Raw genomic sequence first — 72089 nt, forward strand, 5'->3', positions numbered from 1 at the left:
AATATTGCTGCTTAGGTGCCAAGTTAAAGTTAGAGTGTGATGTTCCCTTAAGCTGAGGTAACTTCATGAAAAGTCTGAGTCCAGAGGATAAGATCATTTTTCCTAAAGTTATTCTCCCCTGAAGTTTTTGATGGTTCAGAAGAAATAGCTAAAATAGAACAGCAGACAAACTAGCAAGTGAATTTTGGCATTAAGTTACTCAGTATTAATGAGGGTTAGTTACAATATCTCCCACTTACTAACATCATTACTGTTTTATGTCCTTGTGTTAAATTAAAGCATTGTTGTATAGAATAGCATCACCTTGTCTTTTCCTAACAGGGCAGATCAGGGAGTCAAGTTGAGCCAATATTAAAACCAACATAATTCCTATCCTACCTAGTCTAACAAAGTGTGGGACCAGAAAGAACTTGCATTATGAGAATTTTCTTTCTCTGAGAAATATTTATGGGGGACTTTAGATGAACATTGCACCATAGAATCCTAGAATATCCCTAGCTGGAAGGGACCCATAAGGATCATCAAGTCCAACTCCTGGCACCACACAGGTCTACCCAAAATTTTAGACCATGTGAATAAGTGCACAGTCCAAATGCTTCTTAAATTCAGACAGGCTTGGTGCAGTGACTACTTCACTGGGGAGCCTGTTCCAGTGTGCGACCACCCTCTCAGTGAAGAACCTCTTCCTGATGTCAACCCTAAACCTCCCCTGCCTCAGCTTGACACCATGAACAGAATATTATGGGTCATGGCTCATGGGTCAGTGTGACGGCAATTTCAACAGTGAATGTGACATAAGAAAAAAGAAACCTGTTCATTGCAGTTACTGCCTTTCTGAAAAATACCCTTATAGTAGGATCTTGCTATGACAGTGCTGGTAATAAAACAATGGAGTGGAGATCAGTGGTTGACATTGAGATTACAACAACAACATTACTATTGCAGTTATGTGAGAGTTACAGAAGCCAAACCTTCTACTACAAGTCTGAAATCATATGAAGGTACAGATACACTGCAAGGGGCACACTTTGCCTATGGAAGCTACAGAGACAGTCTTCCAAGGGTAAGGTTTGCTGAGATTTCTGTGTGCAAATTACAGCATAGATGGAGAAGTTACACAAAGGAACCTGGAGACTCTAGAAATATGATCAGGAAAGAGTGAAGTGAGATTCATTCTGGAACAGTGGAAAAAAAAACATCATCTAATGCCTCAGAAGAGGTGCTCAAAGAGGTAGTCTGAAACAGACATTCAGTAAATGGAAGACGTGATATTTAGGTTGCAATAAGTGAAGTAAACCTGTGGAGTGACAATGAGCCATTTGTCTGGTATTAAAAGACAAGAAAAGGGAACAACAGAGAGTGTGAATGTGTTTTTTGGGGAGTTCTGCAAGGAAACGTCACATCATGGCTCAGGGAGGAAGCACAACCATAGTGTCACTCAGCCATGCTAGAATGATAATGACCTAAAGATGCTGTTGTAATGAAAAGTATGAAGATAAATGCTTGTTTTCATCCAAAAATGTTTGAAAAGCAGAAAGTGAGTGAGGGAGAAGTGTCTCATGGGACTATCAGGAAGCAAAAGGGGGAATAATAATCGCTTTCACAGAGTAGAAAACTACCAATACTACAAAGAAAGGAGAATTATTACAGATGGTCTATTGGGGCTAAGCAAAAAAAAAAAAAACAGAAGAAACTGAGCAGAGAAAAAAATTAGGCTGAATTAAGTAATTAACAGTTCTTAATAGAGAAGTCTATTAGACTAAGAAATGTTCTCCTAAGAGACATGGCTGTAAGCTCTTTAGTGCAGGCACCGTGACTGCTTATATGTTTGCATTGCACCTAGCACAGTGGGGATCCCGATCCTTATTTGATCCTGTGGGTTCTACTGCAATAGAAATAACAAACAGCAATAATTATGTACCATGGTAAGCCATAAGAGATACACACTGAGGCTGAATATTCTTCTCAGTTACACTCTGCTGAGGTCAATGAGATTATCAGGATACAGGCTGGTGGTGTTGACAACACAATTTGCCGTGGTTAATCTGTAAAAATAAAATATATGTGGTTTCAGCTCCCAAATTTACCTACTTATTTGCTGCAGAGCTATGCAGGCTAGACACTTTCCACCTGCACAAGACAGAATTTTTTGTTCTTGAAGAACTCATGTTGTAGGGCAGACTGGTAGATGCACAAAACCAGGGACTGGAATACCAGCAGCTGCTTCTTCATAGCAACAAAATTTGCTAGAAGCCATAAAGTAGAAAGCTATACCTTCAGGACTGGAGCTCAAGGAGTGCAGCCTTTTCTCCCCTATGACTTGCATTTCATGTAAGTTCCTTTCTAGTGTCTATTTCTTTCTCTAACAGACAGGAGTATATTTTGAAAGCAGATAAATCATGCCAATCCTGCAGACACAAGGACATTGAAGAACATGCACACAAGAGCTTGTGGCAGTACTGTAGCTTGGGAGCAGTGGGTTGGGGGTACTTCTGTAGGTTGCTTGCAGATGACAGATTTCACTGACAATAACATGGCACTTTTCTGTCCAAACAACTGGGAGGTTGTCTTGTTTTTCTCTGAGTGCTTACTGGACTGCATTATTATTATTATTATTATTATTATTATTATTATTATTATTATTATTATTATTATTATTATTAATTTTAATGGCTGAAAGCTAAGAAGAGCTGGGGCTTGTCAGAAAATTGAGCCATTGATGAGAAAGCAATTGATGACAGCAGTCCGATTCTAATAATTTCCTGTCTTGCTTTGCTGGTACTGGGGTGTACTTTAGCAAAATGACTGAAATAAGTGATGCATTTTCAGTCAGCTTTATCTGTGACTCTTGTGCATCTCGGAAAGACCCAGCAGTGGGTTTGGCAGATAAAGTGGAAAGCAAGACAGGAACTACCATTATGAAATGCAAAAAGTCAATTTGAATGTCAACAGCAAAGGCAGGGAATTCAAGCTTAAAAGAGCTCCTGTTTGAGAAAATGAGGGCATTGCGATGTGCATCTCTGACTAACTGCTCATGTTTCAAGCTTTAGAAGAATGTCACATTTAGATGCTTTTTCATTACACATTGATTTTCTTTATTTTAGACCACATGATCCCCCAAGCTTCTTGCAAACACTACAGAGGTCAGAAGCAAGTGCTGCCCGAAAACATGAAGTTCATAAACATCCACTTATAATTACATAAAAAGTTTTCTCATGGATGGGACAAAACTTCTCCTTTTCACTATCTGGGGAGAAGGACCAGCTGCAGTATAGTATTAGACAATAACCCTTCTAAAACATTTATTATCATATTGTTGTGCAAAAAGGAATATAAAATTGTTATCTCATTTTTTGAGATTATAAAATCAGTGCACAGAGAGATGAAATAACTTTCCTGGGTCAATGGAGCTATAGGACCCTGGTCACAGTAGACTTCATTGTTTTTGGTAAATCATGAAAAAAGAACAAGAAAAAGATAAAGAACAAGAAATAGACAAGAAAAAGAAAATTAAAAAGAAAAAGAAAAGGAAAAAGAAAAAGAAAAAGAAAAAGAAAAAGAAAAAGAAAAAGAAAAAGAAAAAGAAAAAGAAAAAGAAAAAGAAAAAGAAAAAGAAAAAGAAAAAGAAAAAGAAAAAGAAACATAAAATAAAACAAAATAAAATAAAATAAAATAAATAAAATAAAATAAAATAAAATAAATAAATAAAATAAAATAAAATAAAATAAAATAAAATAAAATAAAATAAAGGTGGGGCTAAGCTTGATGACTAAAGCCTATAAAGTCATTTTCATCTCATTTAGCTCAGTTAACGATGTGATATTTTAAACATGTAGCACACAGTGAACTGTCTTGGAGAGGAAGCAAATGCATACAATTCTTTGATTAAACACCCCGGTTTTACCAACAATGTTGAAACCAAGACCAAACTGTCTTTATTCCTGATTGAGAGGTAATGATCCTGGCTTTCTGAATCAGTTGGCACATGACGATAAATAAGTAGTTTACATGTTTTTTGTCTCTGTTTACCTGCATGTCTGACAGTGACCCCTCTCATGAGGTGCTGCCAATATGTAGCTTTCAAGTTCTAATCTGTTTCCTGACAGCAGCCCCGTGTTTCCATCATTTTCCCTCCCTGCCTGAGAAAAACTGACATTGTAGAGGTATGATTCATCCAAATTTGAAACGTCTGTTTTAGGATGAGGTGAATCATGCTTATGTCTTTCCATTTACTATAAAGGGAGACAAGGGTGACTAATTGAGACATAGATGTCTGTAGTGTAGACACCTAACATTAAGTGAGATGAATCCCACTTTCAGAGCCACCTCAAGTCTGACAGCCAGCTGGGTCCAGCAGGTTTCTGGCTGTATGGCACAACATGAAAGTATATCCAAGTCTGTTTCAAGACCAAATAATCACCTTCTCATGGTGCTCAGTGCCCAAGTTAAAATGGAGGACGCAAGCTGACCTCATGCAGAATAAGGGTATCTTTGCGTGATTCACTTTAAATAAGTGTTTCTAGGGAGTTTGGTGCAGACAAGACCACAGTGACTTTGTACATTAAACATGATTTATATGCTCAAGCATAGCATAGCATTGTCCTTTCTGTGTATGAGTTGGATCCATGCAGTACTTGTGATTTTTATTTCCATGTTTCTAAAGCAGCAGTGTTGCCCAATGCATTTCCAAAACAAAACATATGTGCTGGCCACACTTGCCTCTTGAATCTGTGGAGAGAAGCTGTACCTGTGTTTGTGGAAACCATCCTGGGTTTAGAGGTACTAATGTATATAATGCATATATATATATATAATTTATATTTTCTATATTATGTTAAACCCCACTACTTGGATAATGAAAACCTGTCTGAATAGGTTAGATGGTCCTTTTCCATGACCACCTACCTCACTGTGTTTGAAGTAAAGAAAAGCCCAAACCTGCAAAGCTTAATTAGATGTTTAGCCACTAAAGGCTTTTGGAGAGGTTTGGCCAATACATATCTTCTTCCCCAAACAGAGGCAAACAGAGGGCAAACAGTGATTTCAATAAAAATAACATTTAAATAAAATATTTTATTCCTGTAGAAAGTCTGCCTTGATAAAACAAACAAAGAAAGAAAAAAACAACATATTTTTAATTGAAAGCAACATTTCAAATGAAAATATACACAGAATAGATGTGTTGTTGTGCAGAGTTTAGTCTGAGCACACAGGAAGATAAATGATTGTTTTTCTAGAGTGAGGGAAAGAACTGAAAGACCAACAAGGGAGGCACAATAGTAATCAATAGAAGCGATGACTAAGCCAGTTTTATTTCTAGCAATAGAGGTAGAGAAGGAAAAAAGATGCATTTAGGAGATATTAAACAGGCAAAAGTGACAGGATTTAGAGTCTGAATATGGAGTTCTTCCTTAAGAACAAACAAGCTTTTGAATTAAACCATCCATCAGCATAGTGTCTTCAAAAGGAAATGAAGCAAAAGCTGCTTCATATGCATCTATGAAACCACTAACAAAATTATAGACCATTACAATCCAGGAAACAGATTGTTCGCTGACAGATCAGTTATGAGGAGAGTTTCCAATAGCACTGACTACGGTCAAAGAAAACATTTAAACATATGCTTAAGTTCACCCATCCATCACAGAAATAGAAGTAAATAACTCTCTGTGTGACAGTAACTTAGTAGCTCCAGAGTTTTAATATATTTATTCTTGCTATCATGAAGTTGAAAGTTCTATTTATTATCCCTGATTTACAGGAGGGAGCTTAAACACATTTAGAGCAAGTTTCTAATTCCTACTGGCTTCAGCTCTTTGGAGGATCTATGATCTGCATGGTGCAATGAAGCACAGTAGATCGGCATGGTGCAATGAAGCACAGTACAGAGAGACCTGAATCACTGCCAAGCCTGCTTGCAAGCTGAGCTTATTAGCGTGGGCACAGCACCATACTAATGCCGCAGTGTTGCTTCCAGCCCTGCAACAAAATTCCTTCATAGTGCGGCACTGTCTTTCCATGGGCACATCAGCTCAGAATAATGCTAGTTTGGAGAATGCTGTGCTCCGTTAAACAGTGTGGATTTAAATATCTTTGCATTGGTCAACCCTCAGTTCCCCAGCATATAACAGGTCTGAATTCAGCTTTATGACTCTGGCACTATTATTCCAATAGATTATTTTTCTCTAAGGAGCTGGATAGTTCCTTTAGCTTATTTGTATAAGCACTTTCTTAGGTGCTTCCCAGAACTGGGGCTGAAACATTACTACAGATTAGGATTCTTGGGAAACAGGAAAAAATACTTGCTGAATTTCTAGGGAAATTACATTCTCAATCACACACACACACACACACATTTTATCTTTCTCTCTATTTAAAACTTCTGAATAATTCTTTAGAGTTTCTAGAAACTTTTTATTTTTTATTTTTATTTTTATTTTTATTTATTTTTTTATTTTTATTTTTTTCTAAAGTCAAATTTTACATTGACACCCTCAGTATTCAACAACTGACTTAAGCATTAATGAACTAACTTTTTCATTAAGTAACAGCCAATAAATTGCTGCAGTCTTATATTGTCTCTGTTCTCCAGTGTCCTAGTTTTCTCCAACTGCTAATTTAAAATGCTTTTCACTGTTGCAAAGAGTGCAGTTAACTGCTAAAGACCAATTTTATTGCCCTAAAACAGTAATATATTTGCATTCATTACTATGAGTCTTAAAACCTATTACTGATATAAAAGAGAAGATAACAACATGAAGGGTTTGAAGGGCAGTAGATAATAGTCTGAAAAGGACTCTGAAATGCCTGAAGTATCAGACATAAAATAGGAATGATAAACAAGTTCATTATTTGTTAGTGATGGTTATGCTGCAGGGAATATTTTTTATATTATTTTTTCCTTTTTAAAGTTTTATGGAGAATATATTTCAGTCCTAAGCTGGGCATAAATTAAACATGTTTTACCCAGCTGTTCAGTTAAGAAATAGCAAGAACTAATGAGCTGTATAGTGATAAAGCTGTTAAGCTGATGTGAAAGGACTATATGGGGCAATCTATGACAAATAAATGAGAGAAAAGTCCCCCTTAAGTAGCCATTTGCTCCTGAACACATATTTGAGTTGAGCTTAGCTCTACACTACCTTGAGGTATATGTACAGACAATTCTGTCTTAACTGTTTAGTGACCATAACGGAAAAAATATAGCTATAATGTGAAGGGACCTTAAATAAAAATTTGACTTGCAAGTCCTTCATTCTGACAGGTTTTAAAGCAGTTTTTCAGTTCCTGATTTTTTAGATCCTACTTACTGCTTAAAGGTAGAGTTGCTCAACCTCTCCAGTAAAGGCATTTGGCTTGTGGAGAAGCTTGTCTTCAAACCTATTTCCTTTGGAGTACCCTGGCATATACTAATGGTTTTCAAAATGTGTGAAATTGGACAGACAAAGATTCTTCACCTTCACTTAGAAATTTTCTTCATCAAATATCAACTGATTCACTTGTTTTAAAATTCATGAAATTTAAAGCTTTCCACACAAATACCAGTCTTAGACATACATGTACTTGAAAACTCAAGTCATCATTGATTTCTTTACTACTTCCAGTGTGAGTGGTTGAATTCTGCTTATTTTACTCTCTGTAGCAGTTGAGATCAAGAAGGTATCTGAGCTATTTCCTTAAACTATTGCGCTACAATTTTTCTCAAATGGTTACAGCTCCAAAACCAATAGCTCATCAAATCCTTACATATTCTTAGGTTTTTGAAGCTGTAAGCACTCAATAAACCTTAACCTTCCAGATCCTCCTGGGAAAAAGTTGAAAAGACAAGTTTACTAGAGTGGCCCTTCTTGAAGGATGTTCAGTAGAGATGGGTAAAGGTCATTTGATTGACTCATCTTGAGATTAGAAACCAAGAGTTTCACCATTAGAAATCTAAATGGAATCAGATGTTTTAACAAGTGATTTCAAAGATGTACTTCCATTCACATCTCTGAATATGTAGAATAAATCCACATTTTAGGGTCTATTGTTGTTGTTGTTGTTCTTCTTCTTCTTCTTCTTCTTCTTTTGCATATATATATATATATATTATTTTTATTTTAGTTTTGCATCCAGCATGTTTAATTCCCAAAATTTCCATGACACTTAATATAATGGGATCCAGTCTGCTTATAATTTTCAGGTACCACTGCCTCTTTATCATCATCAGCTTTATCATCGTCATCATCATCATTAATATTATTATTATTATTATTGCAGTTGCCATTGTCATTAAAGCACCCTCATCTCTAAATAGAAGAGTTACCAGCATAAAAATCTAATTATGGAAAGAGTAAATAAGTGCATATTTGGTGCACTTTTTTAGAATCCCTCTAAAGTTGATGAAGGGAAATTCACCTGAAAAGAGAAAGAAAAAGGGGACAAAGAAGTAGTAGTAGTAGTAGTAGTAGTAGTAGTAGTAGTAGTAGTAGTGGTAGAAGAAGAAGAAGGAGAAGAAGAAAAAGAAGAAGAAGAAGAAGAAGAAGAAGAAGAAGAAGAAGAAGAAGAAGAAGAAGAAGAAGAAGAAGAAGAAGAAGAAGAAGAAGAAGAAATGATTGATAATGATAATGATAATGATAATGATAATGATAATGATAATGATAATGATAATAATAAAATGTTGAGATTCCCAAATACTTTTTATTATTTTTTTTTTCAGCTAGTCTAGAGACATTGTACTTACACATTTGCACAATAATTTGGAGGTCTGAGAGGGTGTTTCCATTAAATACAAGTGTCAAGACAGTTTCCAAAAAATACTGATAGGACAAAGGAAAGGTGATTAGATACAAAGAGAGTACAAAGAGACCAACAAAGTTTCCATAAATATTCTTAAAAGTCTGAAACAGTAAAAAATTATAGTCATTAGCAGATATTGTATTTTCTTCAGTTATAACATTTATATTTATATTTTTTTTATTTTCATTGAAAATATGTTTGTGATTACGTAAGGTGAAAAAAGGAGCAGCTGTAGATGACAAGAATGTAACACTAAAGTTTTCATGGTAGGAGTGGAGATGTTCTTCAGCTGAGCTCTTTATGAGAATCACTGTAATAATGGTCTCAATATAATAATGACCAGCATTATTATATATCTCATTTAAAATGACAAAATATAAGATTCAACTACCGTTAGGAAATCAGACAGTTTCTCAAGACAAGGTAACAGAGGCTAAAACATGTGGAACTTGGTCATGCTATACGGTTTGGTGGGACTGAGGTTAATGCAGTCATAGATGGATCACTCAGTCTGCAAACAGTGATTCCTCATAAATCATTATGAAAAATAGACTGACTGTATCAGTTCATAAATTCAAAGCAAGTGTCTATTTCCATAAGACCCAGGCAGACAGTGTTAGAGATGCAAACATGCCACCACCACATGCAGTAGTTAATGTGCTAGCATTTTAACAAATTAAGCCACTTCACTGGCCTATTTATCAGTTCAAGCTATTTAGAAATGTTGCTACCATATGTTGTCCATTGAAATGAATGCTAAACACTGCATTTATAAATGGTAATTTATGACTCATAAATGTCTCTGCTATTAGAGTCATTCTGCCACTGTGAATGGAATTGATAGCAGTTTCTGCACTTCATGTTTTTTTTTTTTTTTTTTTTTTTTTTTTTTTTTTTTTTCACTTCCCTCATTTCAAGGATATTGTTGATATTAAAGCTTTAGTGACTCATAGAGGATGTTATTTAAAAGGCTGCATGCATCAGAAAGAGGTTATTTTTGTGTGCTATCCACTCTGTAAATTGATTTCAGCTTCCAAGGTAACTTTTAGGACTAAATATTCAAAGAAGACCTTTGGAATATGCAAAATGATCAAATAGTTTTCAGTTATAATAGAACTGGCTTAAAAATGAATAAGCAAAAAATTAATATCCCTGTTTCCCTTCTCCCACTCCGTCCTCCCACCCCCACCCCTGCATTCCCCAAAGCAAAGGAATTTTTATCTCTGTATAGAGAAGGTGAGCTTGAAGGTACATCTTCTTAAACCCCTCTCATGCCAGAATGCAAGTGCTCAAGCAGATTTGCCTAAACAGTATTGCTTGCTTCTTACCTTTGGATTTAATTTTGGTCAAAATTATTGACATAATCTTTTAAATATACTTTAAGAAAATGTTACCTAGGAGCTTACCTGTGAATGCTACTCTCTAAGGATAAAGAGTTGCATAGTGCGTCTTGTTGAAAAGCCTGCATTTATCAGGAAGGATTACTTTCACTGTGTAGAATGATTGCAAGTTCCAAGGTGACTTTTAGGACTAAATTTCCAGAGAGTGCCTTTAGAGTGCCTCTTAAGATGGCAGTCATCCTCAAGTTTATACATCTAAAGTTACTTAGCAAATAGTTTCATTAATATAGTTTCCCACCATGCAAAAGACAGGTCACTTCATCCTGTCTATGAACATGACATGAATTGCTCTTAAGACAGCACTGAAGAAGGAGCTATATGATTTCATTTAAACCAGACACTTGATTTTTAAATAGCTCACATTAAGAAGGAGGGCTTTCAAACTGGGCAAAAAGACTTTCACGTGTTTAATGCATCTGTACAAACATCCAAAGACATCCAAGGATAGATTTATTTCCAGAAAAGATGGTCTCAAAATGTCTCAGCAGTTTTCAAATATAAGTCTATGTAAACACAGATGCACAGCTGACTCCTCATTTTGAAAATTTCTCCACAATATATGGATGATTTTTGTATGTGTTGCCTAATCTGAGGAAATACGTTTCATTGCAATGATGTCACTCATTAGTTTTGTAAGATCCTTGAAGTAGACACACCACATGGCACTGATGAAAACTGTTCTGTTTTAGTGCTGATAGATGGATTCTATCTATGTGCAGCCCCCATTCCCTATAGTATGTTGCCTTTGACTGAGCAATATGAGTGCAAAGAGTCCAATCAGAAGTGTTTTGTGTGGATTATTTATAAAACATTTCTAAAGAACTACCCATGTATATTCTCATTTCTTATTTAGCTGGCTACTGGCAGTGTGATCTACTATGGATAACAGTAGATTTGACCTTTTAGCTATTTTTTCGAATGTAACCTTTATGACTATAGGCAAGTCATTTGGTCCACTATATTTTATTCAGCTGTGACACATGGATAACAGTGTGTGCTTATCCCAGAGATGCTGTGTAAAAAATATCTGTTCCTGAGTGAGACATACTGAAATGCTATGACTGTGATGGTCAAGGAAAGAGATGGACAGAAAGTTGTTAATCATAAAATGATCAGAATTTTAGGTCAAATACTCCACAAGAACTTAGTTCTCAGTTTAGAATTTAGGTAACACCTAAAAATCAGCTAGCTTGGGATCCTGAAAGCTCTTACTATTTCTAAAATGATCCCTTCAAATAGTCTCTATTATGCAAAAAATAAATAAAATAAAATGCTGTCTATAAGTACCTTAAAGGAGGCTGTAGAGAGGTAGGGGTTGGTCTATTCTCCCACGTGCCTGGTGACAGGACGAGGGGGGATGGGTTAAAGTTGCACCAGGAGTGTTTTAAGTTGGATATTAGGAAGAACTTCTTTACCGAGAGGGTTGTGAGGTGTTGGAATGGGCTGCCCAGGGAAGTGGTTGAGCCGCCATCCCTGGAGGTCTTTAAAAGATGTTTAGATGTTGAACTTAGCGATATGGTTTAGTGGAGGACTTGTTAGTGTTAGGTGAGAGGTTGGACTCGACGATTTTGAGGTTCCTTTCAACCTAGACAATTCTGTGTGATTCTGTGTGAAAATAAAATGAAATAATTTAAATTTATGTATATATAATATATATATATATCATATAAAATAATTTTATGGGCTGATTTTATAGGCTGCAATTATACAGGATGTTGAAGATGTTGAAAAACAGTTTTCATTAAAAACAGGATATGTGGAAGAGGTAAGGCGAAAGGCAGGTATTAAGAGGATATATTATCAGTGGCAATAATTCTGAGTCATATAACAACATTTAAAAGGAAATGTCATAAAAGCATCTTCTACAAGCATTAACTAGACATAGAAATTAGACCTCCTCTGCAAAGTACAAAACATTTTATCAGTGGAACACCAAGAATTTAAGTGACTTGCTCAATATGCTGACTTTGGTATGGCAAAATCCAGAGCAGGAGGCAAAGCAGGAGCTCCTTGTCATCCATTTTTAACAAGAGTTTTGGGACATTGTATGCTGTGCTTCTGGCTTGTACTGTGAGCATTATGGCTTTCACAGCTGACGTGGAGTCCTGTGTGGTCAGCAGATGAACAAGAGTGTTGAAGGAAATAGAATTGGCATCATGCAGTTTTATTTCCTCTTTCTAAATGTTGTTAATTGTCCAGTGGAAATGGCAGTTTGGGATTGGTTGTTCTTTTATTTTTATTTATTTTTATTTTTATTTTTTTCCAGGAAACATTTGCCTTCTCACCTCATATTGGAAGTCAATGGCTTCTCAGAATTCTTGAACTGAATAAATAAATAAATAAATAGATAAAAGTTGTGATTCCCACAGAAATGTTTCCTTTAGAATCTATGTTTTATTTATTTTTTATTCAAAACAACATCTGTTTTTTTTTTTTTTTTTTTTTTTTTTTTTTTTTTTAATTCTTATGAAATGCCAAAACAATTCATCTATTTATTTCATAAAGGCTAAATTAAATCTAGGCTTGAATGCTTGACTTTCAGAAGTGCAGGTCATTTACTGCTCTAGCTAAAGTAAAAACCACGTTCATGAACTCAACACCTTTGACTCATGAAACTGTTACTTTTTGCCTTTGTTTTAATAAATCCATTACAATATTTGCATCCACTGACTAAGAATAAAAAAAAAAGTGCCTTTTAAAGAAGAAATTAGAAGTTTGTTCTCTTATGTACTGCTAAACTCAAACATCAACCCTTTAGAGGCAGTACGATTTTCATTCAAAATCAATAAAAATTAAAATAAACAGATGGCAAGTGTTAAAGAATATTTTCTGGCAAAAGAATTGCTTTTCAGCTGAACAGAAAAATTGGAGACCTTATTTATAATACTTCTAACTTGGATCTGGTCTTAGAGACCTTCTGTGCTGCAAGTGCCTTCTTCTGAGGTCCTTTCCAATTCTGAACTACTCATGTGTAAGGAGAAAAGGATATTATTTTACTACTGAAATAGGGTAAAATGCTGAAGGATAATAATTGTAATTGCAATGTGTTTTTTTTTTTTAATGCTGAATGTTTTATGTTCATTCTTCCAGTGACAATGACATATATATATGCTATATATATATATATATATATATATCATATATACGTATATATATGCTATATATATATATAGCATATATATAAATATATAATATAGCATATAATATATAGCATATAATATATATATTATATATATAATACATATAATATATATATATAATATAACATAAAATATAAATATTATATAAATATAGATATATTTATATATATATTTATATATTTATATATATATTTATATAAAAATATATATAAATATATAAATATATAATATATATTATATATAAATATATATATATATAAATATATATGCTATATATAAAAATATATCTATATATTTATATATATCTATATATATATAAATATATCTATATTTATATAATATTATAAATATATATTTATATATATATAATAAATATAGGGAATAAATTAAGGAATTTTAAATTAGAAGTAAAATTGTTTCCTTCTGAACAAGGTGGCAAGGGATTGAATATATCCTGTGATTCTGTTTTCATTGTCCAGAAAGGATGAGATAAACTGCATCCTAGCCTGTCTGTTCCTAAATCAAACCCAAATCAGCCTAAACTGATTAATACAATCATATAGGTATGGAGTGTAATCTTATATATATATGTGTGTGTTTGTGTGTGTGTATATATATATTTATCAGCTTAATAATAGAAAAATAAAAAGAAGAAATATCAGATCCCTAGTGTTTCTCATGCTAGGCATAAGTAAGCCCTTAGGGGAAGATGGAAAAAAGAAAGATATCCTATGATATAGATCATAGGATATGATTTAAATGATATAAAGGAATGATATAAAAATGGATAAAACCTGAATCTGATCCTATAAAGGAAGGAATAAGTAAATAAATAATCATGATAAGAAAGAAATAGAAAAGAAAATGCTATGTCTAGAATATATTGTTGATAAGCTTTTCTTAAAAAAATGCTCCTTAAAATAAATAAATAAATAAATAAATAAATAAATAAATATCTGATTTAAAGATAAGCTTCAGAACAGCTATTGTATAAGACCCTTCCACTAGACTGAATCTGGAAATGGTGGTCTTCTCAGAAAAGGAAGATCCTACTCAAATCTGTAGTGTTATAGTTTCTGGAATGCCAGCTCCATGGGAAATCTCTGTGGTGCTTACAACTGTAAGGTATCCACGTAAGCTTCTAAATATAAATTTACAAATTTAATTGTAGGTATTTTTTGTTTGTTTGTTTGTTTCATTCTGTTTTGTTTTGCTTTATTTATTTATTTTAAAATATCAGCATGATGATATAGATTTGAATTTATTTCCACAACCAACAGAATAAAATCTTTTTTTTTTTTTTTTTTTTTTCTTATCATTTGTGTTAACAGTTTAAATAGTGATCTGTAAATATTTTCTGCTATTAATGTTAATTTCCCAATGGTTGTACACCATAATAGTTTTATTAAATGGAAATAAACCATGACAGGCAGAAAATAAAAGAGAACATATTGAGATAACTTTTGAAGTGAATATTTCTTATTGTTGTCTGAATTTGAAGTGATCAAATTTCAAAAGGCTGAAGCTCTATTTCAAGATTGCATCAAATACTGAAGACAAAGGTCTGCCCTACATCAGCCCAATTTGTCTTTGAGGTAAACGCTGTCCTTCCAGCAGTTTATTTCATTCATTTTGAAACATCTCTTTACTAGTCATAAGAACAGTCATTCCAGTCCATGTGGTCATTGCCACTAACACCATTAACAATGACTAGAAGTCAGTTAACAACGGAAGAGCTATAAGACTAAGCAAGCCCCTGCAGAGAGTTTCAGCAGACCAAACACTAAGAAATTTCAATGCCTGGAATTGCCAAGCTAGTTATTTATATTTCATAGCCATGTTTTTTGTTTGTTTGTTTGTTTGTTTATCTTTCCCCCCCCAAGAGTTTTGGGGACACAGGTCTCTCCTTTAGCTGACGTCAATTTCTAGTACCATCAGCATCCCATAGCAGAGAGTTCTGTGTCTTAACTTCAGGTTCCGCAAAGATTAAATATCTCTTGTTTCTTTGAAACTTTCCCACTGCCAGCCTACTTTGATGATCCTACTTCTTGCTTTGGAAGACACAGTTGTAGTCTTTATCCACTCTTGTTCTCTATGCCGCTCACAGCTTTATAGACCTTTATGCTAGTCCTCTTTAGATTCCTCTTTTCAGGCAAAACATTCATGGATTTCTCAGTGACTCCATACATGAAACACATTCTCCACCTTCCATGGCTGGCCACTGTTCTCTGGCTGTCCTTGATTGAGGCACTGAGAGTAATCAGATTTTGGGGCACAGAGGAAATGACACTAACCCAGCACAGCAGTTCCCAGGAGTCTTGCTAGTCTAGTCAAACACTGACAGTTCATTCCTGACAGCTGAGAGGATATTCATCACAGATGTTTTTAGTTTGGGGATTGTTATTACACCCAGTGGAAACTGTTTCACAGACAAATATGCTCCTGCATTAGAACTTTCTCCGCCAAATTCTTTTAATTTAATTTGCTTCTCTTCAATAACAAACACTGAGAAAGAAAGAAAAAAAAAAAAAAAAAAAAAAAAAAAGTAAAGCAAGATAGGAATCTCCTTCTTAGTTATAGCCTAGTCTCTCCGTCACTGGGAGAATGAGAGGCAGAACTGTTTCGTTCCACGCAAATATATGCACTGGGGTCTGAGGACAGATCTGGCAATCATAACTGTTTTCTCAGAGTGTTTCATTTCTCTAGCTTGGCTAAAGAGAAGTGGCTACATCTCAACCACAATAGAATATCTCTATTTGTACTCTTGTCATGACTCTGAAGTTTGACTGCCATGTACAACGGACACTGATATCAGAGGTTTAATGTGTTAAATACAGTGATGATATTATGAGCTTGTATGCTGGCAGATGGTTAAATAACATATCAAAAAAATGTATAAATAAGAGTAATTATTTTTGTTTTTGAAAGGTACAGCAATGCACAGCAATTGAATTTGTCCCAAAAGCCACTGTTTAATTCTTGGATTTAGGCATAAGATAGAAATGTTTATATAGGACTGAGTCATTTTCTTGATGATTTTTTATTTTTTTTTAGTTGCAATATCCATATGCACTTTTAGGGCACAAATCATAGATTCTGGTAAGCTGAAAGGTGCATCTGGAGGCCTCTAGTCCAACCTATCACTCAAAGCACATCCAATTAGATGAGGTTCCTACGTGCATTGTCCAGTACAGCTTAGACTGTCTCCAGCGGTGGAGATATCTCTATTTGTAGTCTTGCAACTCTAAGCGGCCTTTAAAGAGCTTGACCACACTCATCACAATACAGATTTATTCTGTATACTTAACATAATTTCCCACCTTCCAAGTTGCAAGTCTGACTCAATCTTTTCAACATTTTCTCACCATGTAGTTGCAGAAAGCGGGAAGATAGATCATAGCCTTTCCTTAAAGTTAAATGAATGCAATTTCCCATTCTCTTTCTGCATCTCCCAAAGTATCTCCTGATTACACAGGCCAGCATGCAGCTGGCCACCTTTTCCACACAGGCAAGCTGCTGTCTCCCATTCAATCTCTTGTCCACAAGAACTCCCAGATATTTTTCTGCAAAGCTGCTTTTCACCCACCCATTCTGACAACTAAATATATTGAGACACATTGCTCCTACAGTCAGCTATTTTTCTCCATAAACTATAGAGGGAATCTAGAGTGACTAGCTCATGTGTAGCTATGTACACTGAAGATGTTAAACTTAGGTAAGAAGCATGAGCATGTACCTATAGAGTCTTCCATATTCCTGCACTAGGTTGACAAAAGATTAGATACTCTGAAGGAGATGCTAATGTTATCTTAGAAATATGGAGAGATACTGTAGAAGGATGTAGATGAGAAAGAAGACATAGAAAGCATTGTAAAAGATTGCATGCCTTCTTGAGATCTCAATTAGATTTACAACTGGACTTTGAAGTGCTTCCTAGGAACTTAACACAGAGCTAAGATTCTAAAAATAATAGATTATCTTGCCTGTTCTTTGAGTGTTTCCTGTGTTGCTTGCAAATAAAATAAAATGCACTTAGAATACATACAAGTTTCTTATCTCTGATTTCAAATATTTTTTTACCCCTTAGAAGACAAACTTGTTCATGTGATGGTAATATCAAAAGCATGTAATAAATTAGGGTAAAATAGTGAAACAATATTTTAATTTTATTTTAACTTAAATTACCCATCCTTATTTTCCTCAATCTATAGCAAAAATTATTATTTATTTATTTATTTATTTATTTTTTTCCCCAGCTTCTGGCTCAGAACCAAGGAGGAGTACATTGAGGAAAGGCAGCCCACTTCCTATTGAAAGCAGCTGGTTTAAGGATTGTCAGACAATTTGCTGTCATAAATGTCTACCCTACCCTTTTGTGATTTTTTTTCATCATTCAAAATTACTCTTTGATTTAATAATGTTATAGTGAACAATATACTTTTTACAGAAAAATAAACTTTTTACATATTCATCAGTTTCTTACCTAGCAAAAAATATCTTACACATCAGTTAAAGTGAAAGGCATATATTTTCAATGAAAGATTTTTCCTTCATCTGTTCAGAAGGAGCATTTTCCAACTAAACTATTACCAAGCTTGGTAGCTTAAGAAAAATAAATAAATAAATAAATAAATAAATAAATAAAAATACAGTATTGCTTTGTGACTTAGCTGGGGAACAGATGACTGTACTTAACACAAGAGAAAAACTATGTGGGATGTGTCAGTTTAGCAATATAATGGTCACTTCTTTGGTTTAGATTAATGTATTTTTTTCTTGCTTCTCAATGTAGAACAAGATCTGAAGATATAGAACTTACCCTTCTTAATGATGAAATAAAAGACCAGGGTAACTATTACATGGATTTGCCAATGCAGGGTGAATAGTGGAAACAAATTCTCAAAGTATACATCATTGACACAGATTTATTTCTACCAAATACACTAGAGTCAGTCCTGTAATTAGAGGTGCAGAGCAGACAATCCCATCTAGAATAGTGTGGGCATTTCAGTTGAGTAAGAGCTGCATACAAGCTGTTTCTTGTATGTATCAGCAAATACAAGAGGATCTTGCCAGGAACCCAGGTGGAAGGGCTGCATGATTTACTGGACAAATTGTCACTTGGCTTGGGGTACAAGGGAGCACCCAGGAAATGACAGGAAATCTGAGCAATGGACAACAGTACAAAGTCCCAGAACTACAAATAAACTAAACTCATGATTCCCCAGTGTGGATCTGGAATTTGGGATCTCTCTCTCTAACAAAAGCATTTGAATGAATAGTATTCAAAATTAAGCTAGTTATTTCCTCCTATAATTAATTGAGAAAAACAATTCCAGAGAATCCCATACATAAAAGCTGGATCAAGTATGCTTTCTGGCATATAATTTTTAGTGTCTTCAGTCTGATAAAATAGGTCCAGCCCAGAAAATAGCTCTAATCAAAAATGTCAAGTGAATATCTAACAAATTAATCCATAGTGTCCAAAATTTTTGTTTCTCCTTGGCCTGCATGACCATTTTCATCAACGCTTTTGGTCTGGATTTGCTTAGACTCTGAGAAGTAATTGTTTTGTAAGGGGCATGTTTCTTTTGCAGCAGGTCAAAAATTATATTTGTTGCTTAAAGAGTTGAACTGACTTGAATGATTTAATCATCAAAACCTACCCAAGATGGAATTAGTTATTCTCTATTCAGAAAATCAGTGGTGATCTAATCCTTTAGAATTTCCCATCTTGTGGAGATCTGGATCTCACACACCTCCAGAATGTAAACTCATATCCAGAGTACTTCATACCCATTTTAAGTCACCCATGAGAAATAGGTAAGGTTTGGACAGGGTAATAATATCAGGTACTTAGTGAAAGTGCAACTTAATTAAGCTCAGTAAGAACTAGACATGGTAACAGAGTAATATCCCTTCCACACCTCAGCTAGCTCACTCAAGGTAGGTACAGTCATGTGAGCCTGTGTTTCGTTTTGTGCCTCTAGGAACCTGATCTGCTAAGATGCATTCCTGAAGATGATTCTGGCTGTCTATATTTATCTCTTAGCATCTACATTCTTTTGAAAGTTTGGTCCCAATTTCTGTCTATGTCATGGTTACTAACTCAAAATAAATACCTGACTCAAATCCCCGTTGTCTCCAACAACCTTCCAGTTATTGTTGTTTATTATTATCATTTTATTTTATTTATTTATTTATTTTTATCTGTGTCCCCTAATATATTAGTGAAACAAGTTCCAAAACAACTACTCTAACTTCTCATTTCAATTCAGTGCACTCTTTGCTCTTCTTTCAACCTCTATAATTATTTTGCTTCCTTAAACATCTCTTTATCTTTCAGCTGTCTCATACTTTTTAGTTTCCCACCCCTCCCAATGAAACCCGTACCATCCTGCTATACTGAAGACCTCAAAGCTGAAAGAATAGCTTTAATTTCACTTTGCATTGCTTCTCTTTTATAATAATAAACCACCCACAAACACAGGCAAATTTTTGACTTGATTTAAAGCCAGTTCTCTGATGTGTCTCCAGCTTTGCCTTCTGACTTTGTCTGTGCAGATGTAAATTATTCAGTTAGGGGTGTTGTAGACATGCCTCCTTCATTAACATTGGTGAGACTTGCAAGGCTAAAGGAAGATCTACCCTCCCCACAGGCATCTCATGTTGGAAATTTACACTTTATGGCTGTCTAGTAGAACAATATATCACCATACTCTTCATAACTGTTATTCATTCTCTGGAAAGAAAGATAAAAAAAAATATAAAAGACCTGGCATTCTTTGCATTATACACATCCTTTACCACAATAATAAATAAATAAATAAAGATGCTTCTGGTAGTGTTTGCCACTCAGTACTGTCAAAATGTGAAAGCCAAAAAGGCAAAGAAGTGCCCAAAAGTGGCTGTCATTTGTGATGCTGTAATTAATCACACATAATTGCTTACAGTCTGTGTAGTACCTACTAAGTGATTTTGTAAAACAAGGTTGGACCACAGATGTGATCCAGTTGGTGCTTTGTACCTATTCATGGATTCCTCTGCTGAATGGATTGTTTAGTTAAAACACTGACAGCCCACCACCAGTTAATCATGTGATCCATACCAACACACTATTTGGCCCATGGGCAGTATAGTATCATCATTGTTGCAAATCACAGAATAATAAGGCAGAGACATATACTAACAGTTTGGGACAGCCAGCTTCATCTGATTCATTTTAATGAACAACTAGGCCAGAAAAGCAAACCCAACCATCTGTGCTGCAAAAACACTGAATGCTGGATTTTTTTCCCCCTCATCATCATATTGCTATATCAGCACATGTGCTGACTTCAAACCTTTCCCATAACACATGTGCTTCAATTGCGATCATTTGGATGCAATTTGGTTTATGCTTCCATTTCCCCCCTGTTGATATGAGTGGGGCGGTTGTTGTTGCTGTTGGAAATGCTTTGACATCTCTGTCTCAATTTCTTAATGTTCTTCTGTGTGACCTTGTCCAATCAAGTCTAACAGGTACTGGCACACACACTCCTGACTTGATCTGAAAATATGCATAATTATGTGCTAGTCGTTTGTGATTTGTAATAGATGGTGCTTAAAAAATATGCATTTAGGTTCCTAATGAAGTAAACAAACAGATAGTGCCCTGTTGCAGAATCTGAGGGTTCAGGAAAAGACATCTTACATGTTCTTTCATTGCATATTAAACTAGTAAACTTGGAGTAGTGCCATGTGACCCACAATCAAATACAAATAAATAAAAAAATCCCAGACACATAAAGAAACCAACAGCAGTGTGAGAATCAGCATTTCTTTCAGTCATTTTTGCCTGGACTCCTTTACCCAAATTTAGGCCCTCAATTTATGTTTCCAGTCTTCCCTGGTTTCCTTTGCTGCCATGAAGAGGGATGGAGATGTCTCTTCTGCATTGCCAGAATGATGAGCTCCATTCAAGATCTTACTCAGCCTATGTAAACACTACTTGCTGTGCATGTAGGAAGAATCTGGGGGGAACAGGCTCCTGATCCAGGCATCATTTAATGCCTTTGCTTTTGCAGCTTGTGTTCAGAAGAATTAAAATCTAATCACAAATGTAATCATAAATGTACAACATCTAAGGGAAACTCATATAGAATTCTTTCCTTAACAGTGTGGGCAGAGCAACCTGTGGAACCAGATCCACCTTGGCCACATCAGTGGGACTTCTATCCAGTGGAAACCTTTACTAATGAAACTTCCCCTCTCTGGGTGTGTAAAAGAATGCTCGTGCATGGCTTTTCACTGGCATGAGTGGATACCACATCTCAATTGACATTAATTCTAATATCTCTCCAATTGCTCTAGGAAGACATAACCTTATTATTAAAAATACTATTGGGTTAAAACGAGGCACATGAAACAATGCTGGACACACTGATTCATGCTAATTGCAATAGCTGTTTTCCTTTGCTGAGGCAGAGGCTTTTGGAAGCTGATATCTGTGCCATTAACAAATAAGGACATGCCACAGGGTAAAAACATATTACAGGTGTTAAATGGGGGGGCTCAATTAGTATAAAGTCAACAGTCAAATAATTTTACTGGATTACTTGGGGAGGGGAGAGAGGGAGAAGAAAAAAAAAAAAAAAAGATGAAAACTGGTTAACGGACAATGGACAAAATGCTGTCATGGTTTAAAAAAAAAATAATGGTAAAGTGATGTCTGTATATTCTTTCTGTGGTGAGAGGAATAGTCTGTAATGCAGTCACATGGATATGGCAGTACTGTGTGAGAAGTTATAGGGAACATCCATCATGTATTACATGTTTCCAGAAGCCTCTCCACACTCATTCAGACATGAATATTTGTGCTTACTTACTAACCTACTGCCTCAGACCTTATTAGATAATGCAGAGCTGTCTTCTGCATTTGTTGAACACCAGTTTTAGAGTCATGTGCTTTCTGCAAAAGAAACTTTTTCTTCATTTCTGTAAATTCTTTTAGTCTGATCTCTCTGGGATTTTAGCTGATGAGTAATTGTTGCTGGGTTTTGTTTTACAAAAAAAAGCTTCCTTAAAATGTTTATGGTTAGTAGATTTTAGGGTTTAAAGAGACTATAGCAACTTTGTAATTTGTTCTCCTGTGTGTCATCAGCAGAAAAAGTCTGTATCTATGCTGTCATGTACTTTTGGATAGCGGTATACTATACCATTTATAGTACCATTCTGGAGAGACTCCAGAATAGAGGCATGTGTTCTCACAGATGGTGCTAAGTGAAATCTCAGGGATTAACTCCCCACCAACTACCCCAAAAAAACAAACAAAACAACAAAAACAACAACAACAACAACAACAACAACAACAACAACAACAACAAAACATATATGGATCAGCTGAAAAAGATGTCTGTATAAAAAAATAATTCTTGGAGAAATCCATAGAATTATAGAATAGCCTGGGATGAAAATGACTTTAAAGATCATCTAGTTTCAATCCCCCTGGTCTGGACAGGGTTGCCAACCACTAGAGCAGGCTACCCAGAGCCACGTTCAGCCTGGCATCTAATGCCTCCTGAGATGGGGCATCCACAGCCCCTCTGAGCAACCTGTTCCAGTGCCTCACCACCCTCTGAGTGAACAACTTCTTCCTAATTTTTAACCTAAATCTCCCCTGTCTTAGTTTAAAACTGTCCCCCCTTGTCCTTTCACTACCAACACACATAAACAGGCATTCCCCCTCCTGTTTATACACTCCTTTAAAGTACTGGAAGGCCACAATGAGGTCTCCCCAGAGCCTTCTCTTCTCCAAGCTAAACAAGCCCAGTTTCCTCAACCTTTCTACATAGGAAAGGTACTCCAGCCCTCTGATCATCTTAGCGGCCCTCCTCTAGACCCATTCCAAGAACTCTACATCCTTCTTGTGCTGGGGGCCCTGGGCCTGCATTCAGGTGAGGTCTCACAAGAGCAGAGTAGAGGGGGACAATCACCTCCCTCTCCCTGCTAGCCACCCCTTTTTCAATGCAGCCCAGGACATAGTTGGCCTTCCGGGTTGCAAGCATGCACTGCTGGCTCATATCCAGCTTCTGGTCCAGCAGGACCCTCAAGTCCTTCTCCGCAGGGATGCTCTCAAGTTCTTCTTCTCCCAGTCTATATAAATACCTGGGATTGCCCCAGCCCAAGTGCAGCATGTTGCACTTGGCCTTGTTGAACCTCATTATATTGTCATGGGACCACTTCTCCAGCCTGTCCAGGTCCCTCTGAATGGAATCCCTTCCAGCTATTGTATTGACTGCACCACTCAGCCTGGTGTCATCTGCAAACCTACTGAGGGTGCACTCGATTCTTTCGTCTATGTCATTGATAAAGATGTTGAAAAGCGCTCATCCCAAGACTGACCCTTGAGGGACACCACTTTTGACCGGCCTCCACCCAGACATAGAACAGTTGACCACGACCCTTTGGCTGTGACCAGCCAACCAATTCTTTATCCACCTAACAGTCCCTCCTTTTAATCCATACCTCTCCAATTTGGAGCGAAAAACGTGATAAGAGAAGATATCAAAGGTTTTGCTAGGTAGATGATATCCATCACCCTTCCTTCATCCACTGATGATGCCACTCCATCATAGAAAGTTCCACATCATAGAATTCTGCAGTATGTTGTTTTATTGAGAGAGCTGGAATATATCATTTCCTCACAACAATTTAGATACCTGAACACAGGTGTCTAAAGCCATATAAATGTCTTGGAGTGTGTGATACATCTATGTGCACCTTGTAGATGAAACCAAAGAGCCATTGAAGACCTGCTGCACTTTTGCAGAGTGAGAGCTGGAGGTCAGGTGGGGTAGCCCAGAGAATGTAAAAGAAGATACCCAAGGCTAGGCAGCATAATCTTACTCAGAAATTCTGAGTTCTCCAATTCAGAATGTTATATGTATATATAAAAATATATACAAACAAAACTACAAAAAGTGAAGTAATTCAACACACCTGAGGTCACTGAAAAATTATGTTCTATCCAGTAGAATTTATGGGGTTCAGCAGACAAAACATTCCCACCTCTTGTCTTCTAAAATCAAACAAATATTTGCAGTTTACCCAAATATGAATCACATAAGTACATAACAGGAACTCACACACACACACAAAACAAAACAAAACAAACAAACAAACAAAAAAAGTTAGAACTGTTTCTGTATGGATATAAAAAGAACCTAGATGAAAACATGTAGTTATACATGTATGCATAATACATGTATATATGCCTAACATTCAGCCAAATGAATTAAGGTGGAATGAAAAGCATTCTCACAGGCAGGGCTGCCTTCTAGTTCTGTGTTGCTAGTTCTGAGGCAGGGTTTTATGAAGGACATACACTGTTCAGGAGAACTGGGAGGGGTTAGGATTATTATTAATTTCATGGTTTGGGAGAGAATTACTTGACACACTAAACACTCTTTGATAAAATTGTGACAAAAGACAAATTTATAGCAGAAAAGTTCAGTTATTTAACTGATTATTTGGCTTATAAAAATTAATGAAAATACCCCAATAAGGATTTATATAGTTACAATATTATTAAAAGTTTATAACCACTTGCTAATTGGCATCAGTAATGAAAATTAATGTAGCTACATGCACTTAAGTATTTCACCCAGTAATGAGGAAATGAACAGTGGCATGAAATACTAATAATAATTAATACTACATATATTTTATTAGACAAATAGTATGTCCAAGGCTTTGCCAAGAGAAGGAAATACTATTATTCATCTTGTGTGCAAAGTACAGTGGTAAGAAATTAGTGTTTTAGCTAGAGATGCTGTGAATAATATTAGTGATACAGACACATCAAAAAGAGATGCCATATCATAGGAAAAAGACAGCAACAATACTGAAACCAAGGCAGAAGTTCTTCTTTTGTAATATTGAGCAAGTTAGATGGTATTTTTCTGAACTTTAAATTCATATTTGCAAATACAGATTGTAGCATTTTTGTCTCAGAGTGTGGTAGGAAAAATATCTATGCAGGAATAGGGGAGAAGCACTGGCAACATGGCTATAGAACTGCAAATTCAAGAAACATCAAAAGATCTGGGGATTTTATAGGTAGATCCTAAAACAACAGTAAAAGCCAGAATCATCTGACTGGTAGCCCGGCACAGTACATTTGGACCATCATCACAAGAAAAGCATCCAACAAGTTCAGTTGAGAAATAGCTTGCAAGAAACATAGAATACAGATATATATTCCAGATCTTGTCCTTTTCCAAATCTGCTCAAAGTCTTGGACATGTTATCATGCATCAGAATTACAATCTCTGAAACATATTTATTTATTTATTTATTTATTTTTCCTCAAAAAAACATTAGGTGTTTTATTGATATTCATGTGAGTGTTTGGTGATTAAATCAAACTGTGAAAAGTGAGCAGCCCAACTATAATCTCCTATTTTTTTTTCATGAAATGATTCAAGTGTAATCTCTATCTTCCTGGATGACCCTGCTAATAGATAGCATAATCTTAAATTTTGTATCAGCTGATCAACACATCCAGGGATAGGGCATCCACAATTAAAATGATTGTGCGTAGAAATACTTCTGCCTTAATCTTATTTATAACATAATGGATAAGTTACTTTCTGATTCTAAACTGAGGAGGGTAGGTGCCCTGTTTTCTGGTGCCCTGTTGAAGCTTTGCCATTTTGCATTAAAAATTTGAAGAATCTTCAAATGTAAGAAGGAAAAAGAGACTAAATTCCTGCAGGGAGGAATTGAGCATAGTTTTCCTAGTCCTGTAGGGCTGCTATTACCATGGAGTTACTGTTATAAAGACAGATTCTATCATTACTTTTTCAATCTTGTTCTCTGGAGGGAAGCTAGATGAAAGACCTGCAGAATGTAACTTGGATTCACAGTGCTTACTCCACTGAAATACAGCCATGAGACCCAGGTTCTTTTATTTTGTTCTTGTTTACTTTGTTCTGTGAATCCACCCACACCACCCACAGATTAAGTAGTTTTTATCAATTTTGTCTCAGAGTGACATGATGAGAATTTTTTATTTGTTAATTACTGTGGTGTGATCTTTGGTATAAATTCCACTAATACTTTTCTTTTTTTTCTTTTTTCTTTTTTTTTAACTTTTTTTTTTTGTTGTTGTTGCAATTTGTTGGCACTTCTAGGCATTTTATGGAAATTAGAAATTAACTGTCTTGGCAGTTAATTTATCGTTCCATTATCCAACATACTCTACATTCAGAAAGGTATCTAACCAGGCACCACTTTTCATAAGATTTCTACTCTTAAAATTGATTGTTAATTTATGCTCAGAATTGTTTCAGTTTCCTTCCAAGTCAGAGGCAAATCTTACAATAAGGCTTACTACACCGAAACCTTGCATTTTTCATTGACTCTTCATTATTTCTCTACTTTTTTTTTTTTTTTTTTTTTTTTTTTTTTCCCAGTCCACGTTTATTTAAAGAATTAGTTTAAAATATGGTTGCAGAGATGTATGACACCTTTTGCCCTTATATATATCACATATAAGAAAATTAATGCAATGGAAGAAATTAAGTTCCCATGACTGTTACATGCCATCAAAGGACTAATTCTTTTCTGTCTGTACTCTTGTGTTTTTTTGTTCAAAGTTTTGACCTTCTTCACAATGACTCACTCTAGTAGAATGTATTCCCAAGGGATGTTTGTCTAGTAGGTAAGTGATTTTATTTCAGATCTCTCTTAGAAAGTAATCTCTTGTCTGTTTACTTTGCTTTGGAGAGGCATATTCATCTTTGTGTTCAAAAACCTTTTTCAGAATCCTTTCTGTTATCTGGATTACCAAAATAAACTGATTTGTAGAGTAGCATTAATTATACGTAATTTAAAACATCTAACTTGTAGATGTTTCCAGCTGAGCTGTTATTCTAGGTTCTTTTAAAATACAATAGAAAGAAATAGACAGTTTTAGGGTGGAATTAATCTCTTCTTGAATTAAACAATTTAATGTAGAACACAACAGTTTTGCTTTAAAGCACCTATTTCTTTTCATAGACCATAAAGATAAGCAGTGATGAGCATCTCAGATGGTGACATCTGTACTGTAAGTGTCTAAAGTTAAGGAAGATGAATCCTATCCAGAAATGAGAAGTAATGGTAGCATATCTAAGATCACAAGAGTATGTTTCCTCTCACTGCTCTTCCAGCTGGAGAGGACTACAGTGGCGCTGGCCACACATCACAAATAAGATAAAAGGCACTGCCAAAGTGAATAGATTAGCACAAAGCCATATGTAGAACTGTGCAAAGCTGCTGACAAATAATGTTGAACTTCTAACAAAACGCTGAAAATCAAAGCCTATTCAAAAACATTTCAAGGATGAGGGTGGGTAGATAGAGGAGACGGATGGGGGAAAGACAACTGACATTCATTTAGTAAACTGTCTGTTGAGGAGGCAAGTGTAATCTCAGGCCTGTAGCTCATTCATTGAAGTTGTTAAGTATTCTCCTGTATGCAGCAGAGTGGTTTGCATCACCCTTCCAAAAAAGCAATATTTGCGCTGTCTTCTCTCCAATCTACTTAACATTCTCCTTTATATTCTACTTTTCTGACTTCTATTAAAATCAGGCTCCTTTTCCACAGTCCTGCTAAATAGTGCCGTTCTACTGTCCACTGTTAAATTACAGACTTTTCTTCCTCTTTTCTTCCATCATCTCCTTTTGCTATTTATTCATTTAAATATTTATTTATTTATTTATTTTCTGCTCCATCCTGCATCTCCCAAAAGTATTTGCATTTGTGTGGCAAGTACACTGTTTCTTTTCACATGGTTTGCTCCAGCATGACACGAACTATTTAATTGTAAATTATTAAGTCATCTGTACTTTTCTGAAATGATTCACAGTGGAATGACAGGAAATTATTCCTAGTGGAATAACAGGATATGATATGATGAAATCATGATTCACATTTAAATTGGATGTCTGCTGATAGAAATCCAAGGTCCACCGAGAATTCACAAAAAAGAAAATGCTTCAAGTTTTATCCATAAGGTAGATTATTTATTAATGAATAGCCCTTTTATTAAGTCTGTCCACTCTTAGTTGTTAAAACCCTGAGGGATTTTTTTTTCTTTCTTTCTTTAGATGTCGTTTGATGTGAAGGTTTTAGACAAAAAACAATGTTTCTATTCTTTCTAAGTATATATTTTCCCCTCTGGTAACTAATTTGCCAGTCATCTATATATGTATGTATTTAAGGTCTGGCCGATAGTTGGCATAATTCACTGTAGATTTATTGCTTGAACGGAATTTTGCCAGTTTACCCATGGTGTTCTGTAGACCACAGATTCAAGTGTATACAGCTACACAGAAATTATCATGCTTTATTTCTGTTCTTTCTACAAAGCTGTCTGCACAAATTATCTCTTTGGCTTCCCCTGATTTACTTTGAAAGTGTTACATCAATTTTAAATGCAAATTGAAATAATTAAATTTGACCTTACAAACTATCAGATGTGATGGGAATATCCCTTCCTGACTTTTTCTCTTAAATTGGAAAGGAACCAGATCAAACAAGCAGGGAATTTCAAAGTCAAAACAAATGCCATTCATGGCTAGGGACTCAGCTACAATAACAAAAAAAAACAAAAACAAAAACAAACAAGACAAAACAAAAAAAAAAGTATGTATGTTTGCATAATTATATGTATATACGTATAATATATATATCAACCACAAACTATCCAAAATCTTTTAATCTGTGTGTAAAACTAGCAATAGTTTTTTTTTCCTGTTTGTTTGTTTGTTTGTTTTGAGAAAAAAAAAATAAAGAAAAAAAAAAAAAGACCCACATAGATATATATATTTTTTCTTTCTTTAATAATGGATACTTTCAGATAACTCCTAAGGTCCTATTCCTCCTGTCATGTTTAAAGGGTTTATTGTTTCCAGAAAAGCTTTTGCTGCTCCCTCTGGAGACTGAGCTGATCTAAGGTAATATTAATTCTTTGCCTCTCTCTTGTCGGAACTCGACTTCAAACAGAATAAATGAGATGAGAGCTGAAAGAGAGGTTATGCAAGCTGTCATCCTCCATTGTGTTGGAGGCATCAATGACTCTCAGAACAAATTAGGTGTCACTCTACTAAATCGCAGTCAGAAAGGCAAATCAGTTTATAGAAGACTTATTTGGTCTCCTGGAAAGCTCTTGCATTCAGAGCATAGTTAATCTCCCTTTTCTTTTGGCAATTTTAAAAATCCTCATTTTTTATTTATTTTTAAACAAAGATGAAGCAAAATTTTCTCCTGATGACTCATAACATCCCCATACAATTCATGCTGATTAGTTCAGCCTGATTTCTCTCTCTCCAAAAGAGGGGAAAAAAAAAAAAAAAAAAGTCCCATAGAGGTTTGTTTCCCTCCTAAAAGAGAAATGACTACATAAGTTTCATTAGACTTCTTAATTTTGAGATGGTGGTTTGGGGAAGAGTTCTATGATAAAAAGTGTATCTAAAGAAAAAATATTTATTAAGCAAGTATGAAGTATGAATCTTTCCAATTTTTCATATCTTGATTCTGTTCATTCTTAATTGAATCTCAACCTATATTAGAGGAACTAGTGCTGGTTCTAGCGCAGGTTAACTACTTGGTTAATAGTTCATCTCTGGCAGTTATTTGAACTTTTTTGTTGTTGTTGCAATTTTTGTTTTCTTCTGAATGTGTACATTTTCTGTTGCAATTTTTCTTCTATAACAGGGTGGTGTGCAATCAGGTTTTCTCTCAGGAAAACATGCTCATCCACTTCTTTCAAGAAGTAAATTGCCATATTTAGCAAGATCAATACAAAGATATAATACATCTCATATAAACCTAGTAATATTCTAATTCATAATGATTACATCTATATAAAAAAGGAGTATGGTGCAAGAATAAAGCAGCTAGTGCCGAGGGCCCTTTTACATTTAAAATGAGTATAATTTAGATTAAATACAGTCTAGGGCTGTGAACTAGGAACTAGTCTAGTGCATCAAGTGTGCTTTTGAAGAACATCTTTAAGTTTAGCTTCATTTAAAAAGTTTTAAAACCTCTCTCTGATAAGAACCAACATACAGTAATAACTGGGGGCAATCAGAAGATTTTCTTCAAGAGAACAGTCTCATCTCAAAATGAAAGGAGATGCACCACTAGTTTCTCATCTAGTCTGAGGTTAGAGACAAGAACAAGAGGATTTAGGTGTCTAAAACTGAAATAAGTCTCAGAAGTCGCTATTTTGCTTTGTGATTGAAGCTGCAAGTGACTTGGGAATTCAGCTGCAGATGATTCTGGCACACAGGAACCCAGTGATGTTTCCAAAGGAAAGTCAAATTTAATTGTCTGAATGTTAGAGGAATCTTTATACCAGTGTTAGAGTGTTTATATTCCTTGCAGAAAATATGGGAAGGACTAAAACTAGGTTGAAGAAGGCCACCCGGTTAAATGAGTCCCCTAAACTTCCTAGCAAGAAGTTTAAGAGAAAATAATAAATTAAACCTCATTATCAAAAGTTATCTAAACTGCTAACCTTCTCCTGGTGCTGAACACCTAAGACAAGTCAAATTAATTTAAAAGAAACCACAGGTATTCTACCCCTATTGCAGATGACAGTTTTTTTTTAGTGCCTTCAAGGAGTGAGGTGATCTGTTACTGGATGCCCATCCTTCCTTCTGCTTGAAACAGGGATTTAAAATCTGATTATTTATTACTATTATCACCATCATAATCATCACCATTATTATTATCATTATTAACCAAGTGCACACACTACAGACACATTAGAAACTTTAAAAAGAGGCTTTCTGAATCACTGCTGTTGACATTTTTCTGCTTCAGGAGATAAAATGTGTACTTTTCAACATCCTCAGGCACAGGAGGGAGCTGAACTCTGATCCCTCACATGCTGGAAGATAGATCTAAGACTTGATTAGTCATAAAAACACAATTAATTCTTTTCACTCCAGCTTTAAAAAATCAAGATTTTTGCCTGAGTTTGTTTGTTTGTTCTCATTAAAGAAGAGACAGAAGGATCATGATTGAAAATCCCAACTGGTAGTAAATACTTCTTTTCAGAAAAAGTTAAGATTGCACAGTACTGAAATGACAGGGATGTTCTTCACAGAATCACAGAACTATAGGGGCTGGAAGGGACCTGGAAAGATCATCTGGTCCAAACCCCCTGCCAAAACAGGATCCTCAGAGCAGGCTACCTGGGCAGCCTGCTCTGAGGATATTCTTCAGTATTTCCTACAGATTGTCCTAAGTAATGTACCACTCCTTCTTCCCCCAATTACCCAACCCATTCTGAAGATGCTGCCACAGAATCTAGAAACCTGAAAATTAAGCTCCATGCTAACGATCAATGTAGAGGCAAAGAGTTGTCACATGCAAAGCCACATTCACAGGGAATGTCAGAGGAACTCCATTCCTTAATACTTGTGGAATGTGAAATGCTAGTGTAAAATAATGTGTCCTAGATAAAAGGAGGAAGTAGGATCAGCCTTGGTGTCAGCACTCTGATACTCAAATGATAAATGATTATTTATTTATTTATTTATTTTCCTCAGCATATTGCAAAGGATCCTGAGAAGAGATGCTTGAACATAACTAAACACTTTCTATGAACATTCCTTCCAGGTACTAAACACATTTGATTTAACAGCACTCATACATCATTTATATTCACTTTCCCTTGATATTATACCAAATTAGTTAACTGGAAGATTACTTTCAGAAGTAGCTCATATTTTAAGTTCATACTGCATAGTATTTGGAGAGAAAAAGGATTCGTATTCATTAAGGGGAATATCAGCAATGTAAAAGACTTGTTTTTATGAGCTTGATTTACACACTAAAATGATAGAAACACAGAATTTTCTAGGTTGGAAGAGACCTCAAGGTCATCAAGTCCAACCTCCAACCTAACGCTAACAGCCCTCCACTAAACCATATCCCTAAGCTCTACATCTAAACGTCTTTTGAAGACTTCCAGGGATGGTGACTCCACCACTTCCCTGGGCAGCCTGTTCCAGTGCCTCACAACCCTTTCAGTGAAGAAGTTCTTCCTAACATCCAACCTAAAACTCCCCTGGCTCAACTTAAGCCCATTCCCCCTCGTCCTGTCACCAGGCACGTGGGAGAACAGGCCAACCCCCACCTCGCTACAGCCTCCCTTGAGGTACCTAAAAAGAGCGATAAGGTCACCCCTGAGCCTCCTCTTCTCCAGGCTGAACAAGCCCAGCTCCCTCAGCCGCTCCTCGTAGGACTTGTTCTCCAGGCCCCTCACCAGCTTCGTCGCCCTTCTCTGCACCCGCTCGAGCACCTCCATGTCCTTCTTGTAGCGAGGGGCCCAAAACTGAACACAGTACTCGAGGTGCGGCCTCACCAGAGCTGAGTACAGGGGGACGATCACCTCCCTAGACCTGCTGGTCACGCTGTTCCTGATACAAGCTAGGATGCCATTGGCCTTCTTGGCCACGTGAGCACACTGCTGGCTCATATTCAGCTGACTATCCACCATCACTCCCAGGTCCTTCTCTGCCTGGCAGCTTTCCAACCATTCCTCTCCCAGCCTGTATCTCTGCTTGGGGTTATTGCGCCCCAGGTGCAGGACCTGGCACTTGGCCTTGTTAAACTTCATGCAGTTGACCTCAGCCCATTGGTGCAGCCTATCCAGATCCTCCTGCAGAGCTTTCCTACCCTCAAGCAGATCGACACACGCACCTAACTTAGTGTCATCTGCGAACTTACTGAGGGTGCACTCGATGCCCTCATCCAGATCATCGATGAAGATATTAAAGAGGACCGGCCCCAGCACCGAGCCCTGGGGAACGCCACTAGTGACTGGCCTCCAACTGGACTTGGCTCCATTCACCACGACTCTTTGGGCCCAGCTATCCAGCCAGTTTCTAACCCAACGAAGCGTGCGCCAGTCCAAGCCAAGAGCAGCCAGTTTCTTGAGGAGAATGCTGTGGGAGACGGTGTCAAAAGCCTTGCTGAAATCAAGGTAGACCACATCCACAGCCTTTCCCTCATCCACCCAGCGCGTCACTCTGTCATAGAAGGAGATCAGGTTCGTCAGGCATGACCTGCCTTTCATAAACCCATGCTGACTGGGCCTGATCGCCTGCTTCCCCTGCAAGTGCTGCATGATGGCTCTCAGGAGGATCTGCTCCATGAGCTTTCCTGGCACTGAGGTCAAACTGACAGGCCTGTAGTTTCCCGGGTCTGCCCTCCGGCCCTTCTTGTAGATGGGCGTCACGTTTGCTAGCCGCCAGTCGATTGGGACCTCCCCTGATAGCCAGGACTGTTGATAAATGATGGATAGTGGCTTGGCCAGCTCCTCTGCCAGTTCCCTCAGTACCCTTGGGTGGATCCCATCCGGCCCCATCGACTTGTGCACATCTAAGTGCCGTAGCAGGTCACCAACCAGTTCTTCATGGATAATGAGGGCCACATTGTGCTCCCCATCCCCTTCCACCAGCTCAGGGTACTGAGTATCCAGAGAACAACCGGTATTGCCGCTAAAGACTGAGGCAAAGAAGGCATTGAGCACCTCCGCCTTTTCCTCATCTCTTGTAACTAAGTTTCCCCCCTCATCCAGTAAAGGATGGAGATTCTCCTTAGTCCTCCTTTTTGTGTTGATGTATTTATAGAAACGTTTTTTGTTATCTTTAACGGCAGTAGCCAGATTGAGCTCCAGATGAGCTTTGGCCTTCCTAATTTTGTCCCTGCACAGCCTCGCTACTTCTTTAAAGTCCTCCTTAGTGGCCTGCCCACTTTTCCAAAGCTTATAAACCCTCTTTTTCCTCCTAAGATCAAGCCACAATTCTCTGTTGAGCCAGGCCGGTCTTCTTCCCCGCCAGGTCGTCTTTGGGCACGTGGGGACAGACCGTTCCTGCGCCATTAAGACTTCCCTCTTGAAGAGCGCCCAGCCTTCCTGGACCCCTCTGCCCTTCAGAACCACCTCCCAAGGGACTCCACCAACTAGTGTCCTGAGCAGCTCAAAGTCAGCCCTTCGAAAGTCCAATACAGCGGTTTTACTGGTCCTCTTCCTGGCCTCGCCAAAAATAGTGAACTCCACCATTGCGTGGTCACTCTGCCCAAGACAGCTCCCAACGATCACGTCCTCCACCAGTCCTTCTCTGTTTGTGAAGACAAGGTCTAGCGGGGCACCACCCCTGGTAGGTTCACTAACCAGCTGCATCAGGAAGCTATCTTCCATGCTCTCCAGAAACCTCCTAGGCTGCTTTCTCAGGGCTGTGTTGTGCTTCCAGGATATGTCAGGGAAGTTGAAGTCCCCCACGAGTACAAGAGCTGATGATTTTGCAACCTCTGTCAGCTGCCTGTAGAATTCCTCATCCGTCTCCTCATCCTGGTTCGGTGGTCTATAGCAGACCCCAGCCAGGACACTAGCCTTGTTGTCCCTGCCGATCCTAACCCAAAGGGACTCGACCTTGTCATTCCCAACCTCGAGTTCTACAACCTCGAAAGACTCTCTAATATAGAGAGCCACACCACCACCCCTTCTATGCTGCCTGTCCCTTCTATAGAGCTTATAGCCAGGCATTGCAGCACTCCAGTCATGAGACTGGTCCCACCACGTCTCCGTGATGGCAACCAAGTCGTAGCCTGCCTGCCGCACGATGGCTTCCAGCTCCTCCTGTTTGTTACCCATGCTGCGTGCATTAGTGTAGATGCACTTCAGCTGGGCCATTGCCTTATCCTCCGGCCTTGCCATTGTTCCCCCTGGCACAGCCCCAACAATCCTAGCCTCAGCCCCATCCCCCTTCCTACCTAGTTTAAAGCCCTCTCAATGAGCCCTGCCAGTTCCTGGCCCAGGATCCTTTTTCCCCTAAAAGATAGGGACCCATCTGCGGCCATCAGGCCAGGTGCTGAATAAAGTGTCCCATGATCAAAAAACCCAAGATTTCTGCGTTGGCACCAGTCCCGGAGCCACGTGTTTAACAGGTGGGCTTTCCGTGTCCTCTCTGAACCCCTCCCTGCCACCATAGGGATGGACGAAAACACCACCTGCACTCCCGCTCCATCCACTAACCGACCCAGTCCCCTAAAGTCCCTTTTGATAGCCTTGAGGCTTCTCTCTTCGATGTTATCACTGCCTGCCTGGACTATCAGAAAGAGATTTTAAACAGTGCAACACAGAGGTGATGAAACAGAGGAAAAGGACAAGCGTGAGAAGGTGGGACATGGACCCATTATTTGCACTAGGTCCTGTGATCCAGATACACTGTGTCTCCAAAGCCATGGTCCTCAGTACTTTGTCTGTTGAGTTTGATTCTGTTATTTTACTGGGCATGTCACTTTTTCTGACATGTTTTGTGCGTTTAGGTCTCTACATGCAGGTGCATAACATGCAACCTTGGGCTACTATAAAATTTTCTCCCTTAATCTAGAATTCCTAATACCAATGTCATCATACATACCATGAACATCAGCAATAACTATGTTGCATGGGTGGACAGGACATCTTTTTCTAGCTGAAAGCAGTCTGGAAAGCTGTATACTCCTTTTATATGCTTCTTTTAAGATAGGGGGCAAAATCACAGTTACTCTTTTTGCAAAAATGGGATAATTTCTGGTTCCTGGTGTATATAAATAACATAAATTAAATAAATAGTAGTCATGTCCTAGAAAAGGCTTGTTAATGAATTGGGAAATGATGAAAAATCTTTGTACGCAGTTCCCTCATCCCTAACTATCTAAAGAGGAAAATGATTTTGTTTGTCTAAAAGTAGAAATCTGAAAATTTCTGATATGAAATGGGAGCATAATTATAAACATGTTTCTCTGTCAGACATTTCCAAAGTTTAGGTCTACCAGAGGGGTTTCTAGCGTTGTTAAAAATAAAACAATAAATAAATAAAGGGAGGTCTCTTGGAGAAAGGGACTGAAATGTTGTATTTACTACACAAACTGCATTCAAAGCAGCAAGAAAAATTGAGCATGCTGATGCTTAACCACACTTATGGTTTCACTTATTTGATGTGCTCATGGAGTATATCAAACATGGCTTGAAAATCGGTGAAAGATTGGAAACAAAGAGAAGGAATAAATAGTGGCACAAGGTGAACAGTGGGATGCCTCGCCTCATTGTTCTGCATTAGATCTCATGTTTGAAATCTGTATTAATGATCTTGAAAGAGGGTAATATTGAGGTTAGCAAAACTTGCAGATGACACAAAATTATTTAGCTAGCACGGACCACAGAGAACCGTAAGGAACTTCAAAGAGATTTAGCTAAACCATGTGAGGACTAAAGTGAGGGCAAATGCAGTTCAATGCCAATAAATGCAAAGTAAGGCATACTGAAAGGAAAAAAAAAAAATTAATTTGCTTGTACATCTGACAGGGGTCTACATTCACTGTCTCAACCCAGGAAAGGGATCTGGGTATCAGTGAAGACAGATTTCTACACCATATGCAGCTGTAATTTAAAAAAAAAAAAAAAAAAAAAAAAAAAAAAAAAAAAAGATTCAAACAAGATGTGAGGGTTTGTAAGAACTGAGATGGGAATGGTGGGAATGGTGCAGTAAATACTACACTGCCATTCCATAAATAAAATGTGTTCTCATCTGGAAAATGTAATGAAGTATTATTACTGCCACTAAAAAAAAAAAAAAAAAAAAAAAAAAGGGTTCGCCTGAGACAGACAAAAATGATCCAAGTCTTTGAAAAATAAAAAATAAGAATATGTGTTGTAACGTAATTGAAAAGTTTAGGAAGAGTTACCTTACAACAGAGAGGGACAAAAGAACATAATGAAAGGATAAAAATAAATGGCTTAGAGAAGATAGATTAGGTGTTGATTAGGTGTTTTTCTTCTGTTCAGTTTGTGGCAGGACAGGAGAATGTGAAATAAAATTAAGGCGGGTAGCAAGTTCAAAACAGGTAAAAGGCAACAGTATTATTTTTTCCTACAAGTGATTAAGCCAGGGAAGCTTAAGACACACTAAAGGTGAAAACTAAAGGAAAATTCAAATAAACATTTTAAAAGATAACATGAATTGCTAAAGGAAGTTGAAATTATTATTATTATTATTATTATTATTATTATTATTATTATTATTATTATTATTATTATTATTAAAAGTCAACTGTTAGGAAGTATTTGAAAGCTCTTTTTTGAGGTCAGATTTCTTGAATATTCTTTTGAAGAACTCTGTTAGGTCTGGGTCCAGATCCCACAGACTTTGGAGAGAAAAGACTCTGAACTCACACCAGGGGTAATTCATATGTTGTGATTTCTGTTTTAGAGTTACATGTAGAGCACCCATCTTCATGTTCTTCACACAAAATATTATTTTACCTATGTACCAAACATTTGTTTCCAGATACTCAGCAGACTAGGCAGCTCTGCTTTAAGCACTGATCCCACAGTACTCTCCCTAGAGAGTTTCTCAGGATGTGCATGGCCCTTTCATAGGGACATAAAGGATCTTTGTGATGTCCTGTTTTTCCTGTCCCAAATTCTTTAAGACATGGTACTGGAAAGGCACTGGGCTAAGTGGTTTAAAGGTTTGATGCAGTGTAACAACATATATGTTCCTTTAAACTATGTACAGAGCCTGGCTGTCTGTACCAACACAGTCTATTATTACTTGTCTGTCCTCTCTCCAGGATTGCTTGCCTCACCAAATCATCATTATTTATATTTCAGACTGTAGGTTTATGGAGTGGAGTTATGATGAATGTCTTCATGCTTGTAGGCTGTCAAACACAACAGAGCTTCCACCACATTGATGTCTTAGGTTGTGCTACTCAGAAAATTAAAAAACATCAAAATCTTTGAGCAGCATCAGTCTATCTTGTTTACCCAAGGGAGGAAGAAAGGAGACATATTCCCTCCATCATATCATGAATCTGAACACAAAATCTTCCGACATCTGGTACTGCAAGTCATCACCCAGACTTATGCTGCCTGGTCACTCTCAAGACTACTCTTTATGGTCATTAAAATGGAAATGACATATTACAGACATGAATATCATTTTGCTTCCAGCTTCCCCAATTATCTCCCTCCTTTTCACTGCCCTCCCACTCTCTGGTGGTGAGAGAAATATGTTTTCAGAACTGTCATTTTAAGGAATAAATACTTGAACCATCAATAACTGTATACACTTTACCCTAGCTGAATGAAAACTTCCTTTGTGAGAAGAGAAGCAAATGATACACAGCTAAGTAGAAAGAAGCTACCTGAATGTACTTATTTCAGCTAACTATTTCTGTATTATGATAGCCTGTTTCCAGTAGATCAAAGAAACCTGGCAGTTTTTTTTTTTTTTTTTTCCCCACACTGTGAGAAGCACAAACAACATTTAAGTGCCCCCTCAAAATATTCATGCATCAAAAAATCCATTGAAGGCTCGGTCTATTCTCAAGCTGGCATTCAGCCAACATTGTTATATTGTTGCTGCATCATGATGGAAATAACAGCCAGAGGAAAACAACAATCTGAAAAGAAGACAAGCCTTTAAAAACAAATCTAAACAACAACCAACAAAAAACACAATAACACCACTTCAGATTTCAGTAGTGATAAAGCTTATTGATAATTGCTTTGTTCTAAAAATAATTGATTTTATTCTAATAATAATAATGATAAAATAATAATAATAATAAAAAAAAGAAAGTAAAGAAAAAAATGCATTTTAAATGCAGACTTCTAGGGTTCTGTTTGAAGGGTTTTTCAAACCCTCGACACTATGTGTTTTATTTCTTTAAGATATATTTAGCACATGGATGTATATCTCTTCTGATGAAAGTAGTGTAGTTTCACTGAAGCTGACAATTAGCTCTTTCCTGGATATGATTGAGTATGTAAATAGATTATGAGTAAATGGAACTATTCTGAGCATTTACTGAGCTTTCTGCATGACAAAGAGAGGAATCCTACAAGTAATTCTTTTGTTGAGTCTTTAAGGTCTTTGTGAGCTCATCTCTGAGACAACCATGCAGTTCCTACATAGAGACTCCAGTAGACAGAGAACCTAATAATAACCGTATTATAATACTTAGTTGTCCTTAACTAATTTTATCATTAAAAATAATCATGGTGAATGAAAAAGACATTTTACTATACACAGAGAGGAAATCTCACATTATCTCAATGTGACATAACTTTGCTAAAAAGATAAAATGCCCTTGGGCTCTCTAGGTTCCTGATCCAGTTTATCTACCTAACATGATTTCCCAAATCCCTTGTGCAGTCAATACGCAGGCTGACATCTCTGAAGATAAGTAAAGCGCAATCCAGTCCATCTTTTTCTTTCCATGAGGAGATACAGAATCCCTCAAAAATGTGATCATTCCAGGATGCAGGCGATGCAGTTTCTAGGCTCTACTGTACCTACAATGCCTCAGAAACCTCTCTAGCCACAAAAGCACCTGTAATCCCTGTCCCCCACGTGGAACCTGAACCACAGTGCATCCAGAACAGCAGCAGTACTGAGAAATGACAGCTAAGAAAAAACTTGACTGCAGCTTGATACCGTGAATCTGGGAAGATATAAAGGAGGGCTTCAGTCTCAAATCTATGAATGTAGTATCTATGTTTTCTTTATAAACTTCATTTATTAATATATACGTATATGTACAGGTATATCTAAAGTATGCCTGTGTCTATACCTATGTCTGTGTATGAACTCTTAGAGTTAGAAGTAACATTTAGATGCTGTTCAACCTCAGCTGACCATCAGTCTAAGATCAAGTCCAGCAGGTATGGCAGAACCCACCACCACTATCAGGGAATTGTTGATAGGAGGTAGGTATTAATTTCTCCAGGACAGGCCTTTCTTATAGCGTATAAATAAGTATAAACTGTGGTTTAGGCTAAGTAGGAAAATTCCTAATGCATTTAGATGTCTATAGGTTTTGGTAATTCTGAAAATTATATAGAGCATTTTAGATTTAGGTAGTCCAGATTTTCTCCAGACTTTGAGAGAACTTCTCTTTAGAATATCTTAGTGTTACTTTTCCAATACATGTTTTTCCCTGGTGATTTCCAGCCTTGCTTTCCAACTCACCTCCATCCTGTGCAAACATGGTGCCCTGGAAAGCTCTGCAGTTTCTACTACGGGAATGTGGCATCTGGGAACTGTACAAACACAAGACATTTGGTGAGCACTCAGTGGGAGCATGAATTCACATGAAATTCATTGTTGGATCTCAGCTCCCTGGTCTTCATGTCTTTCAGGAAAGGCTGTGTCTAAGAGCTATATTTGCAGGTTGGTAGATGATTTTACACTGCCAGAATCATCCAGAAGTCATCTATAGTAGATGTGCCATGTAATTACACTGTCACTGAAGGATTCAAGACATTGGTTTCATAATTCTAAGAATCCATTTCTATCCATTAGAAAATTCCCAGTTATTTTTTGTAGATATCAAATTTCTCAGTCAGTTTTACTTTACTGAAAGATGTATTCCAGAAGTATTTTAAGACAACAAAGCCAAGATTTGTCTAATCTAACGCTATGCCTCTGACTGAGACATCTTGAGCTAGGATCCTAGTCATGCATCTTTCCCTCTTTGAGAACTGTGAAGGAGACACCTCCATTCAGAGCTTAGGTTGTACAGCTCATCCACTGGAGCTGCTCTTTTATTTCTGCTGGTAAGTAAGCTTATAGATCCTAATTTAGGGGTCTCATTTAAGAGCCTAAACACAGAGAAGCTGAAGTCACAGACAAGGATGTTGATTTCTTTTCTTTAATAGATATCAGATATGACAGAAATCAAAACAGAAGGTGTCAGTGTGCCAGTGTTATAGTATCTGATATACTCTGCATTGGGCATCCTCATATTCAGGACAGTTGCTTAGCAACTAGGATACAAGCTCAGGACACAGGAACTCTGGGATCTTTTCTCTCAACATGATTAGCATGACTTGGATAAATTACTTCACCTTTCTGTGTTCCTATTTCCTTTTATTCTGTCTCTTACCAAATGCTTCAGCAGCTTCTCTGAAGATATCACCACCTTTAAATAATGAAATTATTTTCTCTCCAACAAGGTTGCAAATCCCAGACAAGGGAATTGGGTGTCATCTGCTCTCACTACCTGTCTCTTAGTACTTTCTTCACAGAAACAAAAGATCTTACATATTTGCTATCTAGGAACTGAGGCATTTCAATGGCAAAATGCTTTTTTTTTTTTTTTTTTTTTTTTTTTTTCCTCCATGTGTGTAAATTTCAGGACACAAACCATTAAAAAAAATTTAAGTTGACATTTGGCAGAATGTCAGTAGACTTTCTACAGTAACGCTATCCAACCAGACATATTAGGGGAACAGAATCTGCAAGACAGCACACTTTAGGCTTCGCTAAATATTCATAGGACTACTACTACTACCATCAGCAAATAAAGACAGGTGGAAGAACAGTGGGGCTAACATTAGACCTTCCTGAGAGCTTTATTTGCTTGACTGATGGTTCATAACCATTCAAAACTGAGAGAGCTGTGAGGATTTGTTGTCCAAGCTAGGAGCTCTGCCTGATCAGCAGATGAATGAAGAGTTGGCTCCAAAGTCTGTAACCCTTTGATTTCATGAAAGTTTTCTGCATCCTAATCTCACTGCAGCTGCCACCTCAGAGAACAGGGTGAGAGTAATTGTGTTGGCTTGCCTCCAAATCCCGGAGGAGTAGTCACTTGCTACTTTCCCAGATTATCTGCCAGGCAAACAGAAAGGTTAATGATGTAGAGCTTGATTACTTCACTAGAAAGAAAGCAGCCAGTTTGATCCAAAAATCTTTATTATGTGTGTGAGGGAGATATGTTAAAAGGGTTCAGAACTGGAATATGTTGTCTGCTCTGTTCTGTCTTTGAACATGTGATTGTTTGCCTTCTGGCAGGAAGTCTTGTAGGAAATAGCTTTTTTTTTTTGCTGTACATACAACTCTTTGCCTAAAGACTGTCCTTTAATTTTAAGACACTTACAATAGTTCTGATGCTTAGAAAACTACTTTTCTTCATGACATATCACTGGGAGAAACATTTGTATATATTTGTCCCTGGAACAGATTGAATATCATTAGCTGAAATATGTGCCTATAAATACATAAATTACAAAAACTACTTAAATACATGTATGTGGTTGTGTATAAACATATATGTATATGGGAAGGGAAGGGAAGGGAAGGGAAGGGAAGGGAAGGGAAGGGAAGGGAAGGGAAGGGAAGGGAAGGGAAGGGAAGGGAAGGGAAGGGAAGGGAAGGGAAGGGAAGGGAAGGGAAGGGAAGGGAAGGGAAGGGAAGGGAAGGGAAGGGAAGGGAAGGGAAGGGAAGGGAAGGGAAGGGAAGGGAAGGGAAGGGAAGGGAAGGGAATTATAATCATCATATATATAAGGGATTTTTTTTATTTCATTATATTATTATTATTATTATTATTATTATTAAATAATAATAATAATAATAATAATAATAATTTAATAATAACAATAACAATAACAATAACAATAACAATAACAATAACAATAATAATAATAATAATAATAATAATAATAATTTGTAGACTTATTTTGTAGAAAATATCAGAAATCTGATATTTTCTTGCAGTATGGGGATACTGTTTTCTACCTGATCTGAGAAGACAGTAAAATAAAATGCAATTTTTTCAAACAGTATTTAAGATACAAGATGATGAATATCTGCATGAGTGTTTTGAATGCTGGTGGGGAAGAAAATCCCCCTAAAAAGAACCAAAGTTAAATCCTTTATAAGGAAGAGGAAGGTGCTGCTTACAGCAACTGAGTAAAGAGGGAGATTTTTTACAGAGTAAAGGTCTAAAAATTAAGATGAATAGATCTTTGCTCATAAACAAGAGAGATAGCAGTGAGAGAGTAGCGAGTGAGGAAAGAATTCAGGACAAATGTCTCAAAGCAGCTACAGAAAGAGCTCTTTAAAAATATAAATAAATAAATACGCTAAACAAAACACAGAAAATATTTTGAAAAGCTGAAGGGACAAGGAAGATGCCACCAAAGTTGCCTAGAAGTCAAGAGCTGCCAAGTCAAGACTGGCTTTAAGAAACGAAAAAGTCAGGAAATGTCATTCTTCCTAAACATCTACTGAGGCCCAGGGGCACAACAAAAGAGACCCACTACAGTTGCATGATGGCAATTAGTAAATTCTTGTTCTCATGCTATGTGTCAAACTCCTTTTTCTCTGCTTCCCTAATTTGTGTGTCTGCATGTGGAGGTAATCCAGACACTGAAGAGACTTGCATGCTAAAATATTAGTTAGGAGGCAACACTGGGCTCTCGATGGGAAGATTATATATATATACATATATATATATAAAAGCTCAAAATTCAGAGTAAAACATGAGGAAACTAGAGGCTGAGATGAGAAGGTAGTAGACAAAGAGAGAAAAAATAAAGCCAGTTTTCTAAACATGGGAGTTTAGTAATTATCCCTAGAGCTATAGCTTGAAAGCAGACAACAAAGAAGAATATCATGCCATCTGAAATCCATATAATCCTATCATTTTGAGTGAATAATATTTTGAGGTTCCACAAAGCAGAAACTCAACTGAAAAACATTCATGACTAATTTTTGCAACAGAAATGAAGTGTGATTTGTGTTGAGGGAGAAGGGTGTGTGTGTGCATGAAATGTTTATCTTTTTATATAGCTGACATCAAATAGTGTTCTGCCTGATCTCCAGAAACCAGATAAGAATATCTATGGGTTTACTGAGCTAGTTTAACAGGGCACTGAAGAAATAAGTGAGAAAGCAAGAAAAGGCGTCACCTTGCACAGCTGGTGACAGCAAGAACTCCCTCTGTTCACTTAAGTGGATGTCTTTCTGCTCCTAGCACTCACCACACCTCTGGAACAAGAAGTAGCACTTTTCAAAACATTATGGTTTCTTATTTGCTGCTGGAAACCCTCCCAGTGGTTCAGGTATGCCAGGATTTCTTTTATTCTCAGAAAGCATAGTCAGGCATTGGGATAAATTACCCAGGGAGGTGGTAGAGTCACTGTTCCTGAGGGTGTTTAAGAAAAGGTTAGACATAGTGCTTAGGGACATGGTTTAGTGGATGATACTGGGAGACAGTTGGACCAAAAGATCTTGGAGGTCTTTTCCATCCTTAATGATTCTATGATTCTGTGATTTTATGATTTCAGACAACCCACACTTTCAGCAGGTACTGTGTTTTGCTGTGGATGGGTAAGCTGGGAGCAGCTGTCACAGAAACAGCTGCAAGTTTGTGATGCTGCTCAGGGATCCTCCTCTGCAGGAGGAGTTCTCCAGGGGCTGAATACAGCAGTTTTACAAGTATTTTGTGTCTCTGCATTGTCTTTCTTTTGCTTTCATGTAAGGCATACCTGTTTCCAGGGAGTAAGTCTTTAGAAAGGGGGAGTAATTTGGTATTCTTATTCATTCATTATCTTTGTTTTACCCCTGCTAATTACTCCTTTGGTACTAAACTGAACAGAGCATTAAACAACTTGTCCTTACAGGAGAGAATTCAAGTGAGTTAACCTGCCAGAAAGATATTCTGGAGGTCTACTCCTTTATGGGGAACACCTTCTTTACCCCATTGAATGAAGACAAATACAGAAGAGTACCAGTGTGAATGCTTTTTTTATTTCCGTTTTGATTTGTAACATTTGAAGGGATTGGGACAGGTTAATTCAGGTCTTAAATTCAAGTATTAAAAAAATAACCTTTACAGAACTTTACTTTAGTCTCAATCTCTCTCATTTCCATTCTCATTTTTAAAGGCAAAAAAAAAAAAAAAAAAAGGTAGTATATATTACTCCAAGTGGCAATAAAGGATGCTTTGTAACAGCCTGTGAAAACAGGGAAAAGAAGTGCAAGCAAACGCATTATTTACATGCAGAACGGGTATTGGATAGAGAACTTCAGAATTTCTATTCTGCTGATCCTGTTTCTTCTCTTATTTGTCTTTCCTTCATAAACTCACCAGAGTGTCACTAAGTATATGCTTAAATGTGCTCACCACCTCCAGGCATCACCCAACACCTAATAATCCCAAAGTAAGTATGTTGCATGATTGGTACAAAGCAAGAAAGATAGCCTGCTTTCATTTAAGGTAATAAAAAAGAGCTCATGCAGATTGAAGAGAATACAGAATTTCACTGCAGATGTTCATAATTCTTTCAGTTATAGCAAAGTTATTAGTAGCAGGTGCAACACTCATATAAAAAATGTTCACATGATTGGCATCAGATAGCAAGAGCAAAATAAAGACAATAGAAATGGCTATAGACTTAAAAGCCTCTTGTATAGAACTTTTATCAATAGTTCTCTGTTTCCTGCAAAAGAACTGTTAATCATTATGTCTGCTTTGCACATGAGGTGTCTAAGGGTTAGTTTCACTGGTTTACCCAGCTAGCTCCACTTTTGAAACAAAGAACATTACCACAATAAACTAAGATTACTCTTGTTTTTCAGACCATAACATCTTTTGACTTGCTTAGGATGCCAGCAGGCTAACATTAAAACTCTTGCCTGTCCAGACCAATGTTTTATTTTCAATAGAATATAAACCAATAAAATAATAAACAAAATTCATTGTGGCCTTTACTGCCTTGAAGGAATCAGAGGCAGCACTCAGTGTTGTAGTGCAACTCAGTAGAACACAGTGCCAAATGGTCACAGGCATTTTCCCATTGCACATTAGAAATGAGCTAACATTCAAAGCAGATGAATGAAAAGGAGTGCTTTTTTTTTTTTTTTTTTTTTTTTTTTGTCTGAATTGAGGGATCAGAGCAGGGAGGAAGAGACACACACTGAAGCAAGCTAGACTCTTCCATTTTTCCAAGAAATAGTGCGGTATCTCACTGCACTATTGCATTACACGAGTCATTCGATCTCTAATAATTCCATGCTTTCTTTTTTGCTTGTTCATTTTCTATATGAACCTACATAATTTGTGATGAAAATGTGATGATTCATTAGCATTTTTACCAAAAAATACAGTTGTTTCCTGGTAAAAAATGGCCTGCTATCAGCTAGTCACAGAAGATATCTTGATTTCTGACCAATGTCTTCTCCCTCTCTCTCTCTCTCTTTTTTTTTTTTTTTTTTTTTTTTCCCCCCTTTGGGGTATTTTTTATTTTATTTTTTTATTTCTTTTTATTTTTTTTTTGAGAGAGAGCTGTGGAACCTTGGATGATGAGGCTGATATGTACCAAGTTTTAGTACATATAACATGTATTTGTCTCTGAAGTCTGAGAGCATCATAATGGCTTTAGGTTCTAAGTAACTTCAATGCTGAAAACATTAAACCACAAAAACAAGTTACCCTTGTAATTGTCCATTTACCCTGGAGAAAAATATATAACTAGATGAAATCTCTTTTAATAACTAGGAAAGATTATCATGGACAATTCATTGCATCTGGCAGACACTTGCAGACTATCTCCCAGAGGATTATTAGGCCTGCTTCTTTATGAATAGCTGTGTATATTTATTATTCTTTTATTTACAGCTGTGCTGCAGTTCACTTTCTTAAGATTCAAGGCAGGAGGGACTGGGACCAAAAAGCTAGACATCTAACCATAGACAGACAGAGGAATAGAGGTTAGAGGAAGGAGAATAACAAAACGCACTATAAAGTCAGATCAGTTCATGATTAACAACACAATTAACAACTTTAATATTATTTTCCCAGGAAATCAGCCTTTATCATCAATTGAACCTTGAAAGCTTATTTGAAAGGTCTGTATGGTATCAACGATCTTAGAATCATAGAGTCAGTCAGGTCAGAAAAGACCTCTAAGATCATCAGCCCTTAACCTTGTGCCAAAGTCCACCATGCTACTAAGTTCAAAATCTACATGTTTCTTGAATACCTCTAGGAATGGTGACTCAGCCACCTCACTGGGCAGCACATTCCAATGCCACACAACTCTTTCAATAAAGAGAGATGCTTGGGAGATAAGCCCAACCCCCACCTCACTATAACCTCCTAAATGACACTTCTGAGCTCACCACTTCAGAAGGCTTGTGTTATTATGAAACAAAGGGGATGTTGGCTGAAAATGGATCACTTTACAGGCAAGAAAGTAAGAAAAAACTCAGAAAGGATTGAGACATCTCAAGTGCTGATGTGGGTGACAGGTAAAGGTAGGTAAACCTTGAATTCAGCAGGAAAAGCATCGATAGGGATTTTACACATCTAACTTGGGACTGGAGGTTTTGCTCCAAGAGGCATGTATCTCAGTGTAGCACTGCACAACACTGCCACACAGAAACCTCTTTAGGTACATGCCACTTAACATCATTTATTAACCAGAAAGTGATGAAATAGAAGAGAATTTAGGTTTTCTTTTCTTAACAGAAAAGCTGAATTACAGAAATAGAAATACTTTGTTGTCTTGTAAACAGTAGATAAAATATAAGTTCAAGTGCAAAGGGAGATATAGTAAATAAACTGAAATTTGTATTTTGTACTGTAAAATGAAAAGCAGTTTAGCTACCTAATAATCTCATTCTAAAAATCTACCATGAAAGACACATGACTATGGGCCTGAAACAAAAAATGTAGCCTTTAAAGTTGCATTGGCATCTTCAGTTACCCTCTTCAGGGACTGAATTCATCCTGAATATTATGGTGGTCTGTGCTACATCTACAACAAATGTAATGCACATTATTAAGTATAATGATAAAAACTGTTGATACTGGTAAGTACCATCTCTGTCCATCTAGATGGTCAGTTTCTTAAGAGTTTCTTAAGATGTAGTAACCTCATGATTCAATTCAGAGAGAGATCTCTGTGCATAAGGCTTCATGGAACAAGGCACAGGACATCTGTGTAGATAGGTGATCAAAGAAAACATTTTTTAGAAGAAAAGATGAAGAGCAGAAATAAGGATAATTTTGCTAGAGAAGCAGACATTCATGGAAAGATTCGGTAATCAATCATTTTTTGTCAGCTGGATCATAACATCACAGAATGGTAGAGGTTGGAAGGAACTTCTGGAGGTTGCCCAGAAAGCTTCCTTGGTAGCTCACCTTGCACATCCTGGAGGAAATTCTGAGATTTCTGCAGCTGCATACAATGGAGAAACATCAAAGATAAAGATCAGATCCTAAGCCTGATCTTTAAGAGTGGTAGCCTTATTGGAAGGAAGAGAGGCAAAAGGGAGAGATGAACACCATGGAAGATGTAATAACTTTTTTTTTTTTTTTTTTTCTTTTTCTTTCAGCTACATGGTTAAAGCATTATACTGATGAAGCTACATAGAGTGGCAATGGTGCTTTTTGTTTATGAATCATAGAAAGAAATGTCAAGACTGCTGAAAAAAGTGGAGTCAAGAAAGACAAATTAGAACTGGAGGAAAAACCCTATAGTTCTTGATTACAAAGGATGTGCTGGGTGAATGTTACAAATAGCTCAGGAAAAGGATGCAAATGAAAAATAAACAAAGCTACAAGGCAGAGCTCCTTATAGGAAAAGATAATTAAGCTGTGTCCCTTATAATTCTGCAAAATGGTGAAGAATCAATTTGCATGTAATGCATGAAAAATTATAGCTACATACTGCACCACAGAAACCCAGGAAAACGCAAAACAACTTGATTTTCTATTCACTGAAGTAAAACTGCAAGCAGAGGTGGTGATCAGAGAGAATCCTTGTTAACTTACATAATTGTAGAATGCCAGTGAATTAACCATTAACATTTTTCTTATCAAATAGAGAGAAAGATATCTGGATAACTAAGAATGATCCCAGATTTCTATGTAAAGGTAGAAGGCACCTCCTTGTAGGCTGGGAAAATCTGGAAGAAATAAGCCACTGTAGGAGACTTCATCCTCCAGCCTCTGAAGGGGGCCTAGCATGAGGGATGAACAACATAATGAGCTCTACACAGAGAGTGAAGGCAGAAAGAGGAGGTGTGGAGGTGGTACAGAGATTTGAGGAGTGGTATCTGGCTTTGTTAAAGCCTCTTTTTACCTGGGATAAGTTGGGTGCAGCACGGAATCTGCTTTGTCTCATACTGCCTTGCATTAGGAGCACCTAATTTCCAAGAAAAAGTTCAATTTTCAACAGCTATAGATCTTGTTAAATTAAGTTGAAATTCTGAGTCATGATAAATATCACAGACATTGATCACATCTTGCTTTTTTTTTTTTTTTTCCCCTGAAAATAGATAACTGTCAGATAACTATCATTGAAGTAAAACCTCATGTTTTAGTTACCCTGCCCTTGGAACTGTTAACTAATCTGGTTAAATACCATTGATTCAATTCAATTTCTTCGCCTGGAAAACAAAAAAAACATCGTATATGGCAATGTTCTTGCATGCATACGGTCGCTTCAGAATACTCAAATCCAAGAGAATTTAAATGAGTTCAATGAAATTAAAAAAAAATAAAATAAAATAGTGTTTTCCAATATAGATATTATTCCTATGTATTATAAAAGGATTAAGGCTTTGGCTGCAGCCACATGTGTTGGACATGTTGTGTTGGACAATACAGCCAAGGAAAGTAGACCCTGGTCCTGTTGTGTTGATGCAGGCTGCAGGAATGACTTGCAGGGCCTGGTTTGAGGTCCCCACTCTGTCTGTGTTTCTCAAATCAGTGTTGGTATATCTGTAACACTAATAGCTACAGGAAATGTTCCTGACCAGGTTGTTGTTGCTGATGATGTTTTATTTGTTTGTTTGTTTGCTTGTTTACAAGAATCATAAAATCACATCCGTCTAACCTATAAATAAAGCAATGTGGAATTTGTGTCTGTCTGTTATCTTGTAAAAAACTTTTATTTTCAAATCATACTACATACAGTCTTTACCCGAAGATTACAGCTAAATCCTGCATTAGACATCTAGGTTAGCTGGGAAATATTATAAGCTATGCTGATAACCAGGCCAAAAGCCCTGGTTGAGAAGTCTTCCGTTTTCCTCCCTTGGAAACCACAGCCCTTCCCATTTTTGAAAATTTCTCTGAGTGTTTTGGATAGTGAAATATGATTTGTGAATATTTCCAGTTCAATTCAGTAACAACTAACCTGTTCCTATAAGCTGCTTGGTTTATTTCATATTATAAAGGATGTATTCTCAACCTCAAACTGAAACATCTCTATTACCCTGCTTAGTCATCCATGCACAGTACTGGTTAATTATTTATACCAAATAAAGACAGAAGCCTTGAGCTATTAGCAACCTGCCAAAGGATTTTTTTTTATATATTTTTTTTGTTGTTGTTTTTGTCATCCCTGAATGAAGCCATCTTAAGGATTTGAGGGACTGCTCTCTGAAAAGCATTTCCCAATGCTATATAGACAGGCTGCAGATGGAAGTACTGTTAGATGCATTCCAGGGTGTTTATTCAGTTTGATTTTATCACACTTGGTTATTTCACCAGACTAAACTTTGGAGTTTTCTCCAGATTTCCATTTGGAACAAAGGCATTGTTTATGATTGTAGTTTTGTACTTCTGTTCTGTAAGGCAATACTGTTATATGAGGCTTTATTTTTAACGCTGAAAGAATAGACAGGAAATGTTTCCTAAGGCAGAAAAGTGTCTTTGCTTTGCAGTACCTGAGCCAGATAGTGCATTATATTCCACTAGGAATGAACAGAAAGCTCTTCCTGCCACTGCTGCTCTTTTTTCCACCTTCTTGAATTGCTGATGCTTACCCAAATGCCAGATTACACTGAGAGGGATCATTTCGGACTAGGATGATGAAATATGCTTTGATGTCCTTACATGGTATAGGCTCCAAGTCCTTTGTGCCTAACAGCAAAATCACTGCCATGCCTTATGCAGTATGCAAATGTGTGTCCTTTCCTTCTTGATATTTGCCTAGCACAATACATTCTGGGAAATCACTTTTATTTTATTTTATTTTATTTTATTTTATTTTATTTATTTTATTTTATTTTATTTTATTTTATTTTATTTTATTTTATTTTATTTTATTTTATTTTATTTTATTTTATTTTATTTTATTTTATTTTTTCCATTTTAATTTAGCTTATATTTTCATTTGGGCTGAGAGTAAAGTGTTACTTTTTTTTTTTTCTTCATCTTTTTTCCTAGGAGGACAGCAAGGAATTGCTTCATTTCTTCCATCTTCCTTTATCCAAAATAATTAAAAATAAAGACATATAGTTGTGGTTTAACCCGGCCGGCAACTAAACACCACACAGCCGTTCGCTCACCCTCCCCCCTCCCTCTCTGGGATGGGGGAGAGAAATGGGAAAGTGAAGCCTCTGAGTTGAGATAAAGACAGTTTATTAAGACAGAAAAATAATAATAACAACAACAATAATAATGATGATAGTAGTACTACTAAATAATAATGTGTACAAACAAGTGATGCACAATGCAATTGCTCACTACCTGCTAACCCATGCTCAGCCTAACCCCAAGCAGTCTGGCCTCCCCACCCTGGTTAGCCACCCCTATATGTTGTTTTGCATGACGTCAGATGGGATGGAATACCCTTTTGGCTAGTTTGGGTCAGCTGTCCTGTGTCTGTCCCCTCCCAGCTCTTGCTGCACCCCCAGCCTGCCCATTGGCAGGACAGAGTGAGAAGCTGAAACGTCCTTGGCTTGGTGTAAGCACTGCTCTGCAACAATTAGAACATCAGCATGTTATCAGCACTCTTCTCATCCTAAGCCAAAACATAACACCCTACCAGCTATTTGGAAGAAAATTAATTCTGTCCTAACTGAAACCAGGACACTTATAAAATATGCTATTTTCCCTTTCTCTTCATTTCTAAACAGTAACTAATAAATAAAAATTGAACTGCTTTTTGGATCACAATGTTCAAAAACAAAAGGCCTATTATATAGGAACCTGGAAATATTATTGGTCTTTGATACACAATTCTAAGCATTGAATGAATACAATATATATGTCCCGAACTACTGAGACTGAAAATCTTCCTTTGAACATACTGAGAGCTAAATGTTTTCTCTGCTGCCTGAAGTCATGCCAGGACTACACAGGGCATCTGTAAAACCTTTGTGTAACATTTCTAGGACAAAGCACCAGCATTACCTCATCACTAAACTGACCTCTCTCTCTCTCTCTCTCTCTTTTTTTTTTTTTTTTTCAAATTTTTAAATGCTTCAGATGTCACAAGGCCTCAAGTGTCTCAAAGTGTCTCAGTGAACTGATTCTTGGTAAATCCATAGTAAAGAGATTGAAATGTTACACTGATTTCTATACAAGAAATTAAATCTCTGGAAGATTACAGGACTTTTTCCAGTTCCACAAATAAAGTTCTAGGAAAGGTAGTTTTCTTTATTCCAAGCAAGACCCTCCAAAGCCAGCCCACAGGACTCCTTAACAGCTTTTTTAAAACTACTGTGGGGGGAAAAATATCCAGCCACTTTTCCCACTAAGAAAACATTTTTAGCACATTCCAACATCTATCCACCAAACAAAACTTATTTACTTATCCCCCACATACAGTAATTTCCCACTGAAGTTACTCTGCACATGTTCAAGACTTTTTGAAAGAGTAGAACTTTACCTAAGTGCTTAAATAGCAATTTCACTTGTTAATTTTAGCTACTCATTAAAACAACAACAGCAAACAAACAAAAAAGAGACAATAAGCTTTATTCTGCCTGAGATTAGAGACCAAGAAACTATTTATTCCCTTCCCCTCAGCAAACTGTTGTTAAATCTACCAGACTGACAGTTCTGAAACGTGTTCTAACTTTGTCATGCAAGGTCTTTAGCTCTCAGTAGGCAATCAGGCATCATCAGTTCTGCCCTTTTGCATGTGCTATTCTGGAAGAAGACTGATTATAAATATATTGTTTGGGAAAAAGGTTTGGAGTTTTTAATTTTTCCCAATGCTCTAGCAGTATACATGTTTTCTTTGCTCCCACTAATGCAAAATGGAATTTGTAGCACCATTATGTAGTATTTAAGCAACATAAGTTTTTGCTTTTCTTTGCCTTCAACTAGCCTGACTGGGGGTTGAGTCCCATGGAAACGACAGAGGGCTATTTAGCTTGTAGTTGTACTGTAGATGTACAGGAAAACTGAGTCTGGCTTACTTGTACTGTCTTGAATAGGTGTTTCTTAAGGGCTCAGAGATTGATTTTGTAATTTTACCATTTCCTGGATATTGTTTCCTGTGAGTGAGATACATTTGCTTTTTGAGGTCTTACACCTCAAAATACAAAAAGTTTAGTTGTCATGTTTGCTAGGCTTGGCTATAAATAAATGAATAGTCATGTGTAGTGGCATTGTAATGGGAAAAGGGGTCAAGAGAAAGACCTTTGGTTATCTGTATCATTATATTTAAAAAAGGCATATGTAGATATTATTGGAGTACATTTCCACTCATTTTGTGTGTAATGAATATTTTAGTTGTTTTATGCATACAGAGTAATGCCCACAAATGACTTTTTAATGACATACAACTAATGAAAATAGAAACAATGAACATGTCACCTCTGATCCTTTCAAGCTTACATCACACAAATATCTTTAAATCCTATATTGCTTCTCTGGAGGAATCTGTTAGTGATTTCTCAGAGTCCAAGTAAGAAGCAACGATAAGCCCTTTTCTCCTGGGAATGTTTTCTTTATCATCTCTTTTACCACATTATTGTATCATACACTACTATGGACACTGAGAGTTTGATCCTTGCATCTCAGGGGGACATTTGCACATCAGTGAAAATGAGTACACCATCCAACAGACAGTGTTTTTCACCTGTTTTGTTTGAACAGCAGGAAATGCTAAGACAATATACAGCAGGAAGCATTGGGCCCAGTAATTTTACAGAGCTTAAGAAAGCAAACATTTGGGAATTCTGCCTAAAATACTTATCTGGAAGTTGAACACCTCTTAGTCTTTAATGTATTTATCTACACAACACCCCTGAGAGACAGGAAAGTGCTGTTATCCCTGGTTTATGCTTGAAGAACTAAAAGGCTAAGACCTAGTCTAGAAACAGATTTTGTTCCACTCTATCTGTCAGGGGAAAAATATATATATATATACATGTATATATTTATATATATATATATAAAGAAATATTTTTCTTTTTTATTTTATTTTTATTCCTTTTAGGGGAAATAAATGTATATAGGCATATACACATTAATGGGTGGATTTGCTTAACATCGTCAGTGTTATTTGAATAGTGAAAAGATGAAAAAGCAGATCAAATATCTTAACTGCTCAGCCCTGTTTATTCTTCCTTTGGGCTTTCCTATCCTAAAACATAAATACTATCATCATGCTCTTATGATTTCCTTTGATTTTTTTCTTCATGTTGCTTTGTTGCCTTGTTTTTATTATTATTATTATTATTATTATTATTATTATTATTATTATTTAATTTTAATATATTTTTTTTCCTTATAGGGACCATGTTTAACTATCAAAGTACAATATTCAATATATGAATGAGTTCAAAGTAGTAACTCAGTGGTTCATATCTTTTTACTGTATGTGCACAGGCACAACCATATTCATGTCTGCTAAGACACTGGCCTTCCTCTTTATTTTGAGGACACCAATTTATAGGAGACATAATAAAATGATCACAAACCAGGAACTGAGAAGAGAAGAGAAGAGAAGAGAAGAGAAGAGAAGAGAAGAGAAGAGAAGAGAAGAGAAGAGAAGAGAAGAGAAGAGAAGAGAAGAGAAGAGAAGAGAAGAGAAGAGAAGAGAAGAGAAAAGAGAAGAGAAGAGAAGAGAAGAGAAGAGAAGAGAAGAGAAGAGAAGAGAAGAGAAGAGAAGAGAAGAGAAGAGAAGAGAAGAGAAGAGAAGAGAAGAGAAGAGAAGAGAAGAGAAGAGAAGAGAAGAGAAGAGAAGAGAAGAGAAGAGAAGAGAAGAGAAGAGAAGAGAAGAGAAGAGAAGAGATCATCTTAGCAACACATTTAAATTATGTTTTTTCATTGTTAATTGCATTGCATAAATCCCATCCTGAAGAACACATGATTACTGCCCAAATATTCTTCTACTTCTTTGGTTTGTATTAGCTCACTGCCCCTCCACAATGTGGGAACACAGTAATCTGAGAGAAATGCATGAAGACAGCTTCTGGCCACTAAAGAATTACATAAAAATCTCTTGAGAAATAAATTTATTGGAATAAATGTCCTGGCATCATTTCAGTGTCCTGAAATATGTTTATTTCCCTGGCAATTTCAACCTTAGTCTCTAGATTAAGTTTGATGTGGCATTTTTTTTCCTGAAGAATTAAGTGAGAATACTTTGGCCATCTCTCTCGGGTATGCTAGGACTTCACAGAGGATATGGACAATACCAATACCAATACTTTTTTTGTAATGTAGGATCACAATAAGGATAAATCTTTCTTTCAGATTTTTTCTTTTTTTTTTTTTTTTTTTTTTTTAAATCTGGTTTATATTTCTTTACTTTCTTCTTTTACTTTCTCATTTCACCATGAATATAAAAAATACTCAGTATTTTGAGTATTATTCAGCAGTTTCCCACAAAGCTCAACAGAGAGGATATCTGATTCTCTATAACCTAATTTAATCCCTAAATAAATGAAATTTGACACAGATTTGACATCATGAAAACATTATGGATACATACACACCACTAAATTCATCTGTCCTGTTTCACTTCAATGGTCCAGTGTGCAAATTATCCATATGTGTTATTTCAGACTGTCTTTGATCTAGAATGAGCCAATTAGTTCCCTTGGCTGGCAAAAGCAGTCATGAAATAGAGTAGTGTGTGTTTCAGATCCCATTGCCTACGGATCAAATGGATGTAAGCCAGTCAATGCCATTTAGGCTAAGATCCATGATGATTTATATGGATGCTTTATATGATGTGGACAACAGGCATAGGAATAAACAGCCTGGTTATTCCTGTTAACAGGATCTTTTTTTTTTGATTCTAGATTTTAGAGTCATACATAAGTAAGAGTTATTCTTATTCCTACTCATACAAAGGTAAGGAGGAAAGAAAAGCAATTGATTAAATATGTTGGAAGAAGAAAATGCTCTGAAACTAAATGTTTCTTTTTACTTACCTGATGCATCTTTCTAAGTTACCTTAGTATTTTCCTGCATTATTGCCAGAAGCAGATTTATTTGGATAAAGGAAAACACAAGATATTATTATTAGGAAAATCCCTTCTGTGTTTACTTTTTAAAATAAAAGATTTAATCCATAAAATGTTTAAACTTTAATGAACTCAGGTTTGTACTAGTCAGAGGTGATTTGTTATCCCAAATCCTTGTGCCATCATATTAACGACTGCTTGCACCAACGGACAACCAGGGTGTCCTGGTTTCAGTTAGAACAGAATTAATGTTCTTCCTAGTAGCTGGTGGAATGCTGTGTTTTGGCTTAGGATGAGAAGAGTGCTGATAACACCCCGATGTTTTAATTGTTGCAGAGCAGTGCTTATACCAAGCCAAGGACATCTCAGCCTTTTGCTCTGTCCTGCCAACAGGCAGGCTGGGGGTGCAGTAAGAGCTGGGAGGGGACAGACCCAGGACAGCTGACCCAAACTAGCCAAAGGGGTATTCCATACCATCTGACATCATGCTAAACAATATATAGGGGTGGCTAGCCGGGGGGAGGGGGCCGGACTGCTCGGGGTTAGGCTGGGCATCGGTCAGCAGGTGGTGAGCAATTGCATTGTGCATCACTTGTTTCTACATATTATTAGTAGTAGTACTATTATCACCATTGTATTATTATTATTATTATTATTATTATTATTATTATTATTATTATTATTATTATTATTATTATTATTATTTTCCTGTCTTATTAAACTGTCTTTATCTCAACTCGCGGGCTTCACTTTCCATTTCTCTCCCCCATCCCAGAGAGGGAGGGGGGAGGGTGAGCGAACGGCTGCGTGGTGTTTAGCTGCCAGCCGGGTTAAACCATAACACAGGGTAATCCCCAATCTCCAGCAATATCAGCTCTGTGCTGATTGCTATGTAATTAATTCAAGATTGATGTTGGAATGAGGTCATTCTAATTTGATGCATAAAGAAACTTATTAATGAATCACACAGAATCACAGAATTTCTAGGTTGGAAGAGACCTCAAGATCATCGAGTCCAACCTCTACCTAACGCTAACAATCCCCACTAAACCATATCCCTAAGCTCTACGTCTAAACGTCTTTTGAAGACTTCCAGGGATGGTGACTCCACCACTTCCCTGGGCAGCCTGTTCCAGTGCCTCACAACCCTTTCAGTGAAGAAGTTCTTCCTAACATCTAACCTAAAACTCCCCTGGCTCAACTTAAGCCCATTCCCCCTCGTCCTGTCACCAGGCACATGGGAGAACAGGCCAACCCCCACCTCACTACAGCCTCCTTTAAAGTATCTGTAGAGAGCAATAAGGTCACCCCTGAGTCTCCTTTTCTCCAGGCTGAACAAGCCCAGCTTCCTCAGCTGCTCCTCATAGGACTTGTTCTCCAGGCCCCTCACCAGCTTCGTCGCCCTTCTCTGGACCCGCCCAAGCACCTCGATGTCCTTGTAGCGAGGGGCCCAAAACTGAACACAGTACTCGAGGTGCGGCCTCACCAGAGCTGAGTACAGGGGGATGATCACCTCCCTAGCCCTGCTGGTCACACTGTTTCTGATACAAGCCAGGATGCCGTTGGCCTTGTTGGCCACCTGAGCACACTGCTGGCTCATATTCAGCCGACTATCAACCATCACTCCCAGGTCCTTCTCTGCCTGGCAGCTCTCCAACCACTCATCTCCCAGCCTGTAGCTCTGCTTGGGGTTATTGCGCCCCAGGTGCAGGACCCAGCACATGGCCTTGTTAAACTTCATGCAGTTGACCTCAGCCCATCGGTGCAGCCTATCCAGATCCTCCTGCAGAGCTTTCCTACCCTCAAGCAGATCGACACATGTGCATAGCTTGGTGTCATTTGCGAACTTACTGAGGGTGCACTCAATGCCCTCGTCCAGATCATCGATGAAGATATTAAAGAGAACCGGCCCCAGCATCGAGCCCTGGGGGACGCCACTAGTGACTGGCCTCCAACTGGACTTGGCTCCATTCACCACGACTCTTTGGGCCCAGCTATCCAGCCAGTTTCTAACCCAACGAAGCGTGCGCCAGTCCAAGTCAAGAGCAGCCAGTTTCTTGAGGAGAATGCTGTGGGAAACGGTGTCAAAAGCCTTGCTGAAGTCAAGGTAGACCACATCCACAGCCTTTCCCTCATCCACCCAGTGCGTCACTTTGTCATAGGAGGAGATCAGGTTCGTCAAGCAGGATCTGCCTTTCATAAAGCCATGCTGACTGGGCCTGATCGCCTGCTTGCCCTGCAAGTGCTGCGTGATGACTCTCAAGAGGATCTGCTCCATGAGCTTCCCTGGCACTGAGGTCAAACTGACAAGCCTGTAGTTTTCCAGGTCTGCCCTCCGGCCCTTCTTGTAGAGGGGCGTCACGTTTGCTAGCCGCCAGTCAATTGGGACATCACCCGATAGCCAGGGCTGTTGATAAATGATGGATAGTGGCTTGGCCAGCTCCTCTGACAGTTCCCTCAGTACCCTTGGGTGGATCCCATCCGGCCCCATCGACTTGTGCACATCCAAGTGCCATAGCAGGTCACCAACCAGTTCTTCGTGGATGGTGAGGGCCACATTCTGCTCCCCATCCCCTTCCACCAGCTCAAGGTACTGGGTATCCAGAGAACAACCGTTCTCTGGAATATGATGTCCTGCATAAGTTAAAAAACATGAGAAAAAGGCAGAGGTGCTTAATGCCTTCTTTGCCTCAGTCTTTAGTGGCAAAACCAGTTGAATCACAGAATCACAGAATCAGAGAATTGTCTGGGTTGGAAGGGACCTCAAGATCATAGAGTCCAACTTCTGACCTAACACTAACAAGACCTCCACTAAACCATATCACTAAGTTCAACGTCTAAATGTCTTTTAAAGACCTCCAGGGATGGTGACTCCACCACTTCCCTGGGCAGCCCATTCCAATGCCTCAGAACCCTCTCAGTAAAGAAGTTCTTCCTAATATCCAACCTAAAACACCCCTGGTGCAACTTTAGCCTAACTAATTTACTAACTTATCGTGAGAAGTTAAGGGTTAAGGTGTTTAATTTTGCCAGCTGTTATTGAATTGGCTCACTTTATTGAGATACAGGAATAATTGATTTCCTGTAGAACCCTGAAAGCAGCCACCACCACAAGGAATATTTGCAAACAATCCATTATATAGTGTTTGCATTCCCATTTTGTTTCATCTCACTGAGGTGTGAAATCCTTCTGATCCAGCTGCTGTATAAACAGTGGCAAAGAACATCTCCTACCACAAGGAGATGACAGTGTAAAGGGACATAAGGGAGCTGAGAAAAGGAAACGTTATTTTTTTCCACATTCTTATAAGGTGTTTTTTGAAGAAGGGAGATGGAGCAATGAGAAATTAATAACCAGATACACAGAAGTATTTAAACTGCTACCTTTCCCAGTTGGCTATTTCTATTAAATTCCTAAACAGCTTAGGGAGACACATATTTAAGTACTTTACCAAAACAGAAGATATATGGCTTGGTCCACAGTAAACATATGAACCAGGATTAAACTGCCATATTTTTCATCCCAAAGTATTTATTTTATGAATAATTTTTTATAATCGGTATTCAAGGTAAAGTTTTAAAATCATGAAGTTAGATATAAATACGTGCAGCTACTAGCATCCCCTTCTCCCCCCCAAAAAAGAGTGCTCCAAACTGAGATCATGTATGCCAAGTTTCAGCTTTATTTAAATTTTTATGGTTGTCGTTATGAACACCTGAATATAGTGGTTTAATAATGGCACCTCTGACAGGCTGTTATAACTTCAATGGCACTAACAATACTACTATAATTAGTGACTTTTGTATTGTGTTAACAAATGCCAGAGTGTGCTACCAGTCTTCCAGATGACTTACCTAGGTTTTAATTAGTGTCTATCTTTCTTTTCTTTGTGGAGACATACACTTACTAAAATGACTCAATGCTTTGCACCATGTACAGGTCAAAATATCCACCTGTCAAGTGGGTTTAGAACTGCATAGAAGGAGGAATCTACTTGCAGCATTTTATTAATGGAACAGATTGCATATTTCTCCAAATAGTAATGGGAGAAATTGTGTGACAGATGGATCAAAACCTTCCAGTTCTTTAAAACCAACAGATGAGACAGACTTTTTTTTATCACACTAGCTGGACTGCAAGATGCTGATTAACAAGACCTGAAAGAATTTTCTGCCCCTTGGCTCTGAATGTCCATAAGAGACTTACGTATCTGATGATTTTTCTGTATCATATTTTACATTTTAGCAATGTGGAGGTGATGTGTGAGTGGGTATATATATATGTATATATTTATATATAAATGCATACACATCAGTGTAGGCATACATATTAACCTGCCATTGTAAAGTTATTCTAGTTTATATCTTAATTTCCCCAACAAATTAGTTCATAATCTATTTAAAATATGCCTTTAACCAATATTGAAGTAGCTACAATGTCAATACATCTATGTACGGTTTATATTCTATAAATTAGTATGACATTCTACCTATTTAAGACTTAAAGCCTTCATTACCAGGTTTTTGACATAATCTCACTAAAAGAGAATTTATCAGTTCAAAACTCATATCATGGCAAAGTAACCATTGTACTGTATGTGGAGAAGTGCAAGAGAGAGAAGCTAGGATAGCAGCCTTCATTTAAACTAATTCTAAGCTACACATGAATTATGATAGTCTCCATACCTCTAAGAGTTATCTGATACCTAATGGATGTCTTTACATAAGCATGGGAATGCCACTCCTTGTTATTGTCTCTGTGAGTGCAGGAAATATTATCTGTTTGAACATCTCACTGATTTCAAAGACAATGTTTGTAGGGTCTAAAGTTAAAGATTGTACTTATTTTTTTTTCCCCAACTGTGTGCAATACACATATACCATGCATGAGGAGCTGTTATTTATTCATGAAAGAGGACATGAAGAATTTTACTGTAACTAAAATGGGAGAAAATCAGAGAAGCTGTTAATGCAAATAATGTACATTGAAGAAACAATGCCATCATCCAGATCTTGAGTGAAAGAGGATTGCCATACAAAAATCATGCCTCTAGGAAGAATGTGGTAGATAAACCTATGTGTGAGGATTGATCCCTTGGTACTTTCCTAGGAAGAGCAATATAGATAAAAGCACTGAAACAGTTCACACACTCTGCACTGGTAGATGAATTACATGCACAATGTAATTTTTAGCACAGTCAAGTTAAGGGCTTGACACTTTGTAAAAATTCGATGGCTTGTTATGCAGAAATCATGAATTCTTCCTGGTCTTAAATTCTCTACATCTGGCATTTATCCCCAAAGACTTGTTCTCATGGGATGTGTGTTTGTATTTTTGTATTTTTGCAATGGAGAGAACATGGTGAAAGAAAACGTTTTATTGCCAACCTGAGGGTTCACAGAGTAATTTGTATAATACAAGTCAGTACCACAAAAGCTTTAATAGTTTCATTCTATAATTCTTCAGCTCTTCATAGTAGAGCTCCATTTATCAGTCTTTTTTTTTTTTTTTTTTTTTTTTTTTTAGGAGGAAATGTGATAGAAGTTTTCTCAGCCTTTCACTTCCCAAGAAATAGTAATAGGCTTGAAGAAGTGTTAAGGATATGACACTGCTAAAGCACTGTAAGATGTTCCTGTGGCTCATGAAATACTGCATTAGCTCTTGTAAGGTTTAAGGATTTGCAGAATATTGCAAGACAACATCCATTCCTAGCCTCATGAATTACATCTCATACTGTCTTTGTGCTAAGTTGCATCACAGTGATATAGCATTTGGTGGTAACCAGTTATGAGGCAATTCCTGGGACAAAAAATTTAACTCCTTAGAAAATTGCAGATTCATTAACAGACACAAATACAGCAATAACTCCTTGCTGCACTCTAAATTGTATGAAGTACTTTATGACCGCTAGGCTTTTTCCTCCCCTTTTAACTTTGTAATGTTTAATAAAAGTTATAGTCACAATGTTACATTGGCTTAGAAAATAAGAAATTAATTATGAACACCCCATTTAATGCTGGAAGTGTACAATGTCCACAGTTTCTTTAAAGCATCAGTGAGGTAATTTCACCACTGCCAATTGAACATTTGTATAGAACACATCTAAATGTGCTCAGTCAGTGAATCCCTAGAGTGTTTCTGCTTCATTAACTGTTTACAGGGTGACCTCAGTAGAAAGGTTTTAGCCTGATGAAATGTCTGCTTCACATAGTGCCACAGGAAATGGAGGAATAGGTATTTGTGGCTTTTCATGATAGCCTCAGAATTTAGAAGTATCACATTAGCTTGCTTAATCCTGCCACATTAGGTATCACATCACCTCTTGTTGTGTTAACCTCTCAACGACTTGTGTAACACCATAACAGATGCTAACAAAGTGGCTTATCTGGTGCCCGTGTCTTCCATCAGCCAGTCAGACATTTCCATTGACTTTCAAGGTCATATTTCAAGTATCCCTAATCCCAGACTTTGCATTTGAATGGGCTAACTACTTCACTTTCTTTTAATGGTGCCATTATTTGCCTCATGAATCACAACGACAAGGAAGCCCGTGATATTTAAATTTTATGACACTACCTTCCAAAGTAACAACTTTCTAACTTAGCACAAAGCGAAGAGGAACATTTTACCTTACATGAACTGCACTTCAGTGCACAGAAATATCTCCTGTGAGATCACAGACTGTCCACATTATTACCTTGGATATCCCACCATGGAGTTTTGTTGAGTAAATAACACTTACTGATCTTTTGCTCATAAACAAGAAAATGGATAAATAAGTTTACATTTCATAACATAAGATACCATTTTGGGGGTTGGACCTAATGATCTTTTGAGGTCCCTTCCAACCCCTACAATTCTGTGATTTAATTCATGTATTCTAGCTACCTTCAAATTTGCAGTAACTAAGTTGTCTTTTGCAATATTGCAGTGGTTTTAATCTACAATGAAAAAGTTAATGTATCTTTATGTTAATAAGTTTAATCAGAGGTTTCATCCCAAAACAAAACAATGGCTTAAAAATTAAACAATTCTGCAAACTTGACAACTTCTAAAACAACAGTGCCTTGTAGCAGTTCAAACATAGTGATTTGTACAGGTGTCACAATCCAGAAGAACACAGTGAAGACGTGTAGCCATTTTGTAGCAACATGCTGGTGGTGGAAACTGGCATTGTTCTATTTATTATGATTCTGTAACATCAATTTGTACTGGCTGAGGAACCATGCCATGAAGCAATAAAACTTGCAATTTATTTTCATACTATCTGTTTCTGCCTGCCATTTTCTCTCTTTTTGTACATATTTTCAGAAGAAAAATCTACAGAGAAAAGGAACTCAGGTTTAAGAAAAGAATAACATACAGAACATAGCAAATCTTTCATTTATGAGCAATTATATTTTCAATAGTTAGTTACTTCCCTCTCTAGATCTCAAGACTTGTAACTCCTTCAAAGGAGTTTCTTAGTAATGAGTAACAATTTTCATGGCTGAAGTTTTTGTTTGTGTTGGTTATTCAAAATGTTTAGGCACAGAAAGCCTAGGAAGACATTTTTACATATCCTATATTTTATCTCAGAGATAAACAGGACCTTCACTTATCAAGGGTCTTCTACAGATAGCATAACAGTATAAACCAGTATGTTTTCAATTTGTATAAAAACACTAAAATTAGTAATATGATTCATAAATATGGTTAGTTTTGCACAAAATTGTCTATTATTCTGTATGGTCATGAGATGTGACTACAATTATAAATACCATCTACTCAAAGCAAACAGTTGTGGATTCTTAGTTAAAGAAAGTTAACTGGAAAACAAACGAACAGACAAACAAACAATAACAGAAAAGCAGCAAAATTGAAAAATATTGATTAGAATTTTAAAAGAAAGCAAAAATATTAAAATCTGCTCAACTAACCAGAATGTTTGATTCTCTCTAAAAATAAAAATACTTTTAATCTCAGTTTCAAAACATTTTTTTCCCTACATACAGTAAATTAAAGTTTATTTCTTCCCTATTTTTCATTTTTTTTAATTTATTTTGAAATAAATCTAAATATTTCATAAATATGGCCTAAATTCATTGATCGTAAATAAAAGTGAGTCTTGTTTTGAGAAAAAGAGAAGAGAAAAAAAAAAAAGAGAGAGAGAAAAAAAAGAGAGAGAAAAAAAAAAAGAGAAAACAAATGAGAAAAAAGAGAAAAAAAAAAAGAAAAAAAAAAGTTACAGATGTTACAGATGGCACTTTGCATCTATCCTCTGACAAAGTGCAAACAAAGAATGCTTCATTTAGGTCTGCCATGTAGATGAAAAGTCAGAAAACAGGTTTCATTTTTATTTTCCGTTAACTCTTAAAAGATATATTTCTGCTGGAAAAGAGGGAGAGGAGAGGAGAGGAGAGGAGAGGAGAGGAGAGGAGAGGAGAGGAGAGGAGAGGAGAGGAGAGGAGAGGAGAGGAGAGGAGAGGAGAGGAGAGGAGAGGAGAGGAGAGGAGAGGAGAGGAGAGGAGAGGAGAGGAGAGGAGAGGAGAGGAGAGGAGAGACATATAATGAGAAAAGGAAGTTTACAGACTTCATTAACAGCAGATTCTTGACCAAAGAAAAAGTTGGCATGTATTTCTTCATTTTAAAAGCATCTTCAAATCAGGTTAGAAATGTTCAAGTTATGAGTTTCTGTTGTTGCAAAAACTGTATTCTCATTTCCATCACTTTATAATGACTATCTCTATGTCCTAGCTATCTCCTACCTCAGTTTAGAATCTTTTCATGTGGGTTTGACCAATGTGACAACTACAACTTTAAGTTCTCATGTTTATTACTTTTCATCCTTTAACTACCCCGCCCTGATTGACCAGAGCCACTTGAGTAATGTTCCAGGTTAGAGGAAATCTGTCTGTTCCTTGGCCAGTTTTGAGCATTGTTTGTTTGTTTTTTTTTTTTTTTTTTTTTTTTTTTTTTTTTTTTTGGGGGGTGGGGAGGGAACAGAAAGAATATACTTAATAGGAACCACCAGCAAACTTCACATATGGCCTTGCTGTCACCCACACAGACCGCAAATATAGTCTAGAAGTGAAAACTGAAGTAGAATAACAGAAAAGGATGAGATGGAAGTTTTGTTCCATCTTTTACCCAACAGCACTAGGGTTAGCACACTCTCCAGTAGCATAGGAGACAGAAGATCAATTCACTCTTTCTTTCCAAATCATATTAGTGTAAGACTGAAAGGGACATGGGTCGCCAAGTCCAGCTCCCTGTTATTGCAGTCAAGTTAATCACTTTTATTATTCCATCCATAAAAAATATGAATCACTATTGTTTTGATTTAGGAGCATTAAAGCCCCATCTTGCCTAGCCTCAAATGCACTCAGGATTTACATGATTCAGAGTCACAAGAACAAGAGTCTCTGCTGGTATAATTTTCTTCACTGTAGGGACTATGTATGTCTTAAGATTGCTTAGTAACAGGGCTCTTAAATTTGCTTATGTTGCCATTAATTAATTGTGCTGTACTGAAGTCTTTACAGGTACCAAAATGACATTTTCAAACCTTTGCAACGTGTTAATTCTTCAAATGTAATTAGGAAGAACCGATAAGGAGGGCTGTAGTAGGTTGAAAATGTAAATGGAAAAAGGCCAAGTGTAGCAAAATAAATATTATATCATAAATTGCAGTAGCTTATTTCTTGAAGAAATGGAAATATTCAAATCTAATCATTTAAATCCAAACTTTAAAAGCATTTTCTGATAGACATTTGATATTCTTGTGAGTGCTTATATACAACAGGGATTTAACACTGATTAATTCAGATATATCTAAGGAACTGAAAATATGTCAGATTTTTTCCAGTATTCACATACAAACAGACATAATAAAGAAAACAAAACAAAAAATTAAATTAATGAAATCTCATAGCTTTTGAAATTCATTTTAAATTAATATTGTGTTTTTTTTTTTTTTTTTTTTTCCCAGGTCATTATAGAATCAGAGGTGTATTACTACACATTGCCTTTCTATTGCAGTTTGTTACTCTTCTTTACACTTGTAAACTAATGTTAAAAACTCTCTCCTGTTTCTATCACTTATCTTCATATTTTAGAAAGAAATCCTTTAGAGACTAGGACTATTTCTCATTCTAAACTTGTGCAGTACATAAGACACACTTCTATCCTGAGACCAGTTTTGACTTCTGTTGTCTATAGTCATATAATAATAGTGAAAATAGCAGCAATAAAAAAAATGTTTATATCTTCATGAGCAAATGATATTTTTTTTTCCTGATTTTAAGTATCAGAAACATACATTATAACTGGCAGAATAATTCCTTTTATTATAATTATTATTAATGTTTGATAGGAATTACCCATTTACTATTCCATCCATGTAACTTACACAAAATTATAATTTATACAAGGAGAAAAGTTGTGTGAATTTGTTTCAAGCAGTTGGGAAAAAAAGAACCAAATTTGGAGATCCTGCCCCTGCCATTTAAATATTTATTCCTCATATAAATAAACACAGATATTAATAAAAATCTAGCCTTGTGAGAACTGGCGGATATGAGGTGGTTTTGATTTGATCTTAGTCCAACTGTACTGAAATGTACCAATAGTGATGCAATAACTCGTGCCAGTAACTTTCCATCACTAATTTAGTTTCTCCAAACAATAAGGTTATGGGTCCCTACAGTGATTATCTTGTGGACTGATAAACAAAGCAAGAGCATTTTGCATCTAGATATTGAAACTATTAATTGCTTTGATGCCATCAAAGTCATAATCTAGCCCAGCAGAAGTTCCTCGATTTAATGTCTCGGTGCTCCCCAGATACTCCTTGGAAGCTTATTTTAAATGTGTATTAGTGTATCATATTTTCAGAGGTCAGTGAAGATGTGAGTATCAAGGTTAAAGAAAAAAAAAAAAAAAAAAAGAAAAGAAAAAGATTTAAATTGTAATCAAGACTGAAAGGTTACATGCAAAAACACAGTAAATATCAATGATAACATTTAAAATTTTATAGTGATATTAGTCTCCCCCCCCCTTTTTTTTTTATTTTTTTTCCCTGAGAAAAGGATAAATAATTATAAACACATCACAACTGCAACAGTTGCAACAGATATGCCTCTGTTGCTTCTACTGGAGGAAAGAAATGTGCACAAGAGGAAGTACATCTTATCTCTAGAAGACAAAAATTTGTCTATGATCTCCTGCTCTTTATTCATCTCTAATTATCCAAGGAGGTGCAGATTCATTCCCACATCCTTTTCTGGTGGTGAAACACATGAGTTATGAAGAACAGCTGTTTTCTCCCATTCTCAAAGATTATACTTCAGATGTTTTCATATGACTCAGTTCTTTTCCATGATGTATTTGCTACCTGAAGCCAATGGGAAAGACTATAAAAAGAAAAGAAAAGAAGAAAAGAAAAGAAAAGAAAAGAAAAGAAAAGAAAAGAAAAGAAAAGAAAAGAAAAGAAAAGAAAAGAAAAGAAAAGAAAAGAAAAGAAAAGAAAAGAAAAGAAAAGAAAAGAAAAGAAAAGAAAAGAAAAGAAAAGAAAAGAAAAGAAATAAAGTGTCCATTGCACTTTCACGGTGATGAAATGAGTAGTAGTTTTTTTCCCAGCTTTCTTGATATTACCTGAATATAGCATATATATAACATATAGAAGGGAAGTTGAATGTATACAACAACAACAACAAAAATATATTGATTGAAAATGATTTTATTATGAATGTATTTCATTCACAATAGCCAGAAAAATCTATCTTCTTATTTTAAAATAATTGCTTGACTGCCCTCTTGCAGTCTACATTTAGATTGTTTTGGATTTTGTGAACCATGATCCTCTACTTCTGTGTGCAGTCTAGTTACAGAGAAGATATGATCCTTTTCCAATGAAGGCATGTAAGAATAATCCCTGTTTCTGTCCCTTATTTACTGTAATCTTGATCTTCGTACCCTTGAACTCACACAGCATAACTGTGTCCTGGCACAATTATTTATGAAAATATAAGAATGATAATTATGTCACATCTAGTGTTAGAAATGATAAAGTTCAGTAGTCTTCCAGGGGTTTACATCTGCTTGTAGCTAAGAGGGACAAATAGACACCTCCAGAGTAGTTAACTGCAATGCCGGAGCAAGCTAACTGGCAAAGCAGCAACTCATGCCACCCTAAAGGTAGATTAACTGTTTGGAGATATGTCTATCCAATAACCAACACCTGAAAAACCTTTAAATTAGAAATGAGTGTCTATGATGTGGTGTCTGTCAGTCTAGGCTCTCTTCTTCATTAAAGGATAGTAATTTGCTGCAATCTGTCTCACTTGCAATTGTGTGGGGAGAGGTGAGGTAACTCACAGTCAAAGCTATTGCATTCTGTTATATCCAGGAATGAGGACAGAAAAATTAACATATGACATCCTGACACAAAATTTTTTTTTTTTTTTTTCAAAAGAGCACTACCAAGTCCTACCAAGCAAAGAGATACTGGTCCTAGTTGTAAGGCCTGTTTTTATCATTTTCAGCAATAAATCTCATCTGGGGTAATCTGTGTAATCTCTAAAACTTTCTACAGGGCTATTTCTGATTTCCCCAAAGAAAGTTTCTCCTCACTGTCATAATCTTTCTTTATTTCATCTGTTTGTCACCCTTGATTAACAGGGCTATCATTGGCTATGCAGAGGGAAGCTGCATAAGAGCTAGATCAGGCTAAGGAAGAGAAACTCAGCGATGGGACAGGACTCACCACAATTCTATTTATTTATCTATTTATCTATTTATTTATTTATTTTCAGTCTGGCTCTCAGCAAGATCTTTATACAGATTTGCACATTTAACTTGCACTGTTTCACTAGTATCTCCATGTATAAACGATCCCAACATTAACATTTAAAACTGTTTATTCAGCTGGTGGTAAGGTAAAATAAATATATAAATAATACAGTCATTACATTATAATCATATCATATAATGATATAATATAATTAGATTACTATACATTAAACACAATTAATAATTATTTAATTAAATCAGTGAAAAAATTAATGATTACAACTAGCTATTAATTGTTCTAATAGATCAGTTATTTATTATTAATTATATATTAATACTTCATATTAATATAATATGATGTAATATAATAATATTGCATATAATTAATATAATATAATATAATATAATATAATATAATATAATATAATATAATATAACAACTATATATTACATATTAATATATTAATTAATTGTTAATTATATATTAATAAAATGTTTTAATTGATGTAATTATTAATTGCTATGATTGAGTGTTTAATGTAGTTAATTATTATATAATTATATATTGTATAAGAATGTAAATATTATTATTTATTTTTTTCAGTCTATATGGCTGGATCTTCATGCATGCCAGAGTGAATGTCTCCCTTTTTTTTATTATCTGTTAACTTTTAGGTTTTCGAAGAAAAGAAGATGCTTTTTTATTTTGTGTTTGCAGAGCACGTTGCACAAAGCCATTTTTATTTTCAACAGTAAGGTAAGGCAAGAACAATAGGTGACAATAAGTAACAATATAATTTATTCCTACATTTAATTTATTCCTACAGTTCCTACATTTAACTACTTGATTTATCTTTTCACTTGTTTGTTTGCACCAATATTTAAGTAATGAACCAAGTTACTCCACCTTCATAAAAGTTGCTTGTACTAAGTAGAACTTGTTCCAGTTAAGCCACATTTGCTTCAATGGCCTTCCATGAGGGATGAACACAGCCCTGCATATCTAACTTATGTTTTGGACAAGCAAAAAGAATTGAATTAGTTGTCTTTGCCTTGATTTGCAAACTGTGCACATATCTGCACATTCGATCCCATCCTTTGCATTTTATTTTCTGAGCAAGGACAGAATTGGCAACATATTTGACATCTTTGTGACAGTGAGTCTGTGGCAGCACTGAAAAGAAAAGGGGAAGGAGCAGGGTCACAGAGAGGACAAAAGGAAAAAAAATAGCTGTCTAAATCATATATCATTAAAGTGATGCTCATTGAATTACCTCTCTCAGGGCCTGTCAAAACATGTGGTGCCCTTGCAATATGATGTGAATTAAATGCCTTCTGGCCCCTGAAATATTGTTTTCAAGGCCAAATGTGTACTTTCAGTTTCCCTCTAGTAACTACCAAGAAACATTTGAAACATGCTGATTGACTCCAATGTTTAACAAAAACAACTCAGAAATACAGCGATGTGTGGTAACTGGCTTTCAAGGCAAAGCCAGGACACATGTCTACTTGCAGACCTCTGGGATGGTCACCAACAACCCCATCCACTGAGAAATTAGTTACCACAGCTTAAAGTTGCCCCAGGAGAGAAAATTTAAGTAGAATTGACTCACTGAATTACTACATTAATTATAGTGATAGTCTGTCTTCTGTGAGCAGGGAAAACTAATTGGGAGAACCCATAAGGATGTCAGAAAGTCTGCAAGAATTTGCTGAAGGCTGGCTCCATCTGTTTCCTGCACTTGAGGAACGAAAGACTAATTGATGTGCGCACCTTAAACAGACAGACTATAGCAACCTATAGCAGCCTATAGCTTCATAAAATCTGCCTCAGGAGTTTTGCCATTGCTTGGTCACTGACTAAAGAGGGTAGAATCTGCTAAATACAAATAGAAAAAGTTGGTCCTTACCTGAAAGAATTTTATAATTTCAACTAGTCAGCTCTATCCATCCAGATGCACATTGATTTCTCAGCTGCCCTGTGCAGCCTCAGGGATATGCCTAGAAATAGGTACCTGTAGGACAAATATAGTTAATATATGAAGAAGTAAAATATTACATACAACAATGTGCTGTCGAATAATGTGTGGATAGGGGAGTTTGACCTTACTGCCAAATTCAGATATTAAAAATTCATAATCATGTTCCTCCAAAATTGTTGCTTTTAACACATTCAGACATTGGAGGTAATAAAATATTGGGTTAATGAATTAATATATTTTTATTATTTTTTTTTTTTCCAACAATAAAGGCCTGCAGAACACCACAGGGGGTTGTTTTGTTTTGTTTGTTTGTTTGTTTTGTTTTCCATTTGGCTTACAGGAGCAATACATTGTATTTTCAGAAAGGATGGGCAGTAGTGAAATCTTTTATAGTCTGTGAACCTTACAAAAGTCCTGTTCAGGAAATGAAGAAGAGATGAATAAGGCCAGGACACTTCTTGCTCTTAAGCAAAAACTACCATACACTGTGCTTTCAGTTCAACAAATGGAGAGGACTCCGCGAGCGAAAAGAATAATGAGAGCTATTTTCTTCCTCTTTCATGATATCCTTCTAGTGGTTGACAACATCTTTAGCACAGAATAATTTTTCTAATACCCTTCTATTTGGCATTTAATAGCAGTGAATGGGAGCATATTCGGTATTTAAGAACAACACCTGTAAGCTACTTGTGAACAAGTATATGAGTAGATATTATTTAACAAGTGTGAGTAGATATTATTTGTATTCTCTAGTTTTTTATTTCTATAATCTCAGTTTTACAGCACTATTTTAATGGAAGATCTGGTTTAATGACCAGGAAACTAGACCTCAGCATATAGATCCCTCAGGTGATTTGACTATTGTATTGTATACATCCAGAAAAATAATGGATAATGAGCAGAGTTACTGGTTTATACTAGTAAGACAGTGGCCATGTTTCAACAATTTATAGGAACAGTCCTTGGAACT

This window comes from Aythya ferina (assembly GCF_964211825.1).
Source record: "Aythya ferina genome assembly, chromosome: Z".
NCBI lineage: Eukaryota > Metazoa > Chordata > Aves > Anseriformes > Anatidae > Aythya > Aythya ferina.